The sequence below is a fragment of the Phragmites australis genome, chromosome 11 (assembly GCF_958298935.1).
Source record: "Phragmites australis chromosome 11, lpPhrAust1.1, whole genome shotgun sequence".
NCBI classification, from domain to species: domain Eukaryota; kingdom Viridiplantae; phylum Streptophyta; class Magnoliopsida; order Poales; family Poaceae; genus Phragmites; species Phragmites australis.
Genome location: NC_084931.1, coordinates 20,287,238 through 20,340,343, shown reverse-complemented (window position 1 = coordinate 20,340,343; position 53,106 = coordinate 20,287,238). Strand labels below are relative to the sequence as shown.

At 43.1% G+C, this 53,106-nt stretch overlaps 2 protein-coding genes across 5 annotated transcripts; both read right to left on the bottom strand.

Annotated features, from left to right (window-relative positions):
- Positions 1 to 26,259: 26,259 nt before the first annotated feature.
- LOC133885269 (elongation factor 1-alpha-like) lies at positions 26,260 to 29,481 on the bottom strand. Its single transcript, XM_062324953.1, has 3 exons — positions 29,358 to 29,481; positions 28,209 to 28,690; positions 26,260 to 27,394 (listed from the first exon to the last, which is right to left on the bottom strand). Exons 2-3 carry the CDS (start codon positions 28,668 to 28,670, stop codon positions 26,513 to 26,515), a joined length of 1,344 nt encoding a protein of 447 aa, XP_062180937.1. The 5' UTR covers positions 28,671 to 28,690; positions 29,358 to 29,481; the 3' UTR covers positions 26,260 to 26,512.
- Positions 29,482 to 30,939: 1,458 nt separating this feature from the next.
- LOC133885270 (elongation factor 1-alpha-like) lies at positions 30,940 to 34,005 on the bottom strand. Of its 4 annotated transcripts, none has more exons than XM_062324957.1 (3): positions 33,869 to 34,005; positions 32,883 to 33,364; positions 30,940 to 32,074 (listed from the first exon to the last, which is right to left on the bottom strand). In XM_062324957.1, exons 2-3 carry the CDS (start codon positions 33,342 to 33,344, stop codon positions 31,193 to 31,195), a joined length of 1,344 nt encoding a protein of 447 aa, XP_062180941.1. In that variant the 5' UTR covers positions 33,345 to 33,364; positions 33,869 to 34,005; the 3' UTR covers positions 30,940 to 31,192. The 4 variants fall into 4 exon arrangements, with proteins under 4 accessions (XP_062180941.1, XP_062180938.1, XP_062180940.1 ...); XM_062324954.1 differs by having other exon boundaries at positions 32,883 to 33,367; positions 33,827 to 33,986; XM_062324956.1 differs by having other exon boundaries at positions 33,827 to 33,986.
- Between the last annotated feature and the right edge of the window lie 19,101 nt (positions 34,006 to 53,106).

Sequence of the window (53,106 nt, the reverse complement as noted above, 5' to 3'; positions counted from 1 at the left end):
GAGCCCCGGGAAGAGCTTGTACTTGGTTTGATGCCCTCCAATCCGGAGATAGAGAAGTGGCAATCCGGAGAGAGCACTTGAGTCTTGGTGACTCAAGGGGGAGCTATATCCTTGGTGGATACTCCAACGAGGACTAGGGGGAAGTGCCAACTTCTCGATACCTCGGGAAAAAAATTGGTGTTCTCTTCTCCATCTATTTACATTCCCGTAATTTACTTTGAGCATTTTCTTCATGCAAGCTTTCTATCTCCTCTTGTTCTTGGTTCTTTTGCTTGCTTGCTTAGTTGCCTTGTTCTTTCTTGTTCGTTTAGTAGCATTTCATTTCATCTAGTATAAGGTTGTCTTGTGCTCTAAAAATCGGTAAAAATTTGATTAGTACCCAATTCACCCCCCCCTCTTGGGTCACTTGATCCTTTCATCCGTGCTTGAGCTAAGAGCAACTCAGTCTTTAGCCTTGGTGGTACTATGACTGGAGGGGTTGATTGTGGGAAAACTTGAGTTGGATTTGGCTGGAGCTGTGAATGTCGAGGCTTGCCCGCACGCGCCGACACGGTGCGGTGAGGCTTTGTATCTCCGTCTTCCTCACTGGCGGCAATGGCAACGAATAGGATTTCTAGGATAGTGGCTTCTTTGTCGTGCCTAGCCTAAATTATTGATTCATTTGGGTGCAAAGCACTATGAGTATTTCAGGTTTCACATCTCTCTCCTTCATTCGGTTAATCTAGATGGCAAGGCTATATGGGCTGTAATACTCGATGATGATCAAATTGCACTAAAATTGGGCTTGTTGTATGAATACATCAGCTGTGAACCGACGTAGTTCTCTGATTGGTTGAGTTCAATAGGCAGCTACTGAAGGTTGTGGTTTATGACTTTCTATTCATTCCCTATATACCGATTTTGGTATTTATTCTATCTTTTAGTATGCTGCCTGTTAGTTTTGATCCCTAGACAGAGTGTTGTTGTTAGCTTTAGTTTTATTGATCTCTGTTTCGCTCGACATCATAATGGGCAGTAGTATTTTTTCTGTTGTATAACTGTTTATATTCTCTCTGTCTAGGAAGATATTCTAAAATCAGAGAACTTCTTTAGGTTTTGCATCTAGTTGAGGTTTAGAACTTGCCCAATTTATGATGTGTGCAATACAACAGTTAGGGTGCAGGAGCTTAGTTGTCCTGGGGCCAACTGGTGTATAGTATCTGAGAGTAATTTTACTTACAATAGCTACTTGATGTTCCATTGATGCTTTAAACATGATGAAATGTGCCTTTCTGATGGTATGCTATCATTCTTATGCTAGATCATGTTTAATAAATTTTGCGGTGTTATACTGCTTTATTTGCATATGTGGAATTATTTCCATGCTCTTTTATCGCACTATGTACAACAATCTAGAAATTTTATTGCTTCTGAAATAGCTAGTTCTAGCTCTTCTTTCCTACCACAGTCGTCCTCGGGCAATTAAGCCTGTAAGCTTTGATGGAACTGGCTTTAGGCGTTGGCAGTTGTCACGCCCCAAAATCCATAATCACGTGATTAAGTCTAATCGTGCACCATTAGCATCATGCTTAATTTTGAGAAATTTATTTTGACACAGTAGAGCACTTCATTTAAAAGTCATTCGGGAGAGAAAAGAATTGAATTCGCAGTTAAAATGGATCTCCTTTCTCTTCGACGTGGACCCCACATGTGGCCCCACCACCCACCACTCCAAATGGGCAGCACCACCTATTCCCTCTCTCTCTCTCTCTCACTCTCCACGCTCTCTCCCTCTCCACCCGAGCAGCCAAGTTGCTGCTCTCCCTCTCTCTCAAGCTATCTCTCTCTTTCTCTTCGAATTCCTCTCTAGAAGCGAAGATGAGGTACGCATGTGGTATCCCCCCGATCACTAGCTCCTAAGCTACGCATCCATCCAGTTTGTTTGCTCATTCCCGACGGATTCGAGCCAATTTTGACTCATTTTGGTGTTTAGGGTTGAAACACGAGGAACACCGGATTTCTTCTCCTCCCGAGTGTTTCACTCTGTTTCTGTGAGGAACCGTCCAAATAGTATTCTAATTAATCATTATGTAGATCATTTTCTTAATCATGACTTCAACGATTAATCAGAATACCGCTCCGATAGTCTCGGCATGTGTTTTGTGCTAAAGATCGGAACACATACCTTTCCAACATAACACATCACAACATAGCTTAATAAAGAGCGAGTAATTAACATTTGTATTACAAGTCTTTAGTTATGCAACCATTTGCATCAATTTACAACAAAAGATAACAACAACTACGCAGCGGAAACATAAACCTATACAATAAAACAGAGTGGAGCCACATGCCCTTAGACTCCACCCCAAAAATACGATCTCCGGGAGTAGGATGAACTACTTTTGCCCGTCGCCATCGCCGGTGGGCACGAAGTAGCCAAACACCGCATCTTCCTCACCAACAGCACTGAAAATGCAGGCATGAGTACGAAGGTACTCGCAAGACATAAACCATATAGAGCACATATATATAGCTCGACTCCAAGGATTATTCATTGAGCCATTAGCAAGAAAAAAGCCACATAGTTAAGTTAAACATAAGTGGTAAGCAACCTAGGCACATATGTGCGAGCAACTAACTTAACCAACAACCACATAATTCTACCCAGCCATAACCAGCTGAACATAAATAACTGGAACCATTATGAACATATAAGTAACAAAGATCAATTCATCCATCTCCCACATACTCAAACCACAATTCATAATCGAAAACTCTACGACGATATGGATGAAATAATAGCATACTCATGACCGAGAGCGTGGTATTTCGAAATGTTTTTACACCCTGAAGGGGGATATTCCTGGACCCACATGACTTGAGGACCATACGGCTCATGCGACCACACAGGTCCACATAAGGGGTACTCATGTCAACCTTTCCCAATAAACCCCAACCATTTGGATCGTGCATCGCTCGATGCGGAGGTACTATAACTACTTCCGGAGCAAACTAGCACCTCTTACAAGCCTATCCGCTCACACCGTCGATGTTCAGACCCAAATGATCACAACTATAGAGATATTTGACTCGCCTTACCATTAGATCGGTATGTGGTGAGTAAGGTAAGTGCTAAAGCCAACAGCACGGACGGACGGCCTTAAACGATGCAAGTGGTCTATGGTGTCCGGGTTCATCTCCCGAACTATCCCGAGGAACTCCTCCGAAGCAGAAAACACCCTTAACAATGCCCACATCTGGCCTCATACTCACCATTCATCCAACCATCATCAACAACCCGTCAAGGTTAAAATTATTGTGAACAACAATTAAACCTATAGCTCGCGAATGATGGAACATTCCACTGCTCGACTTCTACCGGTGACCTATTCATTGCTAAGCAATTAAGTCAAATTTGTACTTAGATGACAACATGCTCTCAAGGCTACAAGGATGCGGGTAATCAATATCTCAAGGGAGAGCTAATGCAATTAACATAGGATCTACCCATTTATACTAAACACCGGCTCGCTAAACATGCAATATACATAAGCATAATTTTATCAATTTTTAAACTTCATTCAATTGAACAAATGTGCAATATTCTTAGTTGCTTGCCTTACTGCTCAGGTGATTGCCTATAATTGCCCAAGTAATACTCATAGAAATCCAAAAGATTAGAGTCATCTTCAACCACGGTTGTATCATGCTCCGACTCCTTGTTAACTAAGAAAAACGCATGCAATGATGAGCATGAGTGAAATGCAATAATGCATGCTACAATATGTATATGATGAATTTCCATAAAATATGCCATATAAAGCATGAAAATATTTTTCCTAGTTAGAACAAGTCATAAGGAGACTATCAAAGTTGGTTTCTCTAATTTTGGACTTGTAAAGAATTAATGGTGAATTAATGAAGCCTCAACCTAATTAATTAATCTCAGAAATTTAATTAACTATTTAATAGTTGGGGACATTTTTAATAGGTAGAGGAGGTTATTATGAAGGCAAAAAAATTGGTCTCATAAATTTTTGGAGCTCTTATGAATTAAATATAAATTTTACAAGCTATCAGCACAAAAGGGAAAAGTCTGAAGAACAGTAAATCTGGATTATCCGGGTTGGGTCGGACACTCTGGGTGACCCTCCAGGTGGGGATCCTCTGTCATCTTTGGCTGGGACCGCCCGGATACTCCGGGTGGCGACCCGGATACTCTGGGTAGCTCCAGAACATCCGTTTTGATAGCAAAAATTGACTGGTTTGATTTGGGAACCTCTCCAAGCCAAAGAGGAACATGTTTGAGAGAGTTTATGAAGTTTAGAACTCACTTATCAACCTAGCAACTCGATTCTTAACTCAAAACTCATCTAAATCCTCATTTTGCTCCAAAACCACAAGAACTCCACTCTAACTCGAAATCAACCAACTAAAACTTGAATTCACGCCATGGGAAGCCTAAGGGACTTACCCAAGAGATTGTGGATTTGGATGATCATCGGGTGATTGAGGAAATGGAGGAAATCATCCGGGAGACGAAGAAATCCGGTATTCCTCACGTTTCAACCCTAAAAACCAAAAGACACCAAAATCAGCTTTAATCCTTTGGAAAAATGAAAACGAATTGGAGGGATGGATATCTTACGAGCTCGTGATCGTGTAGACACCACATGCGCACCACGGCCTTACCTCTAGAGTGAGAAAATCCAAGGGAGAGGGAGTGAGAGAGAGGTAGCAATAGCTGTGCTGCTCGGGTGGGAGGCGTGAGGAGTGAGGGAGGGAGAGAGTGGGTGAGCTGCCCATTTGGAGAGAGGTGTGGGGTCGGGTGGTGGGTCCCACATGTTAGAGAGAGAGTCTGTTTCAACTGTGAATTTAATTATTTTCTCTCCCGAAATTATTTCTCTCATCCAATTGCCTCGAAACGAAGTGCTTTAATGTGCCAAAATAATTTACCACGAGCTTAATGATGATGCTAATGACACATAATTAAGCTTAATCATGTGATTATGGAATTTAAGACGTGACAGTTTCCTTCATCCCCCGATGATCACTAACCTCCACAAGCACCGTGGGTAAGTCCCTTAGGCTTCCCTCGGCAAGTATGCGTGATTTGGGTGTTCGATTTCGACTTGGAGCAAAATTCTTGAATTCTTGAGCTTTAGAGCAATTTAGTGATTTAGATGAATTTGAGCGAGGGAATCGAGTTGCTAGGTTGATGGGTGAGGTCTAGAGTCCATGAACTATATCAAACATATCCCCATTTGGTTTGGAGAATCTCGCAAAATCAAATCAACCATTTTCCCTGCAAAGAAATGCTTTCTGCAGAACTCCAGAGACTCCGCAAAAATGTGCGGAGTGTCCGCAAAAATTCGCGGAGACTCCTCGGTTACTGTTCATCAGTAGTTTCCTTTTGTGCTGATAGCTTGTAAAATTCATAATTAATTTATACGAACTCCAAAAATTATGAAACTAGTTGTGTTAGCTTCGTATGAGTACGAAGGACATGTTAAAAATGTTGCAACTCATTAAATTATTGGTGATAAATAATTAGTTAAATAAATATGTTTTAGCTTAATGAAATCATAGTTAATTGATATCATGTCCTAAAATTGTGAAACCACTTGGATAATTCATGTTATGATTAGTACAATCTAGGAAAAATGTTTTTATGCATTATAAAGCATAGTTTTATGGTATTTAATCTTATGCATATTGTGACATACTTTGTTGCACTTCATTCATACTCATCGTTGCACACGTTCTTGTTTAGTGAACTAAGAACTGGCACGTGACCTGGCCACGGTTGAAGGTGATGCCAATCTCCCCGAATTTTGTGAGTGCTGCGCAGGTAGTATCCGGTGATCACCTAAGCAGCAAGGCAAGCATCTAAAAATATTTCTCCCAGTACTTTGGATCATATGTGTCTAATGTGATAAATTACGCTTTATGTATGTTTGCATGACAATGAGTTGAGGTCAGGTTTCAAATGGGTAGAACCTATATTGATGTATTACATTCCCTATCTTAGATATTGATGATCCATATCATTGTAACCGGGATTTATTTTTAATGTCGTCTAATTCAATGGTTAAACAAGATGCTTAACAATGCATAGGTCACTGGTAGAAGTCGAGTGGTAGATTGTTCCATCGCTCGCGAGCTATAGGTTTCATTATTGCTCACTATTATAATGTGGGTTATGATGTTGATGGTTGAATGAGTGGTGAATATGAGACGAGATGTGTACAAAATTAGGGGTACTTTCTGCCCTGGATGATGTCCCTGGGATAGGTCGGGGGAGGAGCCCGGGTGCCGTAGATAACTTGCATTGTTTAAGCACCATCCGTTGGTGCTGTTGGTTTTAGCACATTCCGTGCTCACCACATGCCGATATAATGGTAAGGCAAGCTAAATACCTTTGTAGCTGTGATTATTTAGGCTTGAACATCGATGGTGTGAACGGGCGAGCTAGTAGAGACACTTGTGGTTGCTCCGGGAGTTAACCAAAGTGGGCTCCGCACTGTGCGATGCACGATCCAAACGGTTGGGGCTTATTGAGAAAGGTTGACATGAGTAGCCCATTGTATGGACTTATGTGGTCATGCAAGCCGTATGGTCCTCAAGTCTTGTGGGTTCAGGAGTACCCATTGCAGGGTGCAAAAACAATTCGAATTATCGTGCTCTCGGTTATGAGCATGCTTCTGTCCATCCTTATCGGTCATAGAGTTACGAGTCTTGGGATGATATGGTGGATATGTCAAGATGGTTTCTTCATACATATGTTTACTATGGTTATTGTTACCGGTATATTCATGTGGGTGGTTCTAGAATAGAGTGATATCAATTTTGGTATGAGATAGTTGCTCACATGTTTATGTCAATTAGCTTCCGTATATGATTTTTACTTAACCATGTGGTCATGTTCTTGATAACATCAAAATGCATGATCCTTGGAGTCAAACTATTTTTATAAGTGTCCATTATGGATTAAATTTTGCGAGTACCTTCGTACTCACACTGCTCTTTCAGGTGCTGCCGGTGAGGAGGAGTTGATCTTTGGCTACTTCATGCCTGCCGAAGGTGGTGGCGGGCGTTAGTAGCCAACTACTCTGAAGTCATGCTTTTTGTGATGGAGCCTAAGGGCATATGGCTCCATCCTCCTTTTGTTCCACTGCGTAGTTTCTTTTGTTCATTAGGAGTTGAATTGGTTTATGTCTCCTCCTAGATCTCTTTTGCTTTAAATTGTAATAACTTGTTTATGATTAAGAACTTATAATTTAATATTAATTACTCACTCTTTATTAAGCTGTGTTGTGATGTTAAATATTGGAAAGGCATGTGTTTTGATCTTGGGCACAAAACACGTGCTGGGAATACCAGAGCAGTATTCTGATTAATCGATGATGTTGTGATTAGGTAAATGGTCGACTTAATGATTACTTAGAATATTGTTTGGACGGTTCCTTACAGTGTGGTATCAGAGCTTGGTTTAATGAAGTAGCCTAAAAATACTTAGGACGTAAGTTAGCAACTGTGTCGAACCCACTAAATTTTCCTTTATGTTTCCTCATGATTAATATGTATGAACTTGTTATAATATACCCATAAGTGTAACATATTCTTGAGTGATGCACTTGAATTTCTTGTTTGTGCATTGTGTGGTTTTCTCATTATGATACATTTGTTAATTATATTGCATCAACGTATCCCGATAGCAGCACGTATCGGTGGCTCAACTGGTGTGAGGTAGGGGCCTGGTGTGTCCCGTAAGACGAAGGTACAGGAAGTGAATATGCGGGAAACCACATATGAAACGTCACTTGTGCGGCAAGTTGCACGAGCACCATTCGCGCGAAAACTTCTTCTTTCTCGCGCGAAGGGTGATGTTTGTGATGATTGTGACCTCGATGACTCCCCACAAGCATTGAGCGTGCAGTTTGGTTATGGGGAGAGATGCACTCGAGAAGGAAACATGTAGATATGGGTCGAGCATACTTTCTTGTTCCATTGTTCATTTCACACCATACTTTTGAGGATGCATCTTTCCTTGTCAAGATCTAAGTTTGAATTTTTGCCCAAAATGTGGATTCTTCGCAAAAGTATGCGGACACTCCGGAGATTTTTGTGGACACTCTGGAGATTTTTTGCGGACTCTCTGCACATTTGAACGTGCACTTTTTGTTGATGTGTGATGCCTTAGTGTGCATCACTTGCATTTGATATCCGGCTAATGCTAGTATGCGATGTCGGGATTTGAACTTTCATTTCTTTCATTTTATCATCACAACAGGATGAGAGCCCGCCGAGACCTCCCAATAGTTCTAATGAGAACAATCCTCCGCTGCCTCCATCGCTGAGTATGGCGGATGTGCTAATGCAAATTGAGCAGAACCGTTAGGCTCAAACGACGCTTCTCGAAGCTTTCGTCCATAATATGGCTCCTCAACGTGGAGGTGGGGCCGGGCGCTGAGATGACTTCTCAGATTTTCTACGGACTCAGCCGCTCACCTTCACGCGGGTTGAGGATCCCCTCGACACCGATCATAGGCTAAGGACGATCGAGCAGAAACTCGCCCTCCTTCGGTGCGAGGACCACGAGAAAGCGCTCTTCGCCTCCCATCAACTCCAAGGCGCAACGAGCGCGTGATGGTCCAACTTTTTGGCCATGCACCCTACCAATCACTGGGTGTCTTGGGCAGAGTTCCGCCAGACATTCTGTGACTTTCATATTCCTAAGAGCCTTATGGAGATCAAGAGACGAGAGTTTATGTACCTTAAGCAAGAAGACAGAGCGATGTGGAGTATGTGCAGGTGTTCAACCACTTAACACAATATGCTCAGGATGAGGTAAACACCGATGAGCAGAAGCAATACCGCTTTGTGAACAGCCTCAATTCCAAGATGCAAGATCGGTTGTTGGTGCATGAGTTCACCGACTTCAACAAGCTTGTGAGCACCTCACTCATGGTGGATTTCAAGTTGAAAAACCACCAGGAGGAGAAGAAGCGTAAGAGGGTCTTGTCGCCTTTCATAGGCGGCAGTTCTCAACGTGCACGGATGGAGAAACAACCTCCTCCATCTCACATGCCAGCCTCGACTGCTCCATAGCCAATGTGGATAGTGAGACACCCGTCTTTCTTCGCTCCTCAAGGACAGCCTCCAAGACCTACGGTGTCTTAAAGGAGCGTGACAGGTGGCCTCAGCGGCCCGTGATACAATTGTGAGCGTGTTGGACACTATGATAGAGATTGCTTCTTTTCGAAGCCAGGAGCCGCGGTGATTGCTCCAAGGCCACCACTACCCGCGCCATCTACTCCATAAGCCTCCCAGGCCACGCATGTCCCTATGCATGGGTGAGTACACTACACCATCGCCGAAGAAGCTCTAGAGGGTGTGAATGTGTTGATGGGTGTGTTGCTTGTGAATTTTAATTCTGTGGTCATTCCGGCAGTTGTTCTTTTTTATTCTAGAGCTTCTCACTCATTCATAACAATGAGTTACTAGGTGTCACAAGCTGAAAGTTAGCGCCACCTCTACACCTTATCTCATAGATGCACTCGGAGCCAACATTCTGGTTAATCGATGTGTGAGAAAAATGTTGGCTATTATCAATAAGATGTCTTTTGGTGCAAATTTATTGGCAATGGACTCCAAAGGGATTGATATCATTTTAGGAATGAATTTGCTCACCAAGAATAAGGTTGTCATGGATTGTGCTCAACGGACCGTCACCCTTAATGGTCTATACGGCGCCCAGATTCATTTGAAGCTTAAGGACGTCGATCCTTGCCTTTACGCTCTGAAGGTTGTCACAGCCATGGATCTAATGAATATTCCAGTCGTGTATGAATTTCCTGATGTCTTTCCTGAAGAATTACCAGGAATGCCACCCAACAGAGTTGTAGAGTTCTCGATTGAACTTTTGCCCGGAACGGCCCTGATTTCAAAGTGGTCCTACCGGATGTCTCTCAACAAGTTGGCAGAGTTGAAGAAACAGATTCAGAAGTTGCTTGCAAAGGGATTCATTCGTTCGAACTCCTCACCCTGGGGATGCCCGACACTCTTTGTGGGGAAGAAGGATGGTATTGTGCGGATGTGTGTTGATTACCGTCCGCTGAATGAAGTCACTGTCAAGAACAAGTATCCAATCCCTAGAATTGATATTATGTTTGACCAACTGACCAGTGCCCAAGTTTTCACGAAGATTGACTTGAGACTGGGCTATCATCAAATCAAGGTCCAACCGGAGGATATTCTGAAGACGGCTTTCTCGACTCATTATGGTCTTTATGATTTCACCGTCATGTCCTTCGACTTGACGAATGCGTCGGCCTTTTTTATGTACTTGATGAACACCGGGTTCATGGAGGAACTGGATAAGTTTGTCGTGGTTTTCATCGACGACATTCTTATATACTCCAAGACTGAAGAGGAACATTCTAAGCACTTCCGTGTTTACTTGGCCGCCTTCGAGATCACCAACTATATGTCAAGTTCATCAAGTGCGGGTTCTGGCTCAAGGAAGTTGCTTTTCTAGGTCATGTCTTGTTAGAGAATTGTGTCGCTGTTGACCCGAGAAAGGTGCAGGATATGCTCAATTGGTTTCAGCCCAAGAATTTCACCAACATCTGGAGTTTTCTCGGACTCGCGAGCTATTACCGCCAGTTTATTGGGAATTTCTCCAATATAGACAAGCCCATGACTGAGTTATTAAAGCAAGGCAACATGTCCGAGTGGTCGAGTGAATGCGAGTCAGCTTTCCAAACCTTGAAGAAACTACTCACAACCGCTAACGTTCTCGCTCGGCCTAAAGTGGACAAAGGTTTCGACGTCTATTGTGATGCCTCCCGCATAGGCCTCAAATGTGTCCTTATGCAAAAGGGCAGAGTTGTGGCTTACGCCTCATGTTAGTTGAAGCACCATGAAGAGAACTACCCAACCCATAATTTAGGGCTTACGGTAGTTGTGCATACCTTGAAGATTTGGCACCACTATCTGGTAGGAAATTTGTGTCGTATCTATACGGATCACAAAAGTCTCAAATACATCTTCACTCAAGCCAATTTGAATATGAGATAGCGGAGATGACTCAAGTTGATCAAGTATTATGAGCTAGAAGTGCATTATCATCCTGGTAAGGCGAATGTGGTCACCGATGCACTGAGTCGAAAGGCTCGATGCATTGCATTATGGTCAAGCCTGGGAATACCACACTTTGTGATGATTTCCAACGGCTTGGGCTCGAGATGGTTTTGGAGGGATTTCTTGCAAATTTGGAGATAAAATCCGCCCTCCTAGATGAAATCAAGGAAGCTCAGAACAATGACAAGGGCATGGCCCAAATTTGAGATAAAATGAAGGAAGGCAAGGCTATCTATTTCTATAAGGACGAGCAAGGTGTCTTGTGGTTTGGGAACTGGCTAGTGGTTCCGAGAGTCAATGTATTGAGGAAGAAAATTCTAATGAAAGCTCATGAATCATTGCTATCCATTCATCCCGGGAGCACAAAAATGTATCAAGGTCTCAAGCCCAAGTTTTGGTGGACTCGCATGAAGCGATAAGTTGCTCGATATGTAGCTGAGTGCGATGTCTACCGAGGCCAGATATCTCAAGTCTGTCGGTACACTTCAGCCTTTGCCTATTCCCTCCTGGAAATGGAAAAAAATTGGAATGGATTTCATTATTGGATTGCCGAAGACCCCTCAAGGGTATGACTCGATCTTGGTCATCGTTGGCTGACTCACAAAGTCAGCACATTTCCTCCCGGTTAAGACTCGATACAGTGTCAAGGACTATGCTGAGTTGTATCTCACTTGAATTGTTTGACTCTATGAGATTCCGAAGAAGATCATTTCTGACCGAGGCACTCAATTCACCTCTCATTTCTGGAGGAGCCTTCATGAAGCCATGGGAACCGAGCTCTTCCATAGCACCGCTTATCATCCTCAAACCGACGGTCAAACTAAGAGGGTGAACCAAATTCTAGAAGACATGCTCCGAGCATGTGTTCTCACTTATGGGAAGAAGTGGGATATATGCTTGCCGTTCGCAAAATTTTTCCTACAACAATATTTATCAATCGAGCATTAAGATGTCACCATTTGAAACTCTATATGGACAAAAATGCCGAACGCCGTTGAATTGGTCCGAGTCCGGTGAAAGAGTTTTTCTAGGCTCGAATTTGGTCAAAGAGGCAGAAGAGCACATCCTAACCATTCATTAGCATCTACTCACAGCTCAGTCTCATCAGAAGAGCTATACTGACCATCGTCGGCGTGAGCTGGAGTTCAAGATTGGAGATTTTGTCTATCTTAAGGTGTCTTCTCTCAGAGGAACGTAGTGTTTTCAGATGAAGGGAAAGTTAGCGTCCTATTATGTTGGCCCTTTTAGGATTATTGGTCGGCATGATGAGGTGGCTTACCAGCTGGAGCTACCTCCATCTCTCTCCGTCGTACACAATATTTTCCACGTCTCACAATTGAAGAAATGTCTTCGAGTCTCGACCGAAGTCATTGAGATGGCGATTCAGGAATTGCAACCAGATGTTTCTTATTACGAGTATCCAATCTGCATCCTTGATGAAGCTAAATGGAAGACGCGGTGCAAGTCTATTAAGTTCCTCAAGGTTCAATGGAGTAATCACTTCGAGGATGAATCTATGTGGGAGCGTGAAGATCGGCTTCGTACCGATTATCCTAAGTTCTTCTCCGACCTGTGAGTGTTACTTTAGTATTATTCCTCACAGCGTGGCAAGTGGATATTCCTCGGATCTTTCTATTACTGTGCAAACCATGAAGTTCCTAGAGTCACCGTACTCTCCCCGACTCGTACCGAATCTCGAGACGAGATTCTTTTAAAGGAGGGGGGAGGTTTGTCACATCTTAAAATCTATAATCACGTGATTAAGTATAATCTTGCATCATTAGCATCGTGCTTAATTTTGAGCAATTTATTTTGGCACAGTAGAGCACTTCGTTTAAAAGTCATTCAGGCGAGAGATAGAAATTTGGAGAGACAAAATAATTGAATTCGCGGTTAAAACAGACCCCTTTCTCTTCCACGTGGACCTCACATGTGGCCCCACCACCCACCACTCCAAATGGGCAGCACCACCTGCTCCCCCCTCTCTCTCTCTCACACTCCCCACGCTCTCCCTCTCCACCTGAGCAGCCAAGTTGCTGCTCTCCCTCTCTCTCAAGCTCTCTCTCTTTATCCTCAGATTCCTCTCTCTAGAAGCGAAGCCGAGGTACGCATGTGGTATCCATGTGATCACTAGCTCCTAACCTATGCATCCATCCAATTTGTTTGCTCATTCCCAACGGATTCGAGCCGGTTTTAACTCGTTTTGGTGTTTAGGGTTGAAACACGAGGAACACCGGATTTCTTCTCCTCCCGAGCGTTTCACTCTGTTTTCTTCATCCCCCAATGGTCACTAACCTCCACAACCACTGTGGGTAAGTCCCTTAGGCTTCCCCCGGCAAGTATGGAGTGTCCGCAAAAATTCGCGGAGACTCCGCGGGTACTGTTCATCAACCATTTTCCTTTTGTGTTGATAGCTTGTAAAAGTCATAATTAATTCATACAAACTCCAAAAATTATAAAACCAGTTGCGTTAGCTTCGTATGAGTATGAAGTATAAATTGTTTGAAACTCATTAAATTATTTTTGAGAATTAATTAGTTAAATAAATAGGTTTTATATTAATGAAATCATAGTTAATTGATATCATGTCCTAAAATTGTGAAACTACTTGGAAAATTCATGTTATGATTAGTGCCATCTAGAAAAAATATTTTCATGCATTATAAAGTATAATTTTATGGTATTTAATCTTATACATATTGTGACATACTTTGTTGTATTTTATTCATGCTCATCCTTGCACGTGTTCTTGTTTAGTGAACGAAGAAGCGACACGTGACCAGGCCGTGGTCGAAGGTGATGCCAAATTTTGTGAGTGCTGCAAATGTAGTATCTGACGATCACCTGAGCAGCTAGGCAATCATCTAAGCATATTTCTCCCAATACTTTGTATCATATGTGTCTAATGTGATAAATTATGTTTTATGTCTATTTGCATGATTATGAGTCGAGGTCGGGTTTCAAATGGGTAGAACCTATATTGATGTATTACATTCCCTGTCTTAGATATTGATGATCCATATCCTTGTAACCGGGGTTTATTTTAATGTCGTCCAATTCAAAGGTTAACCGGGATGCTTAGAAATGCATAGGTCACGGGTAGAAGTCGAGTGGTGTAATGTTCTATTACTCAGGAGCTATAGGTTTAATTATTGCTCACTATGATAATGTGGGTTATGATGTTGATGGTTGGATGAGTGGTGAGTATGAGACGAGACGTGGGCGGAATTAGGGGTACCTTTTGTCCTAGATGATGTCCCTGGGGTAGGTCGGGGCAGGAGCCCGGGTGCCATAGACCGCTTGAATTGTTTAAGTACCGTCCGTCGGTGCTATTGGCTTTATCACTTTCTGTACTCACCACATGCCGATATGATAGTAAGATAAGCCGAATACCTCTATAGCTATGATCATTTGGGCCTAAACATCGACAGTGTGAGCAGGCAGGCTAGTAGAGACACTTGTGGTTGCTCCGGGAGTTAACCAAAGTGGGCTCCGCACTGAGAGATGCACGATCCAGACGGTTGAGGCTTATTGGGAAATGTTGACATAAGTACCCTCTTCTATGGACCTGTGTGGTCATGCAAACCGTATGGTCATCAAGTCTTGTGGTTCAGGAGTACCCCCTGTAGGGTGCAAAAACAATTCGAATTGCCGCGCGTCTCGGTCATGAGCATGCTTCTGTCAATCCACATCAGTCGTAGAGTTATGAGTCTTGGGATGATATGGTGGATATGTCAAGATGGTTTCTTCACACATATGTTTACTATGGCTATTGTTACTGGTATATTCATGTGGGTGGTTCTAGAATAGAGTGATATCAATTTTGGTATGAGATAGTTGCTCACATGTTTATGTCAATTTGCTTTCGCATATGATTTTTACTTAACCACGTGGCTATGTTCTTAATAACATCCAAATGAATGATCCTTGGAGTCGAGCTAGTTTTATAAGTGCCCGCTATGGATTAAGTCTTGCGAGTACCTTCGTACTCATGCTGTTTTTTCATGTGCTACCGGCGAGGAGGAGTGTGTCTTTGGCTACTTCATGCTGTCGGAGGGTGAACTCCTCAAGCGGGGATCCGGAGGGACCCCCTTTGAGATTCAACCGGGGAGATGATTCTGAATCCGCTTTGTAGGTGAAATAAATGGGAGTAAATGAGATGCAGGTGGAGGTGGAATGATCGGATGCATGAAGGAGTGAATGCTCATAGGATTTTTAGACAGGTTTGGTCTGCACTGAGCGTAACACCCTACTCCTGTGTGTATGCTATAAATGCTCTGAGAATGTCCCTCTGAGGATTTGCTGGGTTACAAGAATATTTGCCTAAGTCTAGAGCTTTGTGCTCCTTGTTCTTCGAGACTCGTCGATGTGTTCCGTGCTTCGGTGTTTGTCGTCGATTCTCACACTTGTCCTCTCTCTTCCGGGGAGCCCGCCCCACCTTATGTACCCGTCGGGGCGGTAGCATGCCCAGAAAGGATGGCGTGAGTTCCAAGGCGCCATAAATGGAAAGCAACCATCATGGGCTGCTGCGCGAGGTGACGGGGAGGGTTGAAAACGCGCCCCCGTCCAGTCTTGTTCATCATAATGCCGCTTTTCAACAGGCGCCGTGGGGAGGGCCCACTGGGTAGCCACCGAGCAGCCCGGCGTGCTCGCCCGGTCAAAGCAAGCCTGACACAGCAGGGCGGCAGGCGGGGTGCCTTGAGCTCCACGACGCTATCCCAAGGCGCGCCGGATGACGCGTGATGAGACCCGTGCATTAAATGTCCCCACGCCTCCCTGCCAGGCCGTGGCAGGGACTGACAGCAGGCGTGAGGGGAGTGGTAGGAAGTGACAGGCCACACGCCCTCTTTAAATGCAGCATCGGGCCTCTCACCAGTTGACACCTCACCGCTGAGCCTCTGTGGGGACCACCGGCGAAGGACTTCTCAGGCCCTCGGGGAACTGTGAGTGCTTGGGGGCTACTGTTCGCAGCCCCGAGCACTCTCTCCTGGATATTCCCTCTCTTGGTCCTCGGGGAACCGAGTGCTCGGGGGCCACTGTTCACGACCCCGAGCACTCTCTCCCGGAACTGACTGTTCGGGTCCTCGGAGAACCGAGTGTTCGGGGGGGCACTGTTCACGTTCCCGAGCACTCTCTCCCGGAACTTGGCTTTTCTTGGGTATCGGGGAACTTGGGTGCTCGGGGACCACTGGGCATGGCCCCGAGCATTCTCTTCCCGGTGCTTGGTCTTCTCGGGTCATCGGGGAACTCAGGTACTCGGGGATCACTGTTCATGGCCCCGAGCACCCTCTCCCGGAACTTGGTCTTCTCGGGCCTCAGGGAGATATCCCTCGAGGGAGGACGCCACGTGGCACTCTGCTGTTCTGGCCTCGGGACTCGGGGACCCCCGATTCCTGTGTCACCGACACACGCCTAACGAGGGTGGTGGCGGGCGTAAGTAGGCAAATACTCTGAGGTTGTGCTTTTTGTGATGGAGTCTAAGGGCATATGGCTCCATCCTCCTTTTATTGTATAGTTTTTAGTCTTCCGATGTGTAGTTTTTTTTGTTAGTTAGGAGTTGAGTTGGTTTTTGTCTCCTCCTAACTCTCTTTTGCAGTAAATTTTAATAACTTGTTTATGCTTAAGAACTTGTAATTTAATGCTAATTGCTCGCTCTTTATTAAGCTGTGTTGTGATGTTAAATATTGGAAAGGCATGTGTTTCAATCTTGGGCACAAAACACGTGTCGGGACTACTGGAGCGGTATTCTGATTAATCGTTGATGCCGTGATTAGGTAAATGATCGACTTAATGATTAATTAGAATATTGTTTGGACGGTTCCTTATAGTAGGCCAGGACGAGGCTATGATTGATGGTGCTCGGATTTTTTTGGGACCTCACCGAAGAACTGCCCGCCCCACCAGGGGAAGCAGTGGAAGACGAGGTCAAAAGAATGCGTCTCAACGCATTAAGGGCCCATTGGGAGAAGGCTATGCCTCAACCCTAACACGTCTTTTGGTCGTCCTATTTAACATACTCTTTGATGTCTACATGAGGTTGGGGAAGCATGGAAGATGTGGTTGGAGCTGAATGACAAGTATGCTGAAAGCGATAATGGCAACAAGTCCTTCATGGTGGCCAGTTACCTGAACTTTTGTACGAGAGATGGCAGATCAGTCATGGAACTGATCCATGAGTTACAGCTGATCGTGCGAGACTTAGGCCAGTATGGTTGTATCCTCTCTGAGAATTTTCAGGTTAATGTCATTCTAGCGAAGCTGCCTACTTCTTGGTGTGACTTTATCATTGCACATCGGCACTTAAAGCAGTGATTGACTCTTAATGAGCTCATAGCTACTATAATTGTCGAGGAGAAGTCTAAGACATGCTATGGTGGGGTGAAGGCGTCCGCTCAAGCTAACCTTGTCAAGCATAATAACCAACCTAGGAGAAATGTGAATAAATGAGAAGGCCAAGCCTGGATCTTTAGGAGCGAGGGCTAATGATATGAAGAAGAAGAAGAAGCCCACGATTATCTGCTACATCTGCGGTGGGTTGGACCACAAGGTCAACAGATGCTGCAACCGTAAAGGACAAGGGGCCGATGCTTGAGCAGCAGAATGCAGGTAAATCCCAAGTGCATGTGACGGTTGCAACGATCAATAATACCAGCAAAGGAGACACCGCTATTGGGGCGCAGATGGTGGATCTTAACTGATGGGGAACGGGGTCTCGGATGCTGTACGTGGAGTAGGACGAGTGAGACTAAAGTTGACTTCTAGCAAGATTCTTGTCCTAAAGGACATGCTGTTTGTGTCTGCCATGACCCGTAATCTACTCAGCGGATCAATGTTGTGCTGGTAAGGAATAAAGTTAGTCTTCGAGTCAAATAAAGTAGTGTTGACCAGGTGTAGGTCATTTGTAGGAAAAGGCTATGTTTGCGAAGGCATGTTCTGCATTTCCATTATTAACAGTTCTGCAAACTTTTCCTATTCTTCATATTCTAATAAGAACATTGATATATGGCATTCTCATCTGTGTTATGTTAATAATGAAACAATTGTGTGTTTGAGCAAGATGAATCTTATTCCCTCAGATAATTATGACAAGAGCCATAAGTGTGAGGTGTGTGTGCAAGCTAAGCAACCTCCCAAACCTTGCTCTCGGTTGAAGGGAGAAGCATCTCGCTACTTGAGCTGATCCATTATGATCTTTGTGAGATGAATGGGATATTGACAAAGGGTGGTAAAAGATATTTCTTTACTCTTATAGATGATGGTACTAGGTTATATTATATCTATTTGCTTAGAACAAAAGATGGAACATTAGAATATTTTAAGATCTATAAGGCCAAGGTGGAAAAACCAGCTGGGGAAGACAATAAAGAGACTAGGGTCTGATAGAGGTGAGGAATATATTTCCAGGGTTTCTTCGAGTTCTGTGAAGAAAGTGGCACACTCTATGAGTTTACGCTACCTTACTCACCACAGGCCAACGAAGTAGCCAAGAGAAAGAACCGACCAATTTGCGACTTGGTTAACGCTTTGTTACAAAGTTTCGGTATGGCTAACTCATGGTGAGATGAGGTTGTTCTCACAGTTAACTATGTCCTGAAAGACTATCGATTGTGTCCTCCTAGGGTACACACACTAGAGTATTGTCTATAGATTCCTAATGGTCTATTCTGAGGTCTCAAACATTACCGTTAACTTGATAATGGAGTCTCATGATACAACATTCAATGAGCACATCTTTCCTATATGAGTGAAGGAGGTTGATATCTCAGATCTTTTAGTTGATGACCCTGCTCTTCAGAGTGTTAGTGACACAATTCCTGAATTGGAACTCAAGAGGAGCAAGAGGCAAAGAACTGAAAAATCATTGGGAGATGACTTTGTCACCTTTGTCGTAGATGATGAACCATAAAAACTTTCAGAGGCATACGCTTCTTCAGAAGCGGAGTACTGGAAGGAAATAGTCCGTAGTGAGATGGATTCAATCTTCACTAACAGAACTTGGGGGTTAGCAGACCTCTCAGTTGGCTACAAGCCAGTCAGCTGCAAATGGGTCCTCAAGAGAAAGCGCAGACCCGATGGTACTATAGAAAAGTACAAGGCTCGATTAGTGGCTAAGAGTTTTTACACAAGAAGAAGGTGAGGACTACTTCGATACATATTCTCATGTTGCCAAATTGCTCACTATCCACGTGCTCTTAGCATTGGCAGCTTCGTATAATCTTCTTGTGCATCACATGGATATCAAGACTGCTTTCCTTAATGGAGAGTTGGATGAGGAGATTTACATGTGGTAGCCAAATGGATTCATGGTAACAGGATAGGAGGGTAAAGTATGCAGGCTAATCAAATCCCTGTATGGTCTCAAACAGGCTCCTAAGCAGTAGCATGAAAAATTCGATACTACATTGACTTTGGTCAACTTTTGTGTCAGTAAAGCCGATAAGTGTATGTATTACCACTATGGTGGGGGACGAGATGCCATTCTATGTTTATACGTGGATGACATATTGCTGTTTAGGACAGACCTGGAAATGATTAACCAAATTAAGTCTTCTCTATCTCAGAAATTTGATATGAAGGATCTGAGAGAGGCTGATGTAATTCTAAACATCAAGCTGCTAAAGGTCAAGAATAGGATAACTTTAAATCAATCCCATTATGTAGACAAGGTGCTTGCATGTTTTGGTATGATAGACTACAAGCCTGTAGCCACGCCTTATGATCCAAATGCTAAGCTAAAGAAAAATGTAGGACATGGGAAAGACCAGTTAAAATAGTCACATGTGATAGGTTCCCTCATGTACTTGGCCAGTGTAACTATGTCTAACATCTCGTATGCAGTATGCAGGGTCGTTATACGTCCAACCTAGGAGATGATCATTGGATAGCACTGGAGAGGATATTTTAGTATCTGAAAGAGACAAAGAACCTAGTGATTCATTATTCTGGCCATCCTGCAATCATAGAGGGATTCAATGATTCCAATTGGATCAGTGACTCGGATGATATGAAGGTTAATAGTGGATATATTTTCACTCTATCAGGTGGAACTATGACTTGGAGGTCATCTAAATAGATCATCCTTACTTGCTCCATGATGGAGGCTAAGCTAAGACGCAAGACTCAGTAGTCATAGAGGTAGAATGGATCAGAGAACTCCTTTCTCACCTGCCGATATTGGATAAACCAATTCTGGCTGTTCTCACCAATTGTGGGGTCGTAACCATAGAGAAGCTGGGTACTTCTCTTGGTGGCACTCATGAACTAAGGTGCATGGACATGACTGTAACGTCCAACTTGAGAGTTAAGGCAAGAGCAGCCTAGTACAAGGCGTTGTATAAAAGGAGGCTCTCGCACCAAGGCTGAGGATCAAGGTTTTGTCCTCCTCATCCTGTGTGAGCCAAATTTTATGTGACTAGGTAACTTGTTCAAACCCAAAATATACAAATTACTCAAATCATGTATATCAAAACGAATAACTCCAACATTAAAATTTGGTAGGGATTGTTGAGAATTACATGAATTTTAATGTTTTTCTAGGCTCATTCTTGGCTGGACTGGTGGCCCTTTTGGTCTTTGTGCGGCCCAAGCCTAAGTGCTGGGTGCAAAAGAAAGGGCATCCATCTGCTAGGACTGAGAGCTAGAAAACGAGAAAGAAAGAGAGAGGGGCTGGTGGCTGCAGCTGAGCAGCGGCGGCGGCGGTGCAACCGCTCCTCCGGTTTATATGGGAATCGTGGGGAGCTGGAGGGTGACATCACAACATTTTGAGGCCTGGCTCCATCTTCCTGGTGGGACACAGGAAAACTACTTCTCTGAGTGTGGATTTGAATCATCTCAATTTTCTTGTTTTCCTCTCTGATCTCTTCTCAATTTGGATCACCATCTCTGAGCTTGAGCTGAGAGCAGCTCAATCGTTGGCCTTGGTGGTGCTGTGACTAGAGGGGTTGATTAGAGGAGCACCTATGTTGGATTTGACCGGAGTTGTGAATGCCAAGGCTCGCACGAACGTGCCAACGCGGTGCAGTGAGGCTTTGTATCTCCGTATTCCTTGCCGATGGCAATGACGGTGAATAGGATTTCTGGGACAATGACTTCTTTACCGTGCCTAGCATGGATTATTGATTTATTTGGGTGCAAAGCAATGTGAGTATTTCAGGTTTCACATCTCTCTCCTTCATTCGTTTAATCTGGATAGCAAGGCTATATGGGCTGTAATACTCGATGATGATCAAATAGCACTAAAACTAGGCTTGTTGTATGAGTACACCAGCTGTGAACCGACATAGTTCTCTGATTGGTTGAGTTCAATAGGCAGCTACTGAAGGTTGTGGTTTATGACTTTCTATTCATTCCCTGTATACCGATTTTGGTATTTATGCTGTCTTTTGGTATGCTGCTTGTTAGTTTTGATCCCTAGACGGAGTGCTGTTGTTAGCTTCAGTTTTGTTGATCTCTGTTTTGCTCGGCATCAGAATGGGTAGTAGTATTTTTTTTCTCTTGCATAACTGTCTATACTCTTTCTGTCCAAGAAGATATTCTAAAATCATAGACTTAGAGCTTACCCAATTTATGATATGTGCAATACACAGTAAGGAGCCAGGACCTCAGTTGTCCTAGGGTCAACTGTTGTTTAGTATCTGAGAATAATTTTACTTACAATAGCTACTTGTTGTTCTATTGATGCTTTAAACATGATGAAAGGTGTCTTTCTGATGGTATGCTATCATTCTTATGCAAGATCATGTTTAATAAATTTTGCGGTGTTATATTGCTTTATTTTTATATATGAAATTATTTCCATGCTCTTTTATCGCACTATGTAGAACAGCATCTTGATGCCTGTAGGCAACGGCAGCAGTTGACAATGCTGGGATGCAAAGCTCCAGGCTGAATGACTGACCATAGACTAGTACGAGACACCATGCATTTTCCCAAACAATTGTTTATACTATCAGTAATAAAATTTCCAAAATGAGCAATTGGGGCTATTAACTCTCAAATGGCTTGGCTATTCCAGATTTGAGGAATCTTAACCTCTGCGGCTCTACCTGTTATCTTCTTGGATATCTAGATTTCATCTTAATGAGAATGTTCTTTGGAAAACAATTGTTGATTTCAAGCATAAGACTACTGATCCAAACATTTTCTGTTGTCCTGATGTGGATGCATCCCCTTTTTGGAAAGGTTTGATGTGGGCTTGTGAGGAAGCTAAGATGGATTTTAGGTGCAAAACAGGTAATGGTAAGAGTATTCGGTTCTGGGAAGATCAATGGTTTGGGTCATCTAGTTGTGCTATTCAGTATTGGTAGCTGTACAATATTGTTAATGAAAAAGGTGTTGTGGAAAAAAAATTCCTGAAATTTTAATTTGGTTGGGCTTGAGAAATGTCTATGGGCTTTTGGAAAGAGGCCCAATAGGCTTGGCTGAAGGGATGACAGGATATGATCAGGACCTCTCGATCTTTCGACAGGAGCAGTGGCGGCTTTGCCCGTCACGTGCTTCGCGCGGGGTGGGCGCAAAGCCGTTGCGCCGTGCGCCCGATTTCCGCGGCCATCGACTCCTCTATATCTTCTCTTCCACGTGCTCTTCTCAAGCACACGGAGAAAACACATCAATCGACAACTCCCTTGCTTCCCTCTGTTCTCTTCTGGTTCTGCAGTAGATCGGCGACGAGCTTGCCGGCTTCCGGCAAGGTTGGTCTGCAAGGTTCGGGGGAGAATGAAGGTTGTTTCATCGAGTATTGGAGGTGCCATCTTCAGCAGCTGCATTCGAGGCTTGATTCCGCATCAAGGTGTGCTACGTTGTGCGGGAGAGGCATTGTATCTCTATCTTCTTTGCTGGTGAGACCGCGGCACAAACAGCGGTAATTGGATTTCTGGCACAGCGGCAACTTCGCCGTGCTCCTGAACAATTTGTGCTTGTTCCTTAGTGAGTATTCTGGACGAATTCCTCATACTATTCGTTGCTAGTGTTTTAAGCTAGATGATGGACATAGGTCTGTTGAAATTGAATTGAACGGTTGTAGTTGCAGATTTGGTCCTGAACTAGCAGTCTGATCACTAGTTGTTTCCAGTTATGCTAGAAAGTATTAAGGGTTAATTTCTGTTTAGAACTTGCTGATCAAGTCTTTCTGTTCAGGAAGTGTTTTAGTCCTTTCACACATACTGTTAGCCTTTTCCAATAGGATTGTGCAGTACTGCAAGTTCTGAAACCTGTTTTTGTTTGGCCGAACAGTACATTTATGTTGTACTTAGCTCTTGGTTAGTAATTCACTTTGAGCAGTAAATTCTTGATACTTACAAGCATGATTTAGTAAGGTCAGGGTTCAAGGCCTTATTTGCTTAGAAAATTGTCCACTTCAACTTGTGATTATTTCTAGACCTAGTGTTGTTGAGATAGAAATCTCTAGCAGAGCAACACCTTGTGGCGAGGAAGTCAAGGTTCAAATTCCAGTAGCTCGTCACCTGAGAGCACAAATGGCTATTGTCAACTTGAGCATTATGCTAGTTGTTTTGGTTTTATCTTTTGTACCTGTTGGTTCAATACTTTGCTACTTTGACATAGCAGCTATACTCTGTAATATGCTTGAGATACATATGTATATGTCAATTCCATATGCAATAGACTGTTTTATCAGTTTTGTATTAAATGGGATTTGCTGGAAATACTTGCTCATGTTAATATGACATTATTTACAACAAAAGGAACATGTATTGCAGATGCTTGGGATGGAGTGAACTTGAAGTCCACTTTCAGAAGAACTGTGACCTCTAGAGTGATGAATATGTGGTTAGAAGTCGTGTCAATAGCAGAATCCATCTCTTTTTCTGATGACTGTGATGCCATAATTTGGAATTTTGATTCCTCTGGAGTTTATTCTGTACAATCCCTATATAAAAGTTTGAGGTGTTAATCCCGTATATGTGCCGGCTGTTTGGAAGTTGACAGTATCTTCTAATCCATATTTTTTTGTGGCGTTTAGCCAATAATAGATTGCTTACTAGGGATAATCTTGCTAAAGAAGGCATGCTGATATCTGTCTTGCTTATTTTGTGCAGAAAATGAGACGGTTAGTCATTTTCTCTTTGATTGTTGTGTGGTTCATCTTATTTTCAAGGACATTTCTGTGATTTGTGAGGTACCGGTAGGTGCTGATTTTGAGTCTGTGGCCCGTTGGTGGGTCAATAACAAGAAACATGAGGTTCTTAATATGTGCTGTGCGACATTTTTAAGGTGTACATGGAAAATGAGAAATACCTTGCGACATTTTTAAGGTGCTGCTGGGAAGAATCGGGAGGATGCTAAGAAGAAAGAAGTTGGAGACTGCTGTGCACGGCTACAAATTTTCCAGCTGGACCGATACGGCTGAGGGATAATTGCTTAGTTATCATTAAGTGATAATTAATACTGAGAATGACATGTGAATCATTCTAAGTCTATACATATGAGATGTGGAAGCAAATAAGCAATTGCCACTTTCTCAAAATGTAAAAAAAAAGAATGCCCCTGCAACTGACAAGACGACGCAGCTTTGTTGGAGGGTCGAGAGTACTGCATCCTCAAGCCTTGCAGTACTGGTCACAACAAGAAGCAGATGTAACGCCAAAGCGCTCAGTCATGTCAGATCGACTACACCGATAACACCTTAACTTGTCAGAAAGCAACAATACTGCACAAAATGGACAATATATTTAGATTGTCAGCTGCAGATGATTCACTAGCTAAGAAAGCATCACAGCATGGTGCAAGTGACTAAAACAAAGACCCGCAACATGAAAAGTTTGAACCTCAATAGACGAGGACATGGGGCCATCGCATCAGTAGACGCCACTAGCCGCGCTCACTTGAGAACAGAATAATGACTTCAGGTCTCAAATCCAGATTACCAAGCAGTGAAGCAAATCAGCAGATGAATCATAACAATAACACCACAAGAAGACAAGGTAATTAGGCAACTTATAACAATCTAAAGACTCCGCATTCAACGACGCCTATAACGACACGAATCAGTCTCAGAGGATTCAAAGTTTTGCCAAAGCCGAAACAACAAGACGCTAATTAAGGGCTTGTTTGGATTACAGCCCCGATGCGCCCTGCCAACTTTTTGGCGTTGACCACTCATTGCACCCGTGTTTGGTTGGCCGCCGAATCGTTGGCGCGCCCACTCCAACGTTGGCTCGCCAGTTCATTTTCACGCCAACTCTGGGCGAAACGACGGCGGCGAAAAGCTTCGCCAAAATATTGGCGAGCGCATGATTAGGCGCTGCCGGCAGGGGCGCAATGCAAATAAGACCTAAGATCATTCTAACCATTTTCTCTTCATTTTATTTTCTTTCTAATTTTTTCTTATCTCTAACAGTTTCCTTCGAACGAATTCGTAAAGTGAAACAAAAGAAAATACCGTTCTAAAGGGAACTTTGAGAATCCCTTTAAAAAAAAAAACTATAAAAAAAATCGTTAGAACGTTGAAAAAAAGGTAAATTTTTTAACGAAGAAATTCTAAATCATGAAAGAAATCCGTTGGACATGATCTCAACGACGGACCAACGCACAATGCCAGCAAAGCTTAATAGTTCACACAACAACAGAAATGGCCGTTGACAAAACTTAAGCGATGATACTAAAGCATTTAGATATCCTTGGCGCCAGTTGGGTCTTTCTTCTCCACGCTCTTGATGACTCCAACAGCAACAGTTTGCCTCATGTCAAGGACAGCGAAACGACCGAGAGGAGGGTACTCGGAGATCTCCACAACCATGGGCATGGTGGGAATCGTCTTCACCATACCAGCATCACCGTTCTTCAGGAACTTGGGGCACAATCAACACTAAAAGATCCAATACAAGGGCCATACAATGTGCTTGCCATCACGCTGACAGGGTTTTCCAAACTTCGGAAACGAATACAAATGCGTAAAATTGACAGTTAAATCAAGTGAATTCGCCTGAGTGTCCATAACCGAGAAGAGATTGCTAGAGCTGACCGTATAAGCTGAGCAGCAGCGATGTATATACTGGTGTTGTTGTAGATTGCTTGTCAGCTGCAGATGGTCTGCAAGGCTTCAGGTCTAAATCCACAGATTACCAAGCAAGTAAATCAGCAGATCAATCATCAAAGTGATAAAACCATTGTGAATTGCATAAAAGGTTACTAGATGACTTATAATAATCCAAGGACTCGCGTTAAACAACGCCCGCAAAAGGGCACAAATCGGTCTCAGAGCATTCAAGTTTTGCCAAAGTAAAATAAACGGGACAGTACTTAAACGACAGACAAATGGTGTATGGCCAGCACAGCTTAGTAGTTCACGAGATAACAGCAATGGCCGTCGAAAAAACTTAGGTGATAGTGAACCCAAATGCAGGCACGGAATCAACCACCAGACACATCATTTCTTCTTGGCGGCAGCCTTGGTCACCTTGGCGCCGGTAGGATCCTTCTTCTCCACGCTCTTGATGACTCCAACAGCAACCGTCTGCCTCATGTCACGGACAGCGAAACGACCCAGAGGAGGGTACGCAGAGAAGGTCTCCACCACCATGGGCTTGGTGGGAATCATCTTCACCATACCAGCATCACCGTTCTTCAGGAACTTGGGCTCCTTCTCGAGCTCCTTGCCAGATCGTCTGTCGATCTTGGTCAGGAGCTCAGCAAACTTGACAGCAATGTGGGAGGTGTGGCAGTCCAGCACTGGAGCGTAGCCGTTGCCGATCTGCCCAGGGTGGTTCATGATGATGACCTGGGAGGTGAAGCTGGCAGCCTCCTTGGCAGGGTCATCCTTGGAGTTGGAGGCCACATACCCACGCTTGATATCCTTCACCGCAACGTTCTTCACGTTGAAACCGACATTGTCACCGGGAAGGGCCTCCTGGAGAGCCTCGTGGTGCATCTCAACAGACTTGACCTCAGTGGTCAGGCCGCTGGGACCAAAGGTAACAACCATACCAGGCTTGAGGACACCAGTCTCAACACGGCCAACAGGGACAGTACCGATACCACCAATCTTGTACACATCCTGAAGGGGGAGACGCAGGGGCTTGTCCGAAGGCCTCTTGGGCTCATTGATCTGGTCAAGAGCCTCAAGCAGGGTTGGGCCCTTGTACCAGTCAAGGTTGGTGGACCTCTCAATCATGTTGTCACCCTCGAAACCAGAGATGGGAACGAAGGGAATCTTGTCAGGGTTGTAGCCGACCTTCTTGAGGTAGGAGGAGACTTCCTTCACAATCTCATCATAACGGGCCTTCGAGTACTTGGGAGTGGTGGCATCCATCTATGAAAAGAACAGCAGCAGAACACTACCATTAGTTAAATGAGACAGGTGACATCAACAGTGAGTGAACAGCATGCACGAGAATAACACATCAATCAAAATTAACCGGTTAAAAGCACTTCTTTGGGGAATAAGAATAACCTGTGTAAAGTGGCATGTCAACAACAATAAAATTTATAAAAAGGTAGCTAACATAAAACAAAGAAAAAATATCAAGAATGCTTAGTGCGGTCAATTAAAATGGGGCATTTGCAAATTTGCCACTGGTTTTTTATTTTTTGCAAGAATGCCACTCGAATGACAGCTCTGGTGGCATTTTTGCAATTTTTTAATGGTAAGTTTGCGATAACGGTTCAAAACAGTGGCAAATTTGCAATTGCCCCCAATTAAAAATATAAAGCAAGTTCTAGTACAAAAATACAGACCACAACAGGTATATGTCTATGTATCCTAGTAACAACTAATACGCTGCAAAAAGTAAGGATAGCAAGCATATGCAGAAAATTAAATGCTGCAGCACTTATGTTCGTATTTCAGATGCATTAAACCTTTAGCATCCACTTACTTCAGAACATTACTATGTAGGGAACATATGGTTATTAATGCAAGCAATTGGCATGTACTTCAACTTTGTTCGTCAAATTCAGTAGGCCACTCATATACTAGCAATTTTATTGGAAACTGAAAAAGAAGTGAATATTTACTGAAAGAAACAGGCAGTACAATTGTGTGCATATAAAGCTGAACTACGACATGCATATTTAAGAACAACTCAGCTTCTGAACAAGCGAAATAGGAATTTCTGGAATTATACCTTGTTGCAGCAGCAAATCATCTGCTTCACTCCAAGAGTGAAAGCAAGGAGAGCGTGCTCACGTGTCTGGCCATCCTTGGAGATACCAGCCTCAAAACCACCAGTGGTGGAGTCAATGATAAGGACAGCACAATCAGCCTGGGAGGTACCAGTGATCATGTTCTTGATAAAGTCACGGTGTCCAGGGGCATCAATGACAGTGCAGTAGTATTTGGTGGTCTCGAACTTCCACAGGGCAATATCGATGGTGATACCTCTCTCACGCTCAGCCTTGAGCTTGTCAAGCACCCATGCGTACTTGAACGACCTCTTGTTCATTTCCGCTGCCTCTTTCTCAAACCTCTCGATCACACGCTTGTCGATACCGCCAAGCTTGTAGATCAGGTGGCCGGTGGTGGTCGACTTGCCGGAGTCGACATGGCCGATGACCACGATGTTGATGTGAGTCTTCTCCTTACCCATGGCTGCAGGGAAATCTTAAACTGCAGCATGAGATGAATCAACAGTCAGAAACAACATATGGGGACCATTATGCAAACAATTAGTTAGGGTACCGTAACAGATAATATTATAGATAGGAAACTGGATCAACCAAGAACGACACAGCAGTAGTAGACCCTAGTTGGCAGAGCTCCAGCTCCCAGATTCACCTCAGATCTGGTGTTTGTGGGTGAATATAAGTGGTTTAAGTATACATTTTTAGTCTAGAATGTAAACAATATGACTCACCCAAACACCCACAGTGTAAACTCAGCTCAGCTCCACGAATTTCTAGAGCTCTGCCAACCAGGCCCATAATCTACGGCTCTATATTCAGTTGCAATCAATCATAGACATATTAGAGAAGGCCAGATCAAAGGTTCATCACAAAAAAATTGACTATCAGTGACGAAACAATTAGTGATTTGAAGTGCTGCCTGCAACAGATAATATATAGTTCCCAAACTGGATCAAACAAGGACGACGCAACAGTAATAACCTACGGCGCTATAATCAGTAGCAATCGAACATAAACGTATTAGAACAAGTCAGAGCAGCCTTCATCAACTCTAGAGCACGCATCAGCAGACTTTATCACACATAGACAACACAAATAATGGATCAGGCATCAAACGAGAAGGAAGAGAGGTGCGTGCGGCGGAAGCGTACCTCGCCGCGGATCTGGTGCCGGTGACGGCGGAAGCGTCGGCGACTTCGCGGCCTCGGATCGGACCGCCGGTCGCGGACTCCCAGTGTGCGGCGGCTGGCTGCGCGTGGGAGTTGGGAAGGGGATAGGAGCTAGGTTTTGGGAAGTATATATAACAAGGAATGGGTGAATGGGCTATTGGGCCTCCAAATCACTATGGGCCAGAAAACAAAGCGTAGTATAGGCTCCCTGTAGGGCACGCCAACCACTACTGGCTACAGTGATGGGCTAAGCCCACCGGTCTGTGGGTGAAACCAGCCTGCACCCTTACGGACAGAGATGGAAACGGATGAAATACAAATCGAGTACTCTTACTATCACATTGCTATATATATTTTAATATGAGTATAAATATAAAACTGAATATCTTCGAATGCGAATGCGAATACGAATCGGATTATTCCAATCTAAATCCGTATCCGAATATCATATAGTTTTAATGACAATTTCGGAAGAATAAATTTATAAACTAAGCATGACAACAATTAAACATAGACAACCACATATATTAGTTGACCATGAGTCGCATTTGACAAATTATATAATTAAAGTGTCAAAGCTGAGTAATAGTTGTCTCGAAGGCCCTATTGTGAGAGAAGCAAGGGCATAATTTATCATAGTACTAACGGCAAAAGATACTAAAGACTTTCCTAACCCACTTTAAAATGTATTAGACCTTGCCTAACCCCCTTTAAATATTTCAGGCGTGAAATTATATTAAAATTAATACAAATATCTTTGGACATCAACCCATAAAAATGCAACGCGATCAGCATTTGAGAAACCGTAAATGTAAATTGAAAATATATGACGGTAGGATATAGTTCCAGACTTCCAGTCCAAGCAAGCAGATAGCTGATGGCTAGTGACAGACATGCCAGCATGTACGATTATGATAATTCCTAACAGAAACATGTGCACTCATGCCGTCGGTGCAAAGGAGATCCAGAGTTCTGCCAACAGGAAAGGAACACAAACTGATCGAGGTATGCAATTGCAGCGCAGCTAGATCGTTGTTTTTTTTTTTTTTTAAAAAAAAGAGTTTTCAACGGGGATATTTTTTGATAAGCAAATCAGCACACGAAGCAAAGAAATAACACCACAGAAAACAAGGCCATCGGATAACTTATAACAATGTAACTCACATTCAGCAACGTCAATAAGGGCACAAATCAAACTCAGAGCATAGTTTCGCCAATACAAAAATAACGAAACAGTACTTCAACGACAGACAGCACTAAAAGATCCAATACAAGGGCCATACAATGTGCTTGCCATCAAGCTGACAGGGTTTTCCAAACTTCGGAAAGGAATACAAATGCGTAAAATTGACTGTTAGATCAAGTGAATTCACTTGTGAATGTCCATAACCGAGAAGAGATTGCTACAGCTGATCGTATAATCTGAGCAGCAGCGATGTATATACTGGTGTTGTAGATTGCTTTGTCAGCTGCAGATGGTCTGCAAGGCTTCAGGTCTCAATCCACAGATTACCAAGCAAATAAATCAGCAGATCAATCATCAAAGAGACAAAACCATTATGAATTGCATAAAAGGTTACTAGATGACTTATAATAATCCAAGGACTCGCGTTCAACAACGCCCGCAAAAGGGCACAAATCGGTCTCAGAGCATTCAAGTTTTGCCAAAGTAAAAGAAACGGGACAGTACTTAAACGACAGACAAATGGTGCATGGCCAGCACAGCTTAGCAGTTCACGAGATAACAGCAATGGCCGTTGAAAAAACTTAGGTGATAGTGAACCCAAAAGCAGGCACGGAATCAACCAGCAGACACATCATTTCTTCTTGGCGGCAGCCTTGGTCACCTTGGCACCGGTAGGATCCTTCTTCTCCACACTCTTGATGACTCCAACAGCAACCGTCTGCCTCATGTCACGGACGGCGAAACGACCCAGAGGAGGGTACGCAGAGAAGGTCTCCACCACCATGGGCTTGGTGGGAATCATCTTCACCATACCAGCATCACCGTTCTTCAGGAACTTGGGCTCCTTCTCAAGCTCCTTGCCAGATCGCCTGTCGATCTTGGTCAGGAGCTCAGCAAACTTGACAGCAATGTGGGAGGTGTGGCAATCCAGCACTGGAGCGTAGCCGTTGCCGATCTGCCCAGGATGGTTCATGATGATGACCTGGGAGGTGAAGCTGGCAGCCTCCTTGGCAGGGTCATCCTTGGAGTTGGAGGCCACATACCCACGCTTGATATCCTTCACCGCAACGTTCTTCACGTTGAAACCGACATTGTCACCAGGAAGGGCCTCCTGGAGAGCCTCGTGGTGCATCTCAACAGACTTGACCTCAGTTGTCAGGCCGCTGGGACCAAAGGTAACAACCATACCAGGCTTGAGGACACCAGTCTCAACACGACCAACAGGGACAGTACCGATACCACCAATCTTGTACACATCCTGAAGGGGGAGACGCAGGGGCTTGTCCGAAGGCCTCTTGGGCTCATTGATCTGGTCAAGAGCCTCAAGCAGGGTTGGGCCCTTGTACCAGTCAAGGTTGGTGGACCTCTCAATCATGTTGTCACCCTCGAAACCAGAGATGGGAACGAAGGGAATCTTGTCAGGGTTGTAGCCGACCTTCTTGAGGTAGGAGGAGACTTCCTTCACAATCTCATCATAACGGGCCTTTGAGTACTTGGGAGTGGTGGCATCCATCTATAAACAGAGCAGGCAGCAGATAATTATCATCAGTAATGAAACAGGTTACATCAACCTTAACCAACACAGGCAAATAAATAGTATAATTGAGAGAACAATACGTCAAACAGAATAACAGATGAACTGCACGCATTTTAGAGAATGAACTTGTATAAAATAGCATTCAACAGCAACACACAGTTATTAGCAGATGATAAATAGATGATACCTAGTGCAGGCTGTAACAAACATAGAGCAAGTCATAAAACAGAGTTAACACAATATATGTCAACATATTCTAGATATACTACAAGTACTGAAGGAGCACATAAGGTAACTTAAGCAAGCAAATAAAGAACAAGATGCAGCTTGCAGCACCAATGCACAAGCATTACACCCTTAGTATTCTTCTAACTTCTGAAGAGCACTCAAAAGTCAATATAGAACTGAATTACAAACGTCTACTACAATTACTGAGAGAACTTGGGGCAGCTCATACAAGTTTATGAAAACATATGAAGGTAGACTACAATACAAGTTTCCACAAGTTTATATAAGTCAATATACATCACAACTAGACTACAATCATGCATAAATGTGTCAGAAATGGTTATTTACTAATACAAGGATTTGGCATGTATTGCAAATTGGCTGAACTCAGCATACCACTCAGATACATTTGCATTGAAAACAAGTACCAGATATACTGATAAAGAAAAAGGCACTACAATAGTGTGCAAATATATAAAGCTAGACTATCATCAGGCATATTTCAGTACATGCCAGCCCGTGATCAAGAGTGAAATAGGAAAATCTGATATCATACCTTGTTGCAGCAGCAAATCATTTGCTTCACTCCAAGAGTGAAAGCAAGGAGAGCATGCTCACGGGTCTGTCCATCCTTGGAGATACCAGCCTCAAAACCACCAGTGGTGGAGTCAATGATAAGGACAGCACAATCAGCCTGGGAGGTACCAGTGATCATATTCTTGATGAAGTCACGGTGTCCAGGGGCATCAATAACCGTGCAGTAGTACTTGGTGGTCTCGAACTTCCACAGGGCGATATCAATGGTGATACCTCTCTCACGCTCTGCCTTGAGCTTGTCAAGCACCCACGCATACTTGAATGACCTCTTGTTCATCTCGGCGGCCTCTTTCTCGAACCTCTCGATCACACGCTTGTCAATACCTCCGAGCTTGTAGATCAAGTGACCAGTGGTGGTCGACTTGCCGGAGTCGACGTGGCCGATGACCACGATGTTGATGTGAGTCTTCTCCTTACCCATGGCTACAGGTAAAGCTTAAACTGCTGCATATAATAAATCAATGGTCAGAACCACCAGATGGGGGCAAACCAAGTAAACAATACAACTCGGTGGTCAGTAGATATTTGAAGCACCTTGACAGATCGGAAACTAGATCAGACATGAAAATACAGCATACTACATCTACCGCATAGTTTGATACACAGTTGCAATCAAACATAAACATGTTAGAGAAAGCCTAGACCATTAAACGTTTGGCACTAAAATCTACCGTTTCAAAGTAATTCAAGTCCTACTCGCCAGATTGAAATCATAGGAATTAAGCCTCTAAATCAAGTAAAAAGGCGCTAAACACCACAGATCAAGCTAGTAGTCCAGAAGAAACGAGACCACCAAAGAAATCGACTGAAATCTCACGCGCCGACTGGGAAGAACCACCTAAAACTCGCGCTACTAGCACACGCCTACCGCTAAACAAAAGCATACGCTAAACAAAAGTATACCGAAGATCAAAGCAGGAGAAGGGAGTGGATCCGGAGACTAGCCTCGATGGGAGGAGTTCGAGAGGCGGCGGCGGCGGCGGGGAGGACGGTGTGCAAATTCTTGGAGAGAAACCCTAGCCGCCCTGGTGTGATAGAGACGGGATGGGGAGCGGCGGGGATGAGGCCAGAGGGCTCTTATGTAATGGATGATGGATCATTTGCTTCGAATCGGCTGGCCCACAAGCCCATTCGCGGGCCGGCCCAAGTGGAGTAACCCCTGATGGTTTTTGATTTCTGCAAATAATTTCCGGACTCGTCTAAAAAAGTCAATAATTTTCGGACAATTTGCGAAACGAAATGGAAGACGCTCAAATATAATGTTCGATAGTTAAATTTTACTGCATTTCAATAGAAACCAAAAATTTCAATCAGATATTGATTAAGTGTCACATGACGAGATGTAATGAAACACTATATTGTACAATATAATATTCATATTCTATAAAGCATTAATGATATACAGATGTAGCAAAAATAGTTTTATTAGATAATGATTATGATTTTTGTGATTAATGACAATATAATTATTGGAACTAATATATTTATTAAGAATATATGTTAGTAAGTCTCATAGATGCAATACATTAAAAAGCTACCGAATGCGAGACAAAATTTGATTGAATTAGAAAAAGTCTCAGGAGAAATGACTACACCGGATGATCCGGTGCTCCGGGTATTTGCACTCACCGAAGCATATCTGTCAAAAGGGGACAAAGTCATGAAAGCCTCACCGAATAGTCCGGTGATCGAGTGTAGGCAACACCAGACAATACACCGGATAATGAGCAATGCAAAGATGGAAAGGGAGCATAAGATCCCACCGGATAGTCCGGTGATTGATTTAAACACAACGTAGGTAAGCATCGGAGCATTGTTGAAAAAAGTGGATGATGCAATTATCTCACCGGATAGTTCGGTGATGGTGTGATAAGCACCGAAGAATGCACCAGAACAATTTACACAGAGAAGATGTTGACTCAGATGGCTAAGATATACTCACTGGAAAGTCCGGTGATGAAGATGTAGTATACACCGGAGTGTCCGGTGTTCGCAGAGGCTTGAGTGGGGTTCCAACGGTTAGTTTGTTAGAGTGTACTCACCGGATGATCTGGAGTTAATACTATTGTTCTCACCGAATAATCCGTTGTTAACAACTTTTCAGAGCCGTTGGGTTAACGGCCAGTGCATGAGTTTAAGGCTATAAATACTCCTCCACTCAGTCATTTGAGTATGCTGGTGTCCTAAGAAGTTCATGTACACCTGAGAAGACATTAAAGCCACCAAAGTGTTTAAAGTGATCATCCAAGATAATTAAGCATAAGATTAGTGAGTGATTAGTGCTTATAGGTATAGAGAGTGAGTTGCATGGTGATTGCTATCTAGAGAGTGCATCAAGGAGTGATCCAATAGTGTATCTCTTGGTATGCCAGCATCTTAAAGTCTTGGTGACTCGGCGGCAATCTTGTTGACCCTCTGATTTGATGTGGAGCGACAGCAAGACGATTGTGCGGGAGCGTGGAGACTCTTGTCTTTGTGGCTTAAGCTCCAAAGTGATCACGGTGGCAAGAAACTGAAATAGAGGCTTGTGATGAGACATTGCCTTAGTAGCTTAGTGGCTCATCCCGGTGGAGGCCTTATCTTTGTGACTTACTGGCTCAAAAGCCGTGACCGGGTGCTGACCGGGTGCATATCATTTGTAGAGCTCCAACGTCGACTAGAGGTGGCATTCATGCCATCAATACCATGGGAAAAATCTTTATGCCGAGTTTACTCTCTCTACCTTATTTATGCTTTCGTATTTACTTACCTTTTTAGATAGGTTGCAAGCGCTAAGTTTGGTAGAGTAGACATGCTAAGTTTGGTAGAGTAGACACACTGGATAAACCTAGAACACATTTAGATAGAATTTGATGTATGTTTATGTTTTGTTATTTTTGGAACCAAAATAGTTCTAAGTGTCCTAATTAATCCCCTCTTAGGACGTCACCGATCCTTATATTTAGTATCAGAGCCTCGTGCTCTTAATAGACTTAACATCTTAGAGTTGTGACGTCCGGGGTTAAGATGGATTCCCATAGTGCTCCACTTTTCGATGGCACAAATTTCCCGTGTTGAAAAATTCTAATGTCTTGTTATTTGCAAGCTAGAGGCTTAGATGTTTGGAGAGTCACCGAAGAAGGGATGGAATCTCGTATCACCAATAAGGAGAGGCAATTAGATGTATTTGTAAAGAATACTTTTTTATCATCTATATGTGTTGATGTATTTAATCGTGTTTATTCTTTCACCAATGCACACGATATTTGGAATAGTCTCATTGAAATACATGAAGGCATAAAGAATGTGCACAATGAGAAATACCATGTGCTTGTTACTAAGCTCAATGGCATCAATCAACTACCCCATGAATCTCTCTCCTGTGTGCTCTAATGTTTTTCCCTTTAAGTTCAATGTGTATATAATCTTTTTTTAGGAAATTGTTAACAAAGAGGGAGAAGTTTGATGACCAAAGTAAGGAATGCAAGATGAACAATATGGAGAGATTGTAGAAAGTGCAAAATACATGAAGGTTAACGAAGGAGGAGAAGCGCTTGCTTAGGTCAAATCAAGGGAGATAATGGTAATAGAGAAAGGAGGAGCCACAACAAATGGGAACTAAGTGATAAGAACATGCATCTAAGCAATGTGGTAAGACTTTGTGCTCATTTATTCTTTATATTTGGAATCATTTATTATTTGTCACTTGCTTTGATTGTGTTATCATCAATCATCAAAAAGGGAAGATTGTAACGAAAATGACCCTATTAGGTCATGTTTGTGATTTTGGTGATTAATGACAATATAGTCATTGGACTAACATGTTTATCAACAATATATATTAGTAGTCTCATGGATGCAATATATGAAGAAGTCACCGAAGTTGAGACAAAGTTTGGTTGAATTGGAAAAAATTCAAGAGAAATGATACACCGGATGGTCTGGTGCTCCGGGTATTTACACTCACCGGAGCATCTTTGTCAAAGAGGGACAGAGGCACGAAAGCCTCATCGGATAATCTAATGATGAAGTAAGACAACACCGGACAATATACCAGACAAATGAACAGTGCAAAGATGACAAAGAAGTAGAAGACTCCACCGGATAGTCTGGTGATTGATTTGAACACACCAGAGGAAAGCACCAGAGCATTGTTGAAAAATGGGAGAATGCAGTGATCTCATCAGATAGTCCAGTGATGATGTGATAAGCACCAGAGAATACACTGAAACAATTTACACAGAGAAGATGTTAGCTCGGATGGCTAAGGTATACTCACCGGAAAGTCCAGTGATGAAGATAGAGTATACACCAGAGTATCCGGTGTTCATAGAGGCTTGAGTGGGGTTCCAACGACTAGTTTGTGAGAGTGTACTCTCTAGATGATCCGGTGTTAGTACTACTGTTCTCACCGGATCATCCGATGTTAATGGCTTTTTAGAGTCATTGGGTTAATGGCTAGTGTGCGAGTTTGAGGCTATAAATACCCCTCCACTCAGTCATTTGAATGTGCTGGAGTCCAGAGAAGTTTATATACACCCGAGAAGACATCCAAGCCACCAAAGTGCTTAAAGTAATCATCCAAGACAATTAAACATAAGATTAGGTAGTGATTAGTGCTTATAGGCCTAGAGAGTGTGTTGCTAGGTGATTGCTGCCTAGGGAGTGGATCAATGAGTGATCCAACAGTGTTCCTCTTGGTGCGCAAGCACCTTAGAGTCTTGGTGATTCGTTGGCAAGCTTGTTGATCCTCTAACTTGGTGTGGAGCGACGACAAGACGATTGTGAGGGACACGGAGACTCTTGCCTTTGTGGCTCAAGATCCGAAGTGATCACAGTGACGAGGAACCGGAAGGGAGGCTAGTGGTGAGACCTTGCCTTGGTGGCTTGGTGGCTCATCCGGGTGGAAGCCTTGTCTTTGTGACTTGGTGGCTCAAGAGCCGTGACCCGGTGCCGATCAGGAGTATATCCTTTGTGGAGCTCTAATATGGACTAGGGGTAGCATTCATGCCATCTATACCACGGGAAAAAAATTCTTATGCCGAGTTTACTCTCTCTACCTTATTTACGTTTCTGCATTTACTTACTTGCAATTTACCTTTTTAGATAAGTTGCAAGCAATTTGATCGGTAGAGTATACACATTAGATGAACCTAGAGCACATTTTGATAGAAATTGATATAGGTTTATCTTGTGTTACTTTTAGAACCAAAATAGTTCTAAGTATCCTAATTCACCCCCTCTTAGGACGTCACTGATCCCTACAACTTGGATCCTCACATGATTAGTTAGTGGTGGAATGATTTGATTATGGTACTGGTGGTACTAGATGGTTATGGTTTGCAAGGTGGTTAACTTAGTTGTTGGACTATATGAGTTATATTCACTGAATAATCTTTTCTTTACTCGTATTTATGCAAATATACCATGTATTAGTCTATTCTTGATATACGTCTGCATATCATTATTCTCACTTGTTGAGCGCACCATATGCTCACACTTGCTATTTTTCCTATGCCATGTGATATGTGTGGTGCTGCTCCGTGAGTAGAGATGTTGAAGACTATCAAGACAAGGTTGTGACGTCCTTATGCGTGTCTTCCGGTTAGTTGCTTGCGACGTTTTTGAACACCAGTGCTTCTATTCTGCTGCAGATATATTTACAGAAGACAATACATATCAATTACTGTAACAGTTAATATTTATTTAATAGAAATATTGTTTTTGTTACTTCACGTGTGACGTCCTTATGTGTGTTGAACATATTGGGTACACATCAGCCGCATCTGGTTTTGATTGTTAAAACTGGGTGTGATAATGATTTATCAATTGATTTCTCTGCATTATCGGTAACCGTTTGGTTTTAGCGATTTATCGGGTGGTTTTCTCGAATTTTAGTGAAGTTAAAAAAAAATCAAAAATGGCTTAAACTTGTAAAATCAATAACTAATTCATCCGAGCTTCAAATCAAGCGAAATAAATTTTGTAGGTTTCCCTGTAACATGATCTAGATGATAAAGTATTTATAATCATGAGAAAGTTGAATATTTTCTGTGAGAAAATGTATTTCTAAACAATTTTAAATGCATAATTTACTCTTTGTTAATCCAAAAATCATGAAACCAATTTTTTTAGTCTTCTTACATGATCCTATGTCTTTTAAAAATATATAAACTGATGAAATAGTTATTGTAACATGCAGGATTGTGTAAATGTATTGTAACTAGATTAATTCATAGCTAACCTATCACACCTACAAAATTAGTGAAACCAATTTTATTAGTTTAATTATACTATTCTTTATGTAGGAAAAAAATGGTAGACATGAAAAGGTTAATTACAGTGCTGTTTCTTAACATATTCATTTTATGCTTGTGAAATTTGTAAAAAATCATGGAGAATTAATAAAATTCTAAATTAAGTGAAACAAATTTTAAAGATCCTCTTAAGATAATCCCTATACAAGAAAAATATGTGTTTACGTTAAGATTTTCCTTAATATAAGTTAATAAATGAGCTACACACTTCAACTTTTTTCTTTTTTTTCAAACTTCCTCCCTATAGAATATGATACAAACAACAATATTTTTAATTTTTTTTTCATAGAAGGTCTTAGAATTGTCTTTAGTTTTTTAAAGATTTTATATTTTTATATTTTTTTGAATTTTTTATATTCAAATTCAAAAATCGTTTTGTTTACAAATGCGGTGTGGTCCGGTAAGCTTGGTAATCGTGATTAACGAGCGGTAACCGATGATAAGTTGAACCCTACTTCCAAATGAAGGTGTTTAGTGTGTTAGGCTTGAGGGTGATCCCATCCACGAGGTTCGAGAGAGATAGGCACTCTAGCAAAAGTTGCACAATGAGGCCACCCTATGGGTCCCTCACCCAATGACGATTCAAAAGAGCCTCTTGAATGGTCCTCGTGTTATGAACTTTCCTCGAAATGATCAGGGACAAGTTGGGAGCGAGAGATTGGATGGATTGTTCATCAAGCCATCTGTCTCTCCAAAAGAGGCCTGAATGGCCATTGTCGGTGTATCAGGAACCGGGGGTCCCCGAATCCCGAGGCCAGGCCAGCCATCCGTCACATGGCGCCATCCCACGAGGTCTCTCCTGTAGGATGAGAAAAGGTCAAGTCCCAGGAGAAGGTGCTCGGGGCCACAGTCGGTGGCCCCCCGAGTACCCCAGTTCCCCGATGATTCACGGAATTCAAGTACCGGGAAGAAAGTGCTCGGGGAGGTGTACGGTCACCCCCGAGCACCCTAGTCCCCCGACGATCAGGAGAGCTAAGTTCCAGGACAGAGTGCTCGGAGCTGCGTGCGGCAGCTCCCGAGCACTCGGTTCCCCAAGGATCCGTACAAGAGTGCTCGGGAGAGAGTGCTCGGGGTTGCATGCGGCAGCCCCCGAACACTCGGTTCCCCGAGGGTCCATACAAGAGTGCTCGGGAGAGAGTGCTCGGGGAGGTGAACAGTACCCCCGAGCACTCGGCACCCCGAGGACAAGGAAAGGCATTCTCGGGAGAGAGTGCTCGGGGATGTGAACAGTACCCCCGAGCACTCGGTACCCCGATGACCCAGAAAGACCCTCGAGGGGCCTACCGATGAGGTGTCAACCAGTCAAAGGCCCGAGGCCACATTTAATGAGCGTGCGTGGCATGTCACCTCCAACTGCTCCCGCCGCGCTCAGCGTCAGTTCCTGCCATGTTTTGGCAGAGAGGCGTGGGGTTATTAATTGCACGGGTCCCGTCCCGTGCCATCCGGCTTATCTCGGGACAACGTCGTAAGGACCAAGGCGTTCTGTCTGCCGCGCTGCTGTGGCAGGGAAACAAGACAAGGCGGGCATGCCGGGTTGCTCTGCGGCTGCCCGGTGGGCCCTCCCCACGGCGCCCGTTGCCAGGGCATTTATGGTGACGGATGACCGAGCGTGCGACGCATTTTCCACCCCCAGTCACTTCGCCCAGAGAAAATGATGACGCCCTTTCCATTTATGGCGTCTCGGAACTCGTGTCCCCTCCTTCCGTTCGGGGCATGTCGCGGCCGGCGGGTACTTAAAGCAGTCGGCGGCACAAACGGAGAAAGAAGAGGAGACGAAGAATAGCAAAACAGAGACCAAGTAAAAAGGGCAGAGCTGAAGAAGACGGTTAGAGGGAACGGGTAGACAAGAACACAGCACGAGAGAACACTGTGAGGAAAGCTAAGCCCAGTCCCAGCCGAAGAAAAAGGAGCCTCAAGTTCTTAGGTAGACCAACATTCTTGTAACCCGCAACATCCTTGAGGGACTTTCTCGGGACAGTTATAGTATCCATACAGGAGTAGGGTATTACGCCCCCGTGCGAACCGAACCTGTCTAAATTCCGGTGCATTTACTTCTTCTTGCACTAGATCAACACCCCCACCACCGGCTGTTGCATTCATTCCCATTTATTTCTCCAACAAACGTATTCAGGATCATCCTGAAAGTGCATCTAGGCCCCCTAAGTGGGTTTTGGCTTATTGATAACAAAACGATTAAAGAACTAACGTGCTTTGTGAGTATTGAACAGGTATGAGCATTAGTTGTGAAGGTAAATAACGTTTGACGCCCGTCGAAACAATTGAAGAATCAACGAAGGATATAAAATAGGGCTTAAATTCTCTTTACTTTTGCAATTGAGTCTAGGATAGATTTTTTCCTAGATGGATGAATTTATTTGCTCGATTAGTGTCTCAATGCTCAAGAGATCCTTTAGAATCACCCAATTGAGAGACACATTCACTCACGGACACGAAACTCTTTCTGAAAATTCTCTGAGTCCGGAGTCTCCGGTGTTCACCGGATACTCCGGTACTCAGCGCTCAGCCGGAGTCTCCGTGCTAGCCTCCGGCAGAGAGTCTCGGCTTCGGGTTAATCTTTTCAAGGAAAAAGACCGGAGTCTCCGGTGTTCACCGGATACTCCGGTAAAATGTTTTGTTTGCAGTCGGAGTCTCCGAGGTAGACTCCGGCAGAGGCTCTCGGTTAGCTTTTAATCTTTTTGATATTTAATAGGAAAGACCGGAGTCTCCGGTGTTCACCGGATACTCCGGTACCTGAAGATGCCGGAGGGTCCGGCTAGTCTCCGAACTTAATCTTCTTGGAAAGACTGTCAGGACCGGAGACTCCGGTGTTCACCGGAGACTCCGGTAATTAAACAGAACTGTAACGGCTAGTTCTGACACGTTCGGTGACCGTTCTGACGCCGTTTTGGATTTAGGACCGGAGACTCCGGTGTACACCGGATACTCCGGTAAGCTCTGACAAAAACAGTAACGGCTAGTCTGTGAGAGAGTGCTATAAATGCCCCTCTCTCCATAGCATTTAGGGCTTGCTGTGGCTGGTTTCCTTGAGACCTCTTGAGCACTTTAAGAGCATTCAAAGCCTCTCCAATCATCTCTAGAGCTAAATTTGCAAAAATTTGAGAGTGTGGGTTTGGAGAGAGTTCAAGCCACTTGAGCATTGAGTTCTTCATCGAGTATTTTCTGCGATCATTTCCTTTGAAGCTTTGGGTTTCTAAAAGGAAAGGAGTTGCCCGAAGAGCACCCAAAACTTGTGGTGTGCCTCGGGAAGTTTGTAAGCACCTTCATATTGAGTAAGAATTTCTAGCTTGATCTTTGTGGTCGCTAGAAGAGGATAGGGTTGGAGAAGACCCGGCTCTTTGTGAGCTCCTCAACGGAGACGTAGGCACTTCTTTGCGAGGTGGCCGAACTCCGGGATATATTCTCGTGTTCTATTTTGTGAAACTCACTTGATCGTGTGCATTTAATCATTTGTCATTTAAATTGCTATAGTATCAATCTTGCTAGTTTTATTTGTTGTTCTAGCTTAGTAACATCTTCTTGACCTAGTGCATCTCATAGAATCTAGCTGTGATCCTCAGTGCAAATTTATTCTTAATTTTCCTGTCAGGCCGGAGACTCCGGACTAGACCGGATACTCCGGACCATACCGGAGTATCCGGACTTCACCGGAATATCCGGCAGTTTAATCCGCTGTTTTTAGTTTTAAATTTCAGAAAAGCCTATTCACCCCCCCTCTAGGCACTTTCAATTGGTATCAGAGCCTAACCTCCTACAAGGCTTCACCGCTTGGAGGGAATTATTATGTCGACATCCGGAAGTCCGAGGGGTCCGAAAGATGATCCATCAAGAAGTGATGATGGTAATGGTAAAGGAAAGGGAAGTGAGGTTCCTTTCAATTTTGATCGTTTGAATTCTTCTAGCAATTACATTTCCGTGCCTTCCGGACGTGCACCATTCTTCGATGGTACACATTATGCCGCTTGGAGGCACAAAATGAAAATGCACTTAATTTCTCTTCATCCAAGTATTTGGAAGATTGTTTGCACAGGTTTTGAGCTGCCGGAGGAAGACCAAGAGCTCACCTCAAGTGAAGAACAAAATATGCATCGCAATGCTCAAGCTACAAGTGTGTTGCTTAGTGCCTTGAGTCCGGAGGAATTCAACAAAGTAGATGGACTTGAGGAAGCTAAGCAAATTTGGGACACACTTCAAGTTGCTCATGAAGGGACTACAAGTGTGAGAGAATCTAAAATAGAATTGCTTGAGGGAAAGCTAGGAAGATTTGTGATGGAGGATCATGAAACTCCTCAAGCAATGTATGATCGGATGATGGTGCTTGTGAACAAGCTAAGAGGACTTGGAAGCGAGGACATTGATGATCACAAAGTGGTCAAGAGACTTCTTAGGGCATTCGCTCCTAGAAATCCCACTTTGGTAACGCTCCTCCGTGAGAGAAGAGATTACAAGAGACTCACACCAAGTGATGTGCTTGGAAGGATTCTTGCTCATGAGCTTATGGAAGAAGAAGCAAATGAAGTGAAGATTCATGCTAAACAAAGCTCAACCTCAAGGCATAAAGAAATTGCACTCAAGGCAAGCAAGAGCAAGCAAGTTCAAGAATCAAGCACAAGTGATGATGAAAGCTCCGAAGATGAAGAAATGGCGTTCTTTGTGAAAAGGTTCAAGAAATTCATGAGAAAAGGAGGCTATTCAAAGTACAAGAGAGACATGCCCAAGAAAAGAACATCAAGAAGGGCATGCTATGAATGTGGCGATATTGGTCACTTTATAGCCGATTGTCCAAACAAGAAGAAGGGAAAGGACAAAGAAGACAATAAAGTCAAGTCATACAAGAAAGACAAGAGCAAGATGTACAAGAAGAAATATTCGGGTCAAGCACATATTGGAGAAGAGTGGGATTCCAACTCCGACTCGGACTCCGATGATGAAGGAGTCGCCACCATTGCTATTCATGAGCTTACACCAAGAAAATCACTCTTAATGAGTGATGATGATGATGATGATGATGATGGAGACTCCCCAAAATGCTTCATGGCCAAGAACCGCAAGGTAAAATCTCAATCCAAGCTCCTAGATAGTGATAGTGAGTATGATAGTGATTGTGACAATTTGTTCAAAGGTTTGAATAAAAATGTCATGGCTAAAATAAAGGAGCTAATGGATACAATAGATAGTCATGAAAAGACCCTTGAGAGGCAAGAAGACTTGCTCATCCTTGAAAAGGAGAGAAACCTTGAACTCGAGGAGCTCTTTGCTAAAGAGAAAGAAAAAGTTGAGAAATTGTCTAAAGATTGTGATTTAGCCAATTCCTCAATTGCCGAGCTTAAGAGTAACAATTTCGTGCTTCTAGAGAAATTATCTTGTTTAGATGAAAATTATAGAACTCTTGAAACACAAATTGATATTCTTAAGAAAGGCTCTTCTTACTCTAGTGAAGCAATTTTACTATCTAATGCATCTACTAGCAATGGATGTTCTCGTTGTTCTAACCTTGAAATAAATGCTTGTACAACTAATATTGAATCCTTGCAAGCATTACAAAAGGAAAATGAGAGGCTAAATGCTTTGGTCAAATATGGATGCATCAAAACTTATAAGTCAAAGGATGCACTTTACAAGACTATCTAAGCCAAAGACAATAAACAAAAGAGAGGTCTTGGTTTTGACCAATATACAAGCAAGCCAAATGATCGTGTGGTATTAAATGGAGTGGAATGCCTCAAGTTTGTTAAAGGAGGCAAACAAGTTGATCAACCTACTCAAACAAGGCAACCGAAGGCTTATGCCCCCCAATGTTCTTTTTATGCTTCATACATGCTAAAGAGAGACCACCATGGTAAAGTGGTTGCTCTCTATGTTGGTCCCCGCACAAAAGATAGAATTGTAAAAAGGAATGTGTGGGTGCCAAAAGTGCTTGTGACTAACGCTAAAGGACCCAAACAAATTTGGGTACCTAAAATAAAGGCATAACTTTGTTTTGTAGGCATACTCCTCCGGTGGATCAAGTTGGGTCATTGATAGCGGTTGTACCAATCATATGACCGGAGAAAAGAGTATGTTCTTCTCCTTTGAAGAAAATGGAGGACCTCATGAAAACATCATTTTTGGTGATAATGGAAAAGGAGAGGTAATGGGACTAGGTAAAATTGCCATCTCAAATGATACTTCCATTTCAAATGTCTTGTTAGTAAAATCACTCAATTACAACTTATTATCCGTATCTCAATTATGTAAAATTGGTTATAATTGTCTTTTTACAAATGAGGGTGTGGTCGTCTCTAGAAGGGAGGACGCCTCTATAGTCTTCACGGGCAAGTTGAAGGGTAAACTCTATCTTATTGATTTTTCAACGGATGGAGTGATGCCTAAAACTTGCTTGATGGCTAAGTCTAGCATGGGTTGGCTTTGGCATCGCCGACTTGCTCATGTTGGCATGAGGAATTTGTCCAAACTTCAAAGGGGTGAACACATTCTAGGACTAACGAATGTGACCTTTGAGAAAAATAGAGTTTGTAGTGCATGCCAAGCGGGAAAGCAAGTTGGAGCATCTCATCCCTTGAAAAATGTGATGACCACTTCAAGACCATTGGAACTTCTTCACATGGACTTATTTGGGCCAATCACTTATATAAGCATCGGAGGTAACAAATATGGCTTAGTTATTGTTGATGATTTTTCACGTTTCACTTGGGTATTCTTCTTGCATGATAAAAGCGAAACTCAAGCCATTCTCAAGAAGTTTGTGAGAAGAGCACAAAATGAATTCGAAGTAAAGATCAAGAGAGTTAGAAGCGATAATGGAAGCGAATTCAAGAACATACAAATTGAAGAGTTTCTTGATGAAGAAGGAATCAAGCATGAGTTCTCGGCTCCATACTCCCCTCAACAAAATGGAGTGGTCGAAAGGAAGAATAGGACTCTAATTGAATCCGCAAGAACAATGCTTGATGAATACAAAGTATCGGATCAATTTTGGGCGGAAGCAATCAACACCGCATGCCATGCCATCAACCGGTTATATTTACACAAGTTGTTGAACAAAACCTCATACGAGCTTCTAACCGGTAACAAGCCAAATGTTTCCTATTTTAAAGTCTTTGGTAGCAACTGCTTTATTTTAAACAAGAAATCTAGAAGTTCTAAATTTGCTCCAAAGGTAGATGAAGGGTTTATGCTTGGTTATGGTTCAAATGCTTACGCCTACCGCATTTTCAACAAAACCACCGGATGTGTTGAAATTGCGAGAGACGTAACATTCGATGAATCTAATGGCTCCCAAGTGGAGCAAGTCGATACAAATATCTTAGGTGATGAAGAAATACCAAGCGAAGCAATCAAGAAGATGGCAATTGGCGAAATCAAGCCCCTAGAACAAGAAAAGACTCAAGAAGCTCAAATAGATAGGGATCAACCATCTTCTTTAATGCAAGTTGAACCATCAATGTCAACCCAAGATCAAGACGACAAGAGATCACAAGATCAACATCAAGACCATGAAGATCCGAACAATTTCTTGAATAATGAAGTGGAAGACATCCAACATCAATCTCAAGTGCCACATCCACGTGTTCATCAAAGTATCCAAAGAGATCACCCCGTGGACAACATCCTTGGTGATATACAAAAGGGGGTAACTACTCGTTCAAGAATTGCAAATTTTTGTGAATTTTACTCTTTTGTTTCCTCTTTGGAACCTTTGAAGGTAGAAGAAGCGGTTGAAGATCCAGATTGGATAATGGCTATGCAAGAAGAATTGAACAACTTTAAAAGAAATGAAGTTTGGTCTTTGGTGGAAAGGCCAAAACAAAATGTGATTGGGACAAAATGGGTCTTCCGCAACAAACAAGATGAAAATGGGATAGTAACAAGGAACAAAGCTCGTTTGGTTGCTCAAGGATTCACTCAAATCGAAGGTTTGGATTTTGGTGAGACATACGCTCCCGTAGCTAGGCTAGAGTCAATTCGTATTTTATTAGCCTATGCTACTCACCATGATTTCAAGTTATATCAAATGGACGTGAAGAGCGCATTTCTAAATGGACCAATCTCCGAATTGGTATATGTGGAGCAACCGCCCGGCTTTGAAGATCCCAAACATCCCGAGTATGTCTTTAAACTCCATAAGGCGCTCTATGGACTAAAACAAGCTCCTAGAGCATGGTATGAATGCCTTAGGGATTTTCTTGTCAAAAAGGGCTTTGAAATAGGCAAAGCCGACTCTACTCTCTTTACTAAGAATATTGATAATGATTTATTTGTTTGCCAAATATATGTCGATGACATTATATTTGGTTCTACTAATCAACAATTTTGTGAAGATTTTAGTAGGATCATGACAAGAAGGTTTGAGATGTCCATGATGGGAGAATTGAAGTTCTTTCTCGGTTTTCAAATCAAGCAACTCAAGGAAGGAACCTTCATTTGCCAAACCAAGTACATCAAAGATATGCTCAAGAAATTTGACATGGAGAATGCCAAACCAATCAAAACGCCCATGCAAGCTAATGGACATCTTGACCTCAATGGAGAAGGCAAAAGTGTGGATCAAAAGGTATATCGTTCCATGATTGGATCTTTGCTTTATTTATGTGCATCTAGGCCCGATATTATGCTTAGTGTGTGCATGTGTGCAAGATTTCAAGCCGCTCCCAAAGAGTGCCATTTGATGGCTGTTAAGAGGATTCTTCGATATTTAGTTCATACTCCATACCTTGGGCTTTGGTATCCAAAAGGGTCATCCTTTGACCTTATCGGCTATTCGGACTCCGATTATGCCGGTTGTAAGGTGGATAGGAAGAGTACTTCGGGTACTTGCCAATTCTTGGGTAGGTCCTTAGTGTCATGGTCATCCAAGAAACAAAACTCCGTAGCTCTATCCACTGCCGAAGCTGAATATGTTGCCGCGGGAGCATGTTGTGCTCAACTCCTATGGATGAAGCAAACTCTAAGAGACTATGGCCACAAAACTCCCAAAATTCCCCTTTTATGTGATAATGAGAGTGCCATCAAAATAGCCAACAATCCCGTACAACACTCAAGAACCAAGCACATAGATATTAGACATCATTTCTTGAGAGATCATGCAACAAAAGGGGATATTGACATTCGCCATGTGAGAACCGAAAAACAATTAGCCGATATCCTCACTAAACCACTAGATGAGCAAAGGTTTTGTGAGTTGAGAAGTGAATTAAATGTCCTAGATTCTCGGAACGTGGCTTGAACTGTTGCATACACTTGCTTGTTGTAGATTTATAGCCTTTCTAGTTAAGAGTTTGCGAAAACTGCATTTTGAGTGTTTTTCTCAAAATTATTTGGATTTTTTTGATCTCCCGATCATAATTTGTAACTTGTGATCATAGTTATGTAATGATGCTTGATTGGCTGATCACATTTGACAAATTAATCCTCTTGTCCAACTTCTTCCTTCCAGTAAATCCTTTTCAATTTTCCTTCAGCTCTAAAATCTGCTGTGACAGTTCCAGGTCCCGGAATGTCCGGTGTTCACCGGAGTATCCGGACCTGACACTGTTCACAGACTCAGCGTTATTTCGTTCTGCTTCCAGTTACCGGACAGTCCGGTGTTCACCGGAGTCTCCGGTACCTGTGTCAGGACCGGAGTCTCCGGTCTACACCGGAGTTTCCGGTGTCTCCAGAATTCTATATATTTCCCCAGCCCGAACAGTTACCTCTTCCCATCTATTCTCTTGTCCTCTCTCCAAACGACCTTCTCTCCGGCGATTTTGAGAGGAACTCAAGGATCTTCAAGTCTTGCTACGATTCTCTCTTGGATTAAAGGCCGGAATCTCCGGAAATCTCTATTTCTCAAAAATCCCCGGAGGATTTGAGCTCAAAGGTACCGTTTTCATCAATCTTCCCGATCTCTCAATGCTCTTGTCTAGAGTTGTTTTCCTTTGGTAGAATAGTTTCTAGTACCCTCTAGAACTCATTCCCAAACTTGTTTCATCTCTAGTTGGCCATATCTTCAAAACCCTAGCTTGTTAGGATTTCTGTCGGGGCAGACCGGAGTCTCCGGTGTACACCGGATACTCCGGTATCAGCCTGAAATTTCAGCTTTTCCTGTCCAATCTTTTATTCCTCAAATTGTTTATTCATTCCATTGCTTCTAGGTGCTCTTGCAATGGCCGGAGACCGTTTTGAGAAGGGTCACACTTTTGAGAGGAAGAAGAAACAAAGAAGTGATCCCCGCGCTCAAGTATCAAGTGCTCCTGCCCAATCAGAAGATAGTGGAAGCGGCCATGCTAGTGGTGAAAGAGTTCGCAAAATAGCCACAAGTGGTGGTATTCACATCGAGGAAGGCAGAGTTGCTGGAAGTGGTGACAGGGACCTTGTGACCATCTGCCGAACCAAATCTCAAGCTATGCGAGGCCGAGAGTCTGCAAGGGGAAAGGGGCCAGCCAAAGTAACTGCAGGAAGAGGTCGAGGAACGATGCCTTCTACTGAAGAAAGAGGCAAAGGTGCTGCACAAGATAGCTCATCTGAATCCGAGGATAATGAAGAAGAACAAGCTGATGAAGTCATTGGTCCCTTAAAGCTTCACAGACCTCGGAGAACAGCTTCTGTTGTTGATGCTCCAAAAAGGACACTAAACTACATGAAGAATGTATCAAGGGTTGTTAGTGAAAGGTTAAACAACCCATATGATTTTGAAAAGAATGTTGCCGATTATCGTTTCTGGAATGACTTTCAGGCAGACTTCTATGAAACGGTAATTTTGGCCAAGAAGAAGCCTATTACTCCCATGCAATGGATTGATTGGGATTATATGGCCAGGAAGAACAACCTAGTGTTCACTGAAGTGATTGCAGCATGTGAGAGCAAAAGGGTGAAAGATATTATGGCTTTCAGATATGATTGGTGCGAGGAGGTTATTGCACAATTCTATGCCACAGTGTGGTTTGAGGGATGTGAAAATCCCATTATGCACTGGATGACAGAGGGAGTCAAATACAGGATCAGTTTCAGAGGCTTCGCTCACTACTTCCATCTAGATGTCAGAGATACTTCCAGGGATCAGATTCACAATGAGAATCAACTGACATTAGAAGAAATTGGGTTCATGGATCTAAATCATGGACGAGTTGAGTTTGGGAAACTCACAGGGATGAGGCCTTTCTATCGATGTTTGAACTCCCTATTCCGGCTCACCTTGGCACCCAAGAGTGGGGATGCAACTACAGTTCAAAGTATCTCCAGAAATCTACTTGCATCCATGTCAAATGATCATGCTCCTTTCAGCGTGGCTCACTTTCTATGGGAGGAAATTGTTTTTACATCCAAGTCGCCTATAAAAAGTTGTGGATATGCTCCTTATCTCATGTTTATCATTGAAAGGATATCCAAAAAGACTTTTGTCAAGGAGATCAAGCATGAACCATACAGAATGAGGCCCTTGAACATTCAAGCTCCATCTCCTTCTCCATCTCCTCCTCATGCTCCTCCTAGCTCAAGACCGTTTGCCTCGAGACGCGCTCCACCTCGAGGGTCTTCTTTCATCAAGAGTGCTCTCAAAGCAATTTTCAAGATTTGCACTCACAATACCACTGAAATCAAAAATCAAGGTGCTCGCTTAAAGAAAATAGAGAATCGTCAGAAACAAATGTACACATCCATGAATCTCCAACCCCCTTGCTCTCCTATTGAGTCAGATGAAGCGGAGAGTACACCTTTTGAGGTTGAGAACCCTTGGGCATGGTATGATGAAGCTCAAGCAGCAGCCGAAAGTTCTCAACAACAAGCTCAAGACGATCCCTCTGACGGCAACGAAGGAAGTGAAGACGAGGAAGAAGATGATGAGGAAGATGGTAGCAGCGAGTAGGCTCTCTATCTCTTTTTGGTGCTTGATGCCAAAGGGGGAGAGATAGTTATCCTTTATCTTAGTTTCCTTAGTTTTGGTCTCCTTTAAATCTCTTTCGCTGTTGGACAATTGGATTCTGGATTGTGATGAACCTTGTGCTATTTAATTTCATAAGACCTTTATGTTAGTATGATGATTGTTGTTCTTTCATTAGTTTTGTGTGCTCTATGTCTTTTCATAACCTTTTGCATCCCACGGATTCTAGGATATAGGGGGAGCTCTTGTGTTCCACTTCCTAAATAAATGCATTGTTGCTTAACTTTGCTTAGAACAATGCATACATTTAGGGGGAGTTTACCATATCTTCTAGAATTTAAAACCTTTTCATATATCCTTATGTATCCTTTAATCGTGTTGTCATCAATCACCAAAAAGGGGGAGATTGAAAGTGCATCTAGGCCCCCTAAGTGGGTTTTGGCTTATTGATGACAAAACGATTAAAGAACTAACGTGCTTTGTGAGTATTGAACAGGTATGAGCATTAGTTGTGAAGGTAAATAACGTTTGACGCCCGTCGAAACAATTGAAGAATCAACGAAGGATATAAAATAGGGCTTAAATTCTCTTTACTTTTGCAATTGAGTCTAGGATAGATTTTTTCCTAGATGGATGAATTTATTTGCTCGATTAGTGTCTCAATGCTCAAGAGATCCTTTAGAATCACCCAATTGAGAGACACATTCACTCACGGACACGAAACTCTTTCTGAAAATTCTCTGAGTCCGGAGTCTCCGGTGTTCACCGGATACTCCGGTACTCAGCGCTCAGCCGGAGTCTCCGTGCTAGCCTCCGGCAGAGAGTCTCGGCTTCGGGTTAATCTTTTCAAGGAAAAAGACCGGAGTCTCCGGTGTTCACCGGATACTCCGGTAAAATGTTTTGTTTGCAGTCGGAGTCTCCGAGGTAGACTCCGGCAGAGGCTCTCGGTTAGCTTTTAATCTTTTTGATATTTAATAGGAAAGACCGGAGTCTCCGGTGTTCACCGGATACTCCGGTACCTGAAGATGCCGGAGGGTCCGGCTAGTCTCCGAACTTAATCTTCTTGGAAAGACTGTCAGGACCGGAGACTCCGGTGTTCACCGGAGACTCCGATAATTAAACAGAACTGTAACGGCTAGTTCTGACACGTTCGGTGACCGTTCTGACGCCGTTTTGGATTTAGGACCGGAGACTCCGGTGTACACCGGATACTCCGGTAAGCTCTGACAAAAACAGTAACGGCTAGTCTGTGAGAGAGTGCTATAAATGCCCCCTCTCTCCATAGCATTTAGGGCTTGCTGTGGCTGGTTTCCTTGAGACCTCTTGAGCACTTTAAGAGCATTCAAAGCCTCTCCAATCATCTCTAGAGCCAAATTTGCAAAAATTTGAGAGTGTGGGTTTGGAGAGAGTTCAAGCCACTTGAGCATTGAGTTCTTCATCGAGTATTTTCTGCGATCATTTCCTTTGAAGCTTTGGGTTTCTAAAAGGAAAGGAGTTGCCCGAAGAGCACCCAAAACTTGTGGTGTGCCTCGGGAAGTTTGTAAGCACCTTCATATTGAGTAAGAATTTCTAGCTTGATCTTTGTGGTCGCTAGAAGAGGATAGGGTTGGAGAAGACCCGGCTCTTTGTGAGCTCCTCAACGGAGACGTAGGCACTTCTTTGCGAGGTGGCCGAACTCCGGGATATATTCTCGTGTTCTATTTTGTGAAACTCACTTGATCGTGTGCATTTAATCATTTGTCATTTAAATTGCTATAGTATCAATCTTGCTAGTTTTATTTGTTGTTCTAGCTTAGTAACATCTTCTTGACCTAGTGCATCTCATAGAATCTAGCTGTGATCCTCAGTGCAAATTTATTCTTAATTTTCCTGTCAGGCCGGAGACTCCGGACTAGACCGGATACTCCGGACCATACCGGAGTATCCGGACTTCACCGGAATATCCGGCAGTTTAATCCGCTGTTTTTAGTTTTAAATTTCAGAAAAGCCTATTCACCCCCCCTCTAGGCACT

What these genes read in the sequence shown, in the direction of transcription:
- LOC133885270 (XM_062324957.1), bottom strand. Translation starts at nt 33,344, where the DNA reads ATGGGTAAGGAGAAGACTCACATCAACATCGTGGTCATCGGCCACGTC. An exon ending in TGATTTGCTGCTGCAACAAG is followed by an intron (nt 32,075 to 32,882) that starts GTATGATATCAG and finishes CTCTGTTTATAG; the next exon opens with ATGGATGCCACCACTCCCAA.
- LOC133885269 (XM_062324953.1), bottom strand. Translation starts at nt 28,670, where the DNA reads ATGGGTAAGGAGAAGACTCACATCAACATCGTGGTCATCGGCCATGTC. An exon ending in TGATTTGCTGCTGCAACAAG is followed by an intron (nt 27,395 to 28,208) that starts GTATAATTCCAG and finishes TTCTTTTCATAG; the next exon opens with ATGGATGCCACCACTCCCAA.